Source organism: Glycine max, chromosome 16 (assembly GCF_000004515.6).
Source record: "Glycine max cultivar Williams 82 chromosome 16, Glycine_max_v4.0, whole genome shotgun sequence".
Taxonomy (NCBI): domain Eukaryota; kingdom Viridiplantae; phylum Streptophyta; class Magnoliopsida; order Fabales; family Fabaceae; genus Glycine; species Glycine max.
In genome coordinates this window covers 11,673,518-11,745,606 of record NC_038252.2, presented here as the reverse complement: position 1 = coordinate 11,745,606, position 72,089 = coordinate 11,673,518, and the positions used below count along the sequence as shown (strand labels likewise).

The following is a 72,089-nucleotide window of genomic DNA, read 5'->3' as shown; positions in this document are numbered from 1 at the left end:
TGTAAATATTAGAATAGGTTTTTTTTTTCTTCTTTTAGGCCTTGTATTTTGGCCATTCTAGTAGTATAGGGTTTTAGCCTTGTATTTCAGGGCATTTTGAGTAGTCTTTGTAGTAGGGACTTTTTTTTTGTATTTTCATGTATTTTGTCATGGGGGTGAGCTTAGCTATTATAGGGGTGTGTAGCTAAGCTCTAGCTTCTCTTCTCAAGGACGTGAGCTTAGTTATTAGAGGGGTGTGTGTAGCTAAGCTCTAGCTTCTCAAGGAAGCTTCTCAAGGAGGTGAGCTTAGTTTTTAGATGGGTGTGAGTAGCTAAGCTCTAGCTTCTCAAGTAAGTTTTCTTAAGAAAGCTTCTCAAGGAAGCTACCTAGTATATAAATAGAAGCATGTGTAACACTTGTTGTAACTTTGATGAATGAAAGTCTTATGAGACACACTTCAAAGTTCCACTTCTCTTCCTCTTTTATTCCTTCAATTTTGTGCTCCCCCCTTCTCTCTTTCTTTTCCTCCATTAAAGCATCATTTTCAAGCTTCTTATCCAAGGCAATTCTTGGTGGTAAAGCTCCTTCTTCCTTGGCTTATTCCCTAGTGGATGGTGCCTCCCCTCTCCTCTTCTCCTTTGCCTTCCGCTGCATCTCCATGGTGTAAAATCACCATGGAAGGACCTCAATGAAGCTCAAAGATCCAGCCTCCATACAAGCTCCACAAGCAAGCTACCATTACAACCACCTTAAGAGCTATTGGAATAAGAAGCACTCCAAATTGAGTGAAACACAAAAGAGAGAATAGCCACCAAAATTGAGGACTTTTTTTTGTAATTTTGTAATTGGAAATTTTCTTTACTTTCAAACTTTGTAACAAAAAGGCCTTTCATTGGAAGTAAGTTGGGAGCCTAAAATAGGCCACCCTACTTCCATTTGTGTGTAATAATTTTAGGCAATTTTCCCTTAGGATAGTGAGTGTTTTGTTGGGAACCTTAAATGTGGTCATCCAAACACTCTTAGGATCCGCCTAGTTTGCATTTCTTGCACTTTAATTTCTTGCTTACTTTCATAGCTTATTTCCTTTACCTTGCATTGTCAAACCACCTTGATAGCTTGCCTTTTACCAATTAGTTTTTACCTTGTCTTTCACACCTCTTTTACTGTTTATTTTGGCTAGTTTCAACCATAGTTTCTTAGACCTTTTGTTTTCAAACCCCCAACAAGAAAGAACCACAACTTAGGAACCAACATGAGTCTTCATTCTTCATCTAGTGTTAATGGTGAGGGTTCTACTCCTAAGGACCCCTTGTATAAGATATTAGATGAGTTGAGATCCCTTAAGTTGTGGAAAGAAAAACAAGACAGAAAAGAAAAAGGAAAAAAAAGAGTGGAAGAAATAAGTCAAGATGAAAGAGAGGAAGAAAGAAGGAAACTACTAAAAGAGTTAAAAAAAGAAAAGCATGCCTCTTATAGTAGTCATAACTCTTGCAAGAGCCTAAGTGAAGAACTTCGTGACTATTATGAAGGAAGGCATAGGTCACATCTTAGACCTTACTCCCATAGGAGAGAAAAGGAAAGAAAGCCTCAATAGGCTAACATTAACCTCTCATACTTCCATGGGAAGGACAATGTAGAGGCTAACTTAGATTGGGAAATAAGGGTAGAGCAACAACTTAAAAGGAAGTCTACTTCAAAATCTTATGGCTCTCACTCTTATCCAAAGAAAGACCAAGGTCAAGGCATCTTAGGGGTGACTCCTTCTAAGACCAAAGATGATAAGGGGAAGACAATAGAAAAGCAACCCCTTAAGGCTAGTATGCAAGAGAAGACTAGCTCTATGAAGTGCTTTAAATGTCTTGGAAGATGACACATTACTTCTCAATGCCCCACCACGAAAACCATGATTATGAGGGGCCAAGACAATTATAGTAGCCAAGATGAGGCTACTACTTCACCTTTCTCTAGTGAAAGTGAAGAAGCAAAAGGGAAAGAATCTAGTGAAGAAATCTATCCCCAAGAAGAAGAACAACCTTTAATGGTTAAGGAGGAGTGTAAGGAGGTAAGTGTCTCCTCCAAGAGGTTAGGTAAGAAGGAAAGACATTTTGAAATAAAGACAAATATTAAAGAAATTTCCCCTCTTAGACAACCTCAATATTTTCTCCTTTGTAAAAAGACACTTGTTAGCATTGCCACACCTCTTAGGCTTGAGTTTATTCCTCAAGTAAAGGAGTTGTTGGATGAGAGTTTGGTTCGCAAGAGCTTAAATCCTTGTGCTTTGTTGGTGCCCAAAGTAGGTATTATTAGGCATCAAATTCCTAAAATAGGAGGTATGATGAATGTTTTGAGTGGTGCAACCCTCTTTTATAAAATTACTCATGCACCCAAAATTTTCATGATTTGTGTACATAGGGACTCATTAGGTAGGTTTGTTCTTAATTTTAGTTTCAATACAAACTTACGTACTTATATGTGACACCTTAGGTTTGTCATACTTTTTGGTAGGAATAATCAACATGAAAATATAGAAAAAAGGTATGTCTTATTGCATTATTTTTCTTAATTTTTTAAATAGTGATCAAGGGGTTCCCATGAACCCTAAGAGAATAAAGGTCATTCTTGAGTGGCCCACTTCACCAAGTATAAGAAAAATTTGGGGCTTCCATGACTTAACAAACTTTTACAAAAGGTTTGTCCCATATTTTTGTATACTTGTAGCACCACTCATTCATTTGGTGAGGAACAATGTTCCTTCATGGGAAGATGCCCAAGAAATGGGTTTTCAGACCTTACCTTACTTCAACATACCAAACACCACTAATACATATGTTTTTGTTCTTTTTACAGGTGTTGAGGAAAATAGCCAAGAGTTTCAAAAACCTCGGGATTTGAGGTCAAATCCTTTCCAAGGGGGAGGGAATGATGCAATCCTACCCCGCAAGGGCATTGGATAAAAGAGTCCAAGTAGATTGGGCCAGAGATGCAAGAGAAAACCCTAGGGTTCTCATGAGCCTTAGGGTAGATTTCGGGCACATGGGCTAAGTATGAGCCCACTTATCTTTGTACATATTAGATTAAGGTTTCATTATTTTTGGGCCTTGTATTTAGGGCTCCATAATGTAGGTAGGGTACCCTAGAATTGTAGGATTTTTCAGCCCTTGTATTTTAGGGCACCTAGACTAGTTTTTGTATTAGGGGTAGTTTTGTAATTTCACATGCACTAAGTGAATATTTGATGTGCGTGGTGGGAAATAAATTTAATTGAATTGGGAGAAGCCTAATCCAATTAAATTTTAGAGGGGGAGGTGAGCATTTGCTTGCTACACCCCATTACCACATCATATAGTCACACTTTGTGCATGTCCTTCATGCTTTACATACCTCATGACACCTAAGCACACTTAGTGGAGAATCTTGGATTTGTGGACTGAACCATAGCTAAAATTCACTAATCATAATAAGTGAAATTTTGGCTCCAAAATTTGGCTCCACAAATTCAATTTAAAATTCAAGTGAAATTTGAATAGAAATTCAAATTTCCCTCCAATTTTGTGTGACACTTAGGCTATAAATAGAGGCTATGTGTGTGCATTTTTTCAACTTTGAGCATTTGAAAATTAAACTTCAGATTTCAGAGCTCTTTTAGAACACAAAATTTCGTGCTCTTCTCTTCCTCTCCCTTCATTCATCTCCTTCTTCCTCGAAGCTCTTACCCATGGTCTCCTATGGTGGTGAGCTTCTTCTAGACGCATCTTCTCCTTGAAGTGGCGTCTCCTTTCTCTATTCCTTCTCCATTCCGCTGCCATTCATCTTCCAATAAGCAAAGGAATCCATTGATGAAGAAGATCCTAGGCCTACAAGCTCCAATGGAGCTTACATCAGGTACCTACAGGGAAGATCCAATAGAGGATTTAGCTTTCCATAGTCTGGAAACCTCCTTTACAACACAGAGAAGAACAAGGTGAAAGATTGAAAAAATACAAGTGGTGAGGATGTCTCCTTCACCTCTAGGATCTCACAGTCACTCACAAACTCATCTAAAGCTCTTAGAATGGCTTTCGCATTGAGCTCTCGTCTCTGCAGATCTTCACACAACAAAGTCTTTCAGAACTCTCGGGAACTTGGACCTTTCTCTCTCTATAACTTCCTACACATGCAAAAGCTTCAAGCCAAGACCCGATTCTCGTGCACGCAGAGGCTTCTGAAAAAGAAAAATGCCAAACTCCCTCAAAAAATCTGATATCAAGCTTAAATAGGTCGGTTGGTCCGTGCTCGCGCGCTTAGCGCAAATCTAAATCGCTTAGCACGCATAAGTGGATTTCGGCTTAGCGCGCTTCTCTCGCTTAGCGGATGAGCTGAAGCAGTGCACTTGATGACCTGGAGCGGTGCACTCAGCGAACCTGACAGCTCATCTTCTTCTAGATTCTTCCTTGCACTTAGCCACTGAGTGTCGCACTTAGCGAATGCTCGCTAAGCTAGCAGATTGGCTTAGCGAGAAGGTGAAAACAACACTTTTTCCAATTTGCCTAATTAACCTAAAATTGAGAGAAATTGATTATTAAACACACAAAAAAGTATAAATTATCTATTACCTATATTTAACAGAAAGTACTTATAATATTACAAAACAACTATAAATTGGAGGATTTTGATACAATATACACAAGTTTTATACACAAAAGTTAGTATTTTTTAACGACTAACAACTCCAACAACTTGTTCGCGACCGGCAAGTGTACCGGATCGCACAAGTAGTATAAAACGGTAAGAACCGAGTATCGAACTCGCGAGGAAGTTGTGTTACCTGGCAAGCTATTTCAATAAATAGGTGTCTGGTATGAAAAGATGATTGTGGTTATGAATAGGTATGTAAACTATCTATTCAAAAAGAAAGAAAATCACGGAAGAGAAATGTTGTGTAAAAACAAGTAGAGAACGCGTTGGTCTTCCTAATAGGTTCCTGATGCTAAAACGGATGTTCTCTATTTAACAATGCCCATGTATTCCTATGTTGTCTCTTGGACTGCTAGACCCTGATTCCTCATGATAGCCTAGCCTAATCCCGATCAAGCCTCGTCCGCAGATTCCTCTTGTAGGACTAAACTCAACTAGGACCGCATTAAGACACACATACACAACTAAGTTCTTGTACCCCGATTCCTCGTGACAGTACAACAACTTAGCCCTGTACTATCAAGAACTTTAGAATCAAACTAGTTTCAACTATTGAATGACCCTAACAAAGAATGCATCTACGTGATCAAGGTAAAGGCATACTGGAATGAAAAGCAGATAGCACAGAGAACACACAACACATCATTACATAGATAGAAGTATATTTACATCAAGTACCTACAGGGAAGATCCAACAGAGGATTTAGCTTTCCATAGTCCGGAAACCTCCTTTACAACACAGAGAAGAACAAGATGAAAGATTGAAAAAATACAAGTGGTGAGGATGTCTCCTTCACCTCTAGGATCTCACATTCACTCACAAACTCATCTCAAGCTCTCAGAACGGCTTCCGCTTCGAGCTCTCGTCTCTGTAGATCTTCACACAACAAAATCTATTAGAATTTTCTGGAACTTGGACCTTTCTCTCTCTATAACTTCCTAAACATGCAAAAGCTTCAAGCCAAGACCCGATTCTCATGCATGCAGAGGCTTCTGAAGTAGAAAATTGCCAAACTCCCTTAAAAAATCTGATTTCAAGCATAAATAGGTGGGTTGGTTCGTGCTCGCGCACTTAGCACAAATCTGAATCGCTTAGCGCGGATAAGTGGATTTTGGATTTGCGCGCTTCTCTCGCTTAGCACATGTGCTAAAGCGGTGCGCTTGAGGACCTGGAGCGATGCACTTAGCGAACCTAACAACTCATCTTCTTCTGGATTCTTCCTCGCGCTTAAGCACTGAGTGTTGCACTTAGCGAATGCTCGCTAAGCCAGAAGATTGGCTTAGCGAGAAGGTGAAAACAACACTTTTTTCCAATTTGCCTAATTAACCTAAAATTGACAGAAATTGATTATTAAACACACACAAAAAGTATTAATTATCTATTACCTATATTTAACATAAAGTGCTTATAATATTACAAAAAAATTATAAATTAGAGGATTTTGATACAATATACACAAGTTTTATACACAAAAGTTAGTCATTTTCACCGACTAACAACTCCCCCAAATTTATAGTTTTTCTTGTCCTCAAGCAAAAGAGAACAGCTCACTTGTTCTCAAGTGGTAAAAACATGCAGTGTTCATGTACAATGGTGTATGCATTTAAAATTTATTGATTGCATGATGTGAAGGATGAAGCAATGTGTTGTTTTCACAGAATATGCAGCTAGACAAAGAGGAGAACAAAATGTGAACTATACAGTTAGATGTTGTTAATCACAAGACAGATATCAAGGAAAGTAGCTCAAACCACAGTCTCACAGCTACTGTTTCACTCAAGCACAAGTGTTTAAGCTATTCATTGATAACAACTAACAGGAGGGCCAATCTTTGCATTTCATCTCATGCCATCATGTCAGAAAGGTATAAATAGAATCAGAAGGACTTTCTCAGGCTTGTAGTGAGGTTTGGCTACAAAAATTCATTGGTTTTTCTAGGATTCAAAGGTTTAGATTCTAAGATAGCACAAGTCCTAGACTTATCCCAATGATCTTTTCTTGTATCATACAAGTAGCCTTCTCACTATATATATATATATATATATATATATATATATATATATATATATATATATATATATATATATATATATATATTTTTTTTTTTTCTTAAGTCGCTTTTGACCTTATTGACACATCACACTTATTCTTTTCTTCTTCCCTTTTTTTTAACATACAACTTATTTGTTGTGTGTGCTAATGCTTAACCTTTTTCTTTTCATTCTAATTGACTTTCCTCCCCCAAATTTAGAGTAAATTTTCCTTGAACCATATGCTCTCCTAGAATCTAAACAAGGTATTAGGAGATAATCATTTAAGTTTAGGGTTCAATTCATGACAAAATTCATTCAGCTTATAGAATGAGCAAAAGATATAGTTGTCATTGAAGGTGAGCTATTTGGTCAAAAGAGCTTATGTCTATACAAATCATGGCCTTCATCATGTTCTAAGTTATACATATCATTCTAGAATTTAGAGATTTATGCAAAGATCATTACTCAAAGTTAGCCGTTCACTCACAGAGTAAGGTCACACTCTCACCAGTTTTTGGTTCAAGCTTTTCTTTCACAATCAGTCTATCTATTGACTAACAATTCTACTGTAAGTTCATACAATTGTTCTTTCTTTGTTCAACATGCATATTCGTTCAAATTCATGAAAGGAAACACATATCTCAAAATAAATAAACTATTTCACTGCCATACCAACAAAAGTTAAGTTAAACTGTTCCAGATGCTTCAGGATGAGCAACTACACTACTCATGCACAAAACTAATAAAAAGTAAATAATGTACTAACACCATAATTATACTAATAAATCAAAAAGCACAAAAAATCAATAGGAATTTAAAAGTCCTGTGATTGGTTATGTGTGTCCTGTGTCTGAACTTCCTCCTCTTCTGAAAAGTATAGGAGTAGCTACAGGAACAATAAAAGAATAAAAAATAAAGAAAAGACAAATAAAAAACGAGCTAACTTCCCAAATAAAAAGAAGTTCCCCGGCAACAGCGCCAAAAACTTGTTCGCGGCTGACAAGTGTACCGGATCGCACAAGTAGTATAAAACAGTAAGAACCGAGTATCAAACTCTCAGGGAAATTGTGTTATCTGGCAAGCTATTTCGGTAAATAGGTGTCTGGTATGAAAAGATGATTGTGGTTATGAATAGGTATGTAAACTATCTATTCAAAAAGAAAGAAAATCACGGAAGAGAAATGTTGTGTAAAAACAAGTAGAGAACGCGTTGGTCTTCCTAATAGGTTCCTGATGCTAAAACGGATATTCTCTATTTAACAATGCCCATGTATTCCTATGTTGTCTCCTGGACTGCTAGACCCCGATTCCTCATGATAGCCTAGCCTAATCCTGATCAAGCCTCGTTCGCAGATTCCTCTTGTAAGACTAAACTCAACTAGGATCGCATTAAGACACACACACACAACTAAGTTCTTGTACCCCGATTCCTCGTGACAGTACAACAACTTAGCCCCGTACTATCAAGGACTTTAGAATCAGACCAGTTTCCACTGTTGAATGACCCTAACAAAGCATGCATCTACGTGATCAAGGTAAAGGCATGCTAGAATGAAAAGCAGATAGCACAAAGAACACACAACACATCATTACATAGATAGAAGTATATTTACATCAGGTACCTACAGGGAAGATCCAACAGAGGATTTAGCTTTCCATAGTCTGGAAACCTCCTTTAGAACACAGAGAAGAACAAGATGAAAGATTGCAAAAATACAAGTGGTGAGGATGTCTCCTTCACCTCTAGGATCTCACAATCACTCACAAACTCATCTCAAGCTCTCAAAATGGCTTCCGCTTCGAGTTCTTGTCTCTGAAGATCTTCACACAACAAAATCTCTCAGAACTCTCTGGAATTTGGACCTTTCTCTCTCTAGCACTTCCTAAACATGCAAAAGCTTCAAGCCAAGACCCGATTCTCGTGCATGCAGAGGCTTCTGAAGAAGAAAAATGCCAAACTCCCTAAAAAAATTTGATTTCAAGCTCAAATAGGTGGGTTGGTCCGTGCTCACGCGCTTAGCGCAAATCTGAATCACTTAGCGCGCATAAGTGGATTTTGGCTTAGCGCGCTTCTCTCACTTAGCGGATGAGCTAAAGCAGTGCGCTTGATGACCTGGAGCGGTGCGCTTAGCGAACCTGACAGCTCATTTTCTTCTGGATTCTTCCTCGCGCTTAGCCACTGAGTGTCGCGCTTAGCGAATGCTCGCTAAGCCAGCAGATTGGCTTAGCGAGAAGGTGAAAACAACACTTTTGCCAATTTGCCTAATTAACCTGAAATTGAGAGAAATTGATTATTAAACACACAAAAATAATATAAATTATCTATTACCTATATTTAACAGAAAGTACTTATAATATTACAAAACAACTATAAATTGGAGGATTTTGATACAATATACACAAGTTTTATACACAAAAGTTAGTCGTATTCACTGACTAACAGCGCACACACACACATACTTAGCACTAAAATCTATGATTAAAACATACAATTATTGAAATTAAATTCACACATGCACAAATGATACGACAAAGAGTTTTCTCTACTAGTCTAAGTTGTAATTTTTTTCCAAGGTGTTACAATTTCCACTTTCTTCACAACTCTCCTTATTTTGATCCACTTCAAGGTTCACAACCACACTCCTTTCAATGCTTTTGGCCGCATTTGTTTCCTATTTCTAGCACTTTTTTCATTCACTTTGACATCTCTACTTATTACAATCTTCCTCACTTTTGGATCTTACAACTTGTAAGCCCCAATTGGATGATATCAAAGAAACACCATTTGTTCATCACAATCATTCAATTTTCTTCTAGTTTGTTTAGGTACATGCTTATTCGAAAGTGACTTACACCAGGCTTGTTCCCTGACCAAGCTTCTTTAGGTGTGATTCCCTTAAGCCTTTTGTTGGAATTTTGTTCAAAATACAGTTAGTAGTAGATACCGCTTCCCCAAAAGTAATAAGGCATCTTCTTCCCTTTCATCATGCTTCTGCCCAAGTTCCGAAATGTCATATTTCTTTTCTCAGCAACACCATTATGTTGAGGTGTGTAAGGGGCTGCCACTTCATGAGTTTTACCTTCATCACCACAAAATTTCTAAAATTCATGTGAATTGTATTCTCCATTTGTTCTAAGAACCTTAATTACTTTCCCACCTTGTTTTTCGACCTGTAGTTTGAATTTCTTAAAGATCTCAAACGCTTCACTCTTCTTATTGATAAGATAAATCCATATTTTCTAGTAAACTCATCAACAAAAGAAACAAAGTAGTTGTTACCTCCCAATGATTTCACTTCAAAGGGGCCACACACATGGAAATATCACTTCGGGATTCTCTTTAGATCTGACTTGAAGGAGTTTCATGGTTGTTTGGACTCACAACATTCATTACAAGAAAAATCATTATTATCGATGAAATATTTCCCATGAAATGTATTCCGTCAGAAGTATTTGAATTACCGATGGAATCTATCGAAGGATTATTATCTGTCGGAAATTTTTGAATTAACGACAGATAATTTATTTGAAGGAAAGTATCAATTATCGACAGATTTTTACCCACAGATTTTATTTTGTCAAAAATTTAAAAAAATTTGATGGATTTTGCTGACGAAATATGCATCGTCGAAATTTAAAATTTTATCCAAACAAAAGGAACTCAACACTAGCCTTCTGCCACTCACATTTGTATCTGGTAGTAACTCCTCTGTCACACACAGTCAACCACCCACGCCGCCATCATAGGCTCGCTGCTGCCGCGCCGTCCTGTGACTCACGTTTGTATCTAGTAATGGTTTGTAATATTTTTCTTGTCTCCAATTTTGTTTTTCTTTTTTACCCATTGGCTGACTGTGTGTTTTGCGCTGACGAAAAGAGTGGCTCTGCCTACAAGGAGAAGAAACGGCAAGCTTTGCCTGCAAGGAGAACAAAAACAACAGTTTCAAAGGTAAATCAATCTGCTATCTTTGTTTTCTATCTCAGCTTGGGGAGAAGAAACGCGAAGCTCTCACTCGGAATATTTTTCTTTCATCTTCTCTCTATGCTTTATGTTCTTTAATTTATGAGGATACACTGCTATGGAAAGTTGGAAAAAAGACTTAGACTAACAAATTTTTATGAATACTGTGGGCCATTGTATATTTCTATTGCAAGCTTTCACTTTTTAGTTTCTCGTTGTAGCAATTGGTTTCATTCCCCTTACCTTCTCTGTTAGATGCGTGGTTTCTCTTTCCAGTGAACGTTAGCCAAGAAGTAGCCCAAAAATTCCATTAGTTATATTGGTGTGAAATGTTTTGTAGACTGTGGATAGAAATTAAATTCTTTGAATATCATATGAATGTAGCGCTATGTTCTATGAAGGCCACCTTTTGGATTTCCTCCCACTTCATCTCTACGTGCTTGGTGGTGTTGTTATTCAAGAAACTAAGAAAGTTCTTGAATTTGGGGAATCAAATAATATTAAAAATTAAGAGTTGTTGTAGAAATTAGGACTGATTTATTAAAACAAAATTAGTGGCCCTTACAAAAATCATATTTCCATGTGCAACAATATTCAATATTGTAGCCTCTTATTTGTAGGTACACTTTAGTGGATATCCAACTAATATATTACTTCCCTGTGAAGGTGAAGATAGTGTAAAGTGGAGCTTTATTAACTCACTGAAAGAGGTCAGTTATGTGATTTCTTCTTTGTGTGTGCCCGTATTTATGATGCTACTTGTTTGATTTATATTATGATGTCTTATGCTTGTTCAACTTTTCAACAAGATGCTCATAAGCTCAAACATATGCATTTACTGGTATTTGCTTATATGAATCTTTAAACACATCTCACCTGAGTCCGTTACATGGTTTATTAGAATAGGATAGTATGGAAACTATGATGTCAAGGGCTAGGGTTATGATCTTGGATGGATAAGAGTTGTGGAACTTGGTTAAATTGAAGACTTATTGAGGATATATTAAGGTAATTATGGTTTGTTGGACAGAAGTGAAGCTTATGGACCAAGTCAGTGTGATGTTTGTCTACTATAAAATGTTCTTTAATAATAAAAGTTAATGGATTGATGGGTATGGTTTTGTGGAACATCCTAGCTAGAACCCACTGCTGCTTTCAAATAAGGAGTTCTCAAATGGAATCTATGATGTTATAATGGTGTGGTAGTTCTCTAAAGAATGTCATGCAAAAGTAATTGGATAAGAAATAAAGTGGGTTGCCAAGGATTTCACATAACTCCCAAACTAACATTCATTACTTGTTGAAATTTCAAAGCATTCCTAACAAACTTTTAGCTAGGACAATCATAATCATATACTTATTTGATGACATTAACAATAAAAACAGAGAAAAATCATTGTTCATCTAACTATATTTTCTAACAAGCTTAAAATACATTACAAATAAAAGTTAACATTAATTTTTGATTGTGTAAATTTCTATGATAAGATTCTTCAATTTGGACTCAAGTAAACTCTTATCATTTTATGTGTCAACCCAATATAGTGACTATAAGAGTAGATCGAAGGAAGGCCAATTTTTAGATGGGTCCAAAAAGTTAATGTGTATCCAAGGTTTGGAGCTCGACGAGCTTGTTCAGAAACTATGAAGTTGGCAGCTGATCCTAATAGTGAAAGGTTCCCTGCTATGGTGCTAACCCAAGCTAAGATTAACCATGCCATCTCCTCATCACCTTTGGAAATTGCAGCGCTGAGGCTGCAACTCTTGCTCCAAGCAATAGAACTAAAAAATGTATAAATAGAAGATTGTGTGATACATCAAATTCAAATGAATACTCTTGGTAAATATGGATATCAATCTAGTGTAGGCAATTTTGTTGTTGTGAAAATATGTACTAAAATATAGTTTAGACAAGAAATCAATTTGACTAAAGTTGACATAATATTTTTTCAGATTTCTTTTTTTTTTTTTTTGCTTCTAAACTTACAATAAGGGTGAAAATATGTCATTTAAATCTTTAGAACAAATTCATATGTTCATAATAGACATCTGGATTTGTGACTAAATATGAAAATACCTTTTTTTTCATGAGACAATTGAAAATTTAGGGGAAAATAAATTAGTTATTTATATTTCTTTTTGTGTTGCGATATATTTATAAATTCAGTGTCTCTTTATATATTGGCAAGTATTATATAAAATAATAATTAAATAAAAAAATAACCAAAATGCAAAAATCGTTGGATTACATATGAATTTGATACAATTTGTTTTTGTGATATTGTTTAATAAAAGGTGTGTATGATAACTAGAGTTTCCAAATTCCAATTCATCTCTATTGGTTCAAGGAACAAGTATGTATGTTATAGTTTATTTTATTTTTCTATTTTATTGTAAATAAAATTTAATTGTTTATGTTGTTTATATTTGTAGGTTATAAATGAGCCTATAAATGTGAGAAACCAACACTTAAAGGATTTATTGTATGGTCCTATGAGTTACGTTAAAGAATGGCGCATATACTTTGTCAATGGATACAAATTCCACACTTAAGCATGGATTGAGGGGAAGAAAACAATAAATAGGGGGGTTCACATAAAGGGCCTTACAGAAGGAGGCACAAATGATTTTTATGGGTAATTCAACATATATATGAGTTAGAGTATAATACTATAAGTTATCCTACGTGAGTAGTATTATTTTATTATCATTATTTTGATCCTATGGGTAGAAGAACTAGAGTTGATCCTAAATATGACACTATGGAAATTCAAATGGATAAAAGATATAATTTATTTGACCCATTCATCAGTTCACATAATGTAAGGCAAGTGTATTATGTGTCATATCCAGCAATAAGAAGAGACAAACGTGGTTGGTGTGTTGCAATTAAAACAAAATCAAGGGGTTACATAGAAATCGATAATGTACAAGATGATGTGCCTTACCAAGTAGAGGAAATGTCACATGTCAATGAAGTCGTTGAAGTTGAAAGTATTTCTAGATTGCAAGATTTAAAGAGGTGGCGTTGAAGAAGTATACCCTACTAATCTGTTGACAAAAGAAGAAGAATCAAATAATTTGAATGAAGAATCAAATAATATTGAATAAGACAATGAATTAGAAGATGACTTTGAAGTTTAAAATTTTGAAGAGGATTAGATATTGATGTTTGTTAGCCAGTTATAATGTTTGTTATTAGTGACATCTTTGTTTTGTTGTAATACTTTAACACTTTATTAGTGTATTTTATTTTTGGTGTGAAATGAAATTCTATTAGCTATCTAATTTTAATTCATTCCAATATTCTATTTGATTAATTATTTGTAATATTATTTTTTCTATATATAGATATGTCATCAGGGGTGTTGACCCTCCCTGACCCCTGTCACATGACTCTAGTGGAAAAGGGACAATTGGAAAGAAGAAACGATATATGGTTAGACTACTACCACCTAGAGATAGTCTGCCATCATCTACCATATCCCCATCTACTATATCTATGCTAATCAGATCTTTGGATGTTGCACCTACACCATCTTCACCTTCAACTGAAGTTAGACCATATTCATCTCTGATTGGTGCATGTGGATCGTCCCAGGTACCTACATCAACACCATCCTCATCCCTAATTGATGCACGTGGACTGTCTCCAGTACCTACATGCACACCATACCCATCCCCGGTTGTAGCAAACAAGCCTATTGATGAAGAAGTTCCGAATTTGGCCATGGAAGACCCTCCCTCCCCCCTCAATGATTGTCTTATGGTTACACTTATCAATGAAACATAAGTATTACAAAATTTAAATAATTATCATTATATATGATACATCATTTGATCTTTTACTTTTTCATGAATTATTTTTTCTATTTAGGTTTCATCCATTTAAGGTTGCGGCAAAGGCTATCACATTGTCCATTAGGCAACAATTTGCTAACCCATGGCCTACACTATGAGCAATTCTAAAAGATCATCATGAACTTTTTTTCTAGTATTTTAAGGTAATTTATTCACGTCTTAATGAATTAGTTCAATGGTTGAAATGGATAGTAATGTTGATTTGTTTTATTTGATTTGAAATTTTTAAATTGGTATTTTGCTAATTGTGTAAAATTTCATAACTTTGTGATACTTTAGAGAAAATTGGCTTGGAGATCTGAGGAAGAGAATGAAATTAAGAAAGCTTTTAACTTGAAAGCCTCTCGTAGATTTTTTGAGATGTTTAAGGATGCCTGAAATGAAAATAAAAGACCATATTGGATTGTGTCGCAACCTACCCTTCGGCGGGAGGGCGACGCGTGACTCGCGGGATGCGTGTTCCACGAAAGGAATACGCGCGGAGTCGCCACCAACGTTTATTTGAGGAAAACGTCGGAAAAACCGGAAAAGACGCGATCTACGAACTTTTAAGTGAAAGGTTCGGGAGATGTATTTACGCACGGGGAAGGTATTAGCACCCCACACGTCCGCCCCAAGGGACGGCAGCCTTTAATCGAATGTGCAAACATGACTTTGATTTCTTATGTTCCCTTTTTATGTCTCTATATCCTTCATACCCTTTTTATATTTTCTCTTTTTGTGGTCGACAAGGGTGTTTCCCTTTGCTCCTACGTATTCCTCAATTTGGGATGAGAAAATCAGACCTACGTAGTTCTTTTTTATCAAGTGATTCTTTTTTACTTTAAGAGGTGATCATTTTAAGGCGTTGGACCTTAAAAATGATCCATTTTACTTAGTGAGAAAATGAAATGACAAACTTCAAAAGCCTATTTTTATGGACGAGCTTGACTAGGCGAATTGATTTTAGCCTTTAGTTTCACTTTAGTTATTAATCAATTCGATTAAGAATGAGAAATCCCAAAGAGAAAACGTCCGATTGATTTTCCGCTTTATTTTACTAAAAGATGTCTTTTTGATTATTATATTATTTTTTACCTCTTTTTGATTTCCAACGTGGTTACGGCACGACCGAACGGTCGGAATTTATTTTAACCGAAGTTAATGGATAATACAATTCAAACGTTCGGTGGAAATTTATTTTATTTTTAAGTTAAGCGGGAAATGACTTAAGTAAAATGGCTTAAGCACGTCAACAGGGGGTATAAAAAGTAAACAAAACGAGAATAAAAATGCACGAAACACAATGCGGACCACTACGGGTACATAGAATGAATCGAAAAGCTTGGTTCGAGGTACTTACCCGTTGAAGATCGAAGAACGATGAAGAACGAATGAAGAACGTCGAAGAACGGTTGAAACCTTTGCGAGATTCCTCACGGAAAACGTTACGGAAACATTTCGGAAGCGCCTCGGCTTAGATTTTCTTCACGGAAACAATTTTTCCAAGCAAATTCGAAAGAGAGAGAAGTGCCTAAGGGGCTGAACCCCTTCCTTCTTGCCTTCCTCCCCTATTTATAGCAAAATAGGGGAGGTGGTTGCCGCCCAGCTCGCCCAAGCGAGCTCAGCTCGCCCAGGCGAGCAGGGTTGCTTCCTCCAGAAGCAACCGCCTTCTGGAGGAATATTCCGGAGGGCCCAAGTGGGCCTGGGTGCTATTTGCACCCCCATTTTTACTAAGTACACCCCCTCTGCTGTTTTTTGGTGATTCTTTTTTCGTAAAGTTACGGAAACTTACGAATTTCGTAACGATACTTGTTTTCTTTCCGTAACGTTACGGAACCTTGCGGATTACATAATCATCCCCTTTTTGACTTACGGAATGTTACGGAACCTCACTTAATTATGCAACGATGCTTCCATTTGATTTCCGGTGTGTCACGGAAACTTACGGATTGTGCATCAATATTTTTTTGGTTTTTCGGCATGTCCTGGAATTTCACAAATTGCCTAATGATGGGTGCCAAGCACCTCACGAGGACCAAAGAATGGTCGCACGTCATCGAGCAAAGGTCCCCGGACGAAATTAGGGTATGACAAAATGCAAAACAAAGCCTTGCTTTTATAGACTCTTCATGTCTAGTCAAGACAACCATTAGAAGTGTTATGACTTTTAGAAAAACTTAAAAACCAATTTGAAAAAGTCAAAAACTATTTGAAGAGTTACATCTTTTGATTTTATGCAGAAATAATCACTGGTAATCGATTACCAAATCAGTGTAATCGATTACACAAAGCTTTTATGTGAAAGGATGTGACTCTTCACATTTGAATTTGAATTTCAACGTTCAAAGGCACTGGTAATCGATTACTAAAACATTGTAACTTGATTACAGTTTTTTGAAATTAATTGGAACATTGTAAATTCAATTTGAAAACTTTTTCAAAACAATTTTGCTACTGGTAATCGATTACCAGAGAGTAAAAACTCTTTGGTAAACATGTTTTGAGAAAAATCCTGTGCTACTCAATTTTTGAGAAAAACTTTTCATACTTATCTTGATTAATCCTTCTCTTGATTCTTGAATCTTGAGTCTTGAATCTTGATCTTGATTCTTGAGATCTTGAATCTTGATTCTTGACTCTAAACTTTCTTCTTGAGTCTTGAATTCTTCTTGATTCTTATCTTGAACTCTTGAATTGTTTTTGATTCACTTGAGTTGTTCTTTGATTGATCTTTGAGCTTTTTGTCATCACCTTTGTCATCATCTTTTGTTATCATCATTGTTATCATCAAAAAACCTTTGATTCACCATGAAGCTTTGCTTCTACAGAACGGTGAAGAACGATGAAGAATTTCCACATAATCACTTACGGAAGCATTACGGAAGCACTTCGAATCGATTTTTCTTCAGGAAAACGTGTTTTTTTGCCCAAAATAGTTTAAATTCATAGCTTACGGGTCATGAATATTTTTGAAACAGCCCCCACCCCTATTTATAGGGAAAAAGGGAGGTGCTTGCCGCCCAGAGGCTTCTTGAGGAAGCTTTCTAAGCGCACCGAATTACTAAGTTCACCCCGCTTTTCGTATTTTATGGAAAAGTTACGAAAGTGTTTTGGATTTGATTTTCATCTTTTTTTCTCTTCCCTTTCACCAATGTTAAGTGAAATATGTTTACCCAAGGTTTTCAGAAATTTTACGGAAGTATTACGGAAGCCCCGGAAACCATTTTTCAAAAACGTGGAGGAGCTTGCCGCCCAGTTGCTTCCTTCTTAAGCAACCCAACTTCCAAAATGTTGGCCTAGATTTTTAGAATTGCTATTTACACCCTTATCTTGATAAGCTCACCCCCCCATTTTGTGTTTTTGGCTGTTTTCTTTCTGAAATCTCACGAAACTTTATGGATTCCGTAACGACATCCATTTTCTTTCCAGAATATTGCGAAACTTTATGAATTACGCAACAATGCTCTTTTTGACTTCCAAAATGTTGCATAACTTTACGGATTACGCAACAATGCTTCTTTTTGACTTCCGAAATGTCGCGGAACTTTACGGATTACCTAACGATGGGTGTTAAGTACCTCGAGGCGGTCAAGCGAAGGTTGCATGCCACCAAACAATGGTCCCCGAACGAAATTAGGGTATGACACAAACAAATGGAAGTTTGGTAACCTATTGGCGGCTCCCAACACACTTCCAATGAAAGGCTTTTTTGTTACAAAATTTGAAAGCAATGAAGGTAAGTAAATTACCAATTACAAAATTAGAAAATAGCCCTCAATTTTGGTGGTTGTGCTCTCTTTGGTGATTCACTCAATTTGGAGTGCTTCTTAGTCATATAGCTCTTAAGGTGCTTGGCCCCTTGCTTCTTGACTCAAATTCTTCAAGGGATGGCACCAATCCTCCTTTCCAATTCCCTATATGGCAACTCACAAACAAGGAAACAAAGAGACAATCAATAACCAAAGACCAAAAAATGAAATGAAAGCTAAACTAATAGAGTTTTAACAAGACAAATTTTCAAGGATTATTCAACAATTAAAGCAATGAAAAGCACATAAAAGCAAGCTAGGACTCAAAGAGAAACGTAGAAGGGCTCTAGAGTAGAGTAAAAAAAACTAAAAAAAAGACTCAATAAACCTCTAGTTTTGGCACTTGTTTTCACAATAATTTTAAATTGAAATTTCAGAACTAATATTTGTATAAAATAGGTACCAATTATAGAACAAATTTGTAGCCAAACCAACAAGCACACTTCCCTTTCACTTTTTTTTCCTGGACACTAATTTTCTTGCCAACTTGTGTGATTTTTCTTATTTTTTCCTTTTATCCAAATCACTTGGTTCTTTTTTTCTAATTTTGGTTCAGATATCTTGAAAATTAATTAAGACTTTCAGCTCAACATTGACAGTACCAATTCTCAATAATTTTTACAATTTCGTATGTTCAAATTGCCAGCACCAGCAATTTCAACTTAGAAATCAAGAGTAGTGTTTATGTTGCTTAAGGCTTGGACAATTGCAATTTGTGTTTGCTTATGCTCAAATGTCTTGAATAACACAATTCAAGAGAGCTTAAGACTTATTTTGATTCACAAATCTAGCCACAACTCAGCACCACAACTCAATTTCTTCATAGGCATCATATAGGAAACTTAGAAAATAAAACAAAGTTCAACAACAAGACTACTTCAAGGAATTGATTTAGAACATGTTATGAACTAAATAACATGCATGAATTAGACTCAAAATTCAAAAGATAGGCTAAGAATGACAAGAATACATGAACAAATGTATCTAGAATCCAATCAACGAAATCAAAATTCAACACAAACTTAGAACATAATGTGACAATTATTATTACTAAACATGACTCTAAGAAAACATGGATTAAGTGATTTACACTTATATTTTTTTGTTTTTTTTTCAATCAATATTTTGGAAGAAAATTTAGATTCAAAGGTTCAGCACAAGAAGATTATGACTGAAAAATGATAGAACCTAAAATCAACACAAAAACATGATTCAAGAGTAGATCTATAAAATTTGAACCATAGAAATGCAAGAACAAGTGTAGATCTAAGATTTAATCGGTTTATTTTTTTTTTAATCTACTCTAAACAGAACCAAACCACAAAACAATGGAGGATATACATGGAGAATAAGATGAAGAACAAGGAATTAAAGTGAGTTGACCGAACCAAAAGATAGAGGAAGCAATTAAAGTGATCTAAATTTTGGAGCCAAAATTTTACCAATTATGATTAGTGAATTTTAGCTATGGTTCAACCCACTAATTCAAGATCAAGTCCAGGATTCTCCACTAAGTGTGCTTAGGTGTCATGAGGCATGTAATGCATGAAGGACATGCACAAAGTGTGACTATATGATGTGGGAATGAGGTGTAGCAAGCAAATGCTCACCTCCCCTTCTAAAATCTTAGCACCAGGTACTAGGTCTATGGAAAACTCTATCTCTCTCTCGGGTGGTACACCGGATATATCCTCAGGGAAGACTTCAGGGAACTCTCTGACAACAGGGAGGTCACACATGGAAACCTTTGTCTCTATTTCTAGGTTAGACAAGATCATGTACACTTGAGCATCTTCTTTTAAAGTTGTCACAACTTGGTTGGCAGAGATAAACATCATATCCTTACTGACTCCAGGACCATCAAACACCACAATTTTATCAAAATAGTTTAACAAGGCATGGTTTGAAGATAACCAGTCCATACCAAGAGTAACATCAATCTGGCTCAAAGGCAAACAAATCAGATCAATCAAGAAGGTTCTACCAGAAATTTCCACAGGACAATCCAAACACACCTTAGAAGTTAACACAGAACCACTAGTTGGAGTTTGATCGAGGCTGTACCTGAATCAAATAAACATTAAAATGCAGTAACAAGGAAGTGATCATAGGTCATTTCCCAATGAGCAATGATAAACCAAATGTTCATAACAGATAGTAGGAAAATAGTAACGAATTGGGGGGGGGGGGTTGTTTGCTTTTGTAAATTAAACAGCGAATAGATGCGAATTCAAAAATAGCAGAATTAAAACACGTTGCTTCCCCTTGATTCACAAGCAAGTCTCTTATCCTAGGTTACGAGAGTTTATCCTTTATCAATTCAACCACTTAATCCAACCCTAAATTAAATTACTAAGCGAAATTTAACATAAGGCATTCATTATGTGATTAAGCAACACATACACCAATTACTCATAAACAATCATTAAGCATGAACGTAAACTAAGCGCACAGACAATTAATCAAGCACTAAGCATGCATGAATTAATAGCAACAAATACAGAGTAATTGGTGAAGAGGAAAAACGGAGCAGAATTTAATAGTAATAATAGAACCTCAAAGAGAGTTGTGCTTGATCCTCAAGAGAAAACAACACTGGAGACTTAGCCTTCCATTAATCAATAGAGAACGAACTTTTATTGCTAAAATGAAAAGTAACAACTGGAATTGCAAAACAAAAAAGTGTCTAAAAGAAGAAGAAAAGCCTAAAACTAAAAACGAAAGAGGAGGGCTCAAACTAGAGCCTTGGTGCTATTATATATTTTCAGCCCCAAAGCTTACAAATCTGTTTTAAGTCCAAGCCCATAAATAAAATAAAATCTAGACAAGATAAGATAAGATTTGATAAAATAAAATCTAGATGAAATAAAATCTAAATAAGATAAGATAAGATAAGATCTAGATGAAATAATGTCTAGATTAGATAAAATCTAGATAAGATAAGATTTGATCTACATAAGATAAGATTTGATAAAATTGTCTGCTCTCTTCAAGTCCAAGCCCAATTCTGGATTCAAGCACAATTGCTTATAATTCTCCTAAAATTAAATTAAAAACACAAAATTAGTCCAATAGGCCCAAATGATAAAACTGCGTAATTAATTTGACAATTAAGACTAATCAGTAATTAAAATGGAGCAAAAAGGGTTAAGAAATAGGAGAAAATAATGGCACATCAAAACCCCCCATACTTAGCCTTTTGCACTCCTGGGCAAAATGAAACAATGAATAAAATCCAAGGGTATCAAAGAGAGACAAACAAAAAAATTTACATATTTCTCAATGAACATCAAGGAATGAAAGGAATGGGTAACATCTAACATGAAGAGATCCAAAGAGTCAAGACATTCGTGAAAATCATCCAAGTAACCCAATCATGGCAAAATAGTTAATCAGCTCAAGAATGAAAAGTGATAAAGCCTCACAAGATATACACTCTATCTCTCAAGTGTCTAGGCTACTATTTACCCTCAAAGCACCCATGAAAACCAACACCACATAAACTTGGCAAGATTCAAAAATTGACAATCAACCCATAAGCATAAGCACATGAGGATCAAAAGGTCTTTTAAGGTTGTAATGGGGCCAAGGACAAGGTAGGGAAAAATATGGAATAAGTAGCTAAATCCCAAAGGAATAGAGGAGCAATGGGAAATAAGTGGAAATTAAGCACAAGTAGTAAACCCAAACCCTCTAATATCAACAAAATCAACCAAGGCTCCCAAATCAAGTCCTCATAACAAGACCTCATTTATTCAACTTCACTTCTTTTCTTCTTTTTTTTTTTTGAACAGTACGAATTTGAAGATTAAAGCAAGAACTAGGCAATATACAGATACATCAAGCATGGCCAAAATAAAACATTAAGCATGGCCAAAAATTATATCTTTCAATGAAACATACCCCCCACACTTATTCCCAGCTTATTCCCAAAACAATTCCAAAGCTCCAAAATTCCTTAAGGGTAAGGTGATATCATGGTTTTTCCACTTAAGGCTTGTAATGAGCTTCAAAACAAAGAAAGGGGAACATAGGCTCAAAGGGGCTATCAAAGGAATTAATTCAAGATAAGTCCATTTGGCTAGAAGCTTATAAGAACAAAATTGCCTAAATCATTTCCAAATATGCATGTGAATTAGGAAGCATCAACAAGAATCAAGCCAAAACTATTGTGCAAGCAATCAATGGGGCCAAACACACCAAAAGATTATGATGATGGATGGCTCAAATTCTCACAAAGGTAAACTTATCACTTTCAAATTGATCTTTCAAAACTATCATGACATGTAGAGGAAAAACAAGGATTTCAAATCACAAAATGTCAAAAGACTTTTATTTTTAGAACAATTACCCATTTCTTGAGCATATCCTATAATTCAAAGAAAAATATGCAAAGTTATACATGCAAACAAAATTGACCTAAAATATTAAACTAGAAACCCAACAAAACTAACAAAATTAACAAAACTAGCAAAACCAAAACCAAAGAACACTCCCCCCCATACTTAAACAACACATTGTCCTCAATGTAGCACAAGTAAAAGATTAAAAGCAATTAAACCATCAAATAGAATCGGACAAATGTAGTAAAAGTAAAGGAGGAGATAGGAAAAGAAAAACTCCCTAAGTCATGGTGGAAAAGAAGTAAGCTGAAGTAAAGAGATCTTTTGAGCAAGGACAACCCCCAATGTGTAATTGGATGCATCGCACATTAGCTCAAATGGGGCTGTCCAATCAGGTGCCTCCTTTTGCAACAAGTTTGATAGTGGAAGGGCTACCTTGCTAAAATCTCTTATAAAGCGCCTATAGAATCCTGCATGACCAAGAAAAGATTGCACCTCTCGCACGCAAGAGGGGTAAGGCAATTGTGAAATAACAGAAATTTTTGCAGGATCTACTTCAATGCTCTTATTGAAAATAATGTGGCCTAAAACTATACCTTGTTCAACCATAAAATGACATTTTTCAAAATTTAGAACAAGGTTAGTTTCAGTACATCTATTCAAAACGTTTTCCTGACTATCCAAACAAACATCAAAAGAGGATCCATATACAGTGAAATCATCCATAAACACCTCTATGCAATTTTCTAAAAAATCACTAAAAATACTAATCATGCACCGCTGGAAGGTACCAGGGGGCATTGCATAGGCCGAAAGGCATCCTCCTATAGGCAAAAGTGCCGAAGGGGCAGGTGAATGTGGCTTTTTCCTGATCCTCAGGAGCAATAGTGATTTGCATATAAACAGAAAAACCATCAAGGAAACAATAGTGAGATTTACCTGCCAGGCGTTCAAGCATTTGGTTAATGAATGGCAGGGGAAACTTTTACTATCATCCAAGTAAGCATATTTTAAATTTGATGGCAGAGGCTTCAATTCTGGTGTGGGCAGCTGGATAGTGGTAGAAAGAGATGGTTTCTTAGCCTGTACCTCATAAAGAAAGTCAGAAGTATGTGTACTTCCTAAAACATGGTTAGTTCTATCTGACTTTATAAAATCAATCTCAAGAGGTAAAACATCAAACGTGTAATCAATATCAAAATCAGATTCACTCTCAGCATCAAATTCATACATATGATCAAGTACAAATTCAGATTCAATGCATGAAGAGTGATAGGCATGCAGATTAGAATGAAGATCAGTCATGTATTCATCAAAAATATGGTCAATTATTTCAACACGAAATACATAAAGATCTTCAGATGGGTGTTTCATAGCATCAAGAATATTAAAATGAACAGTTATATCACCAAACTCCATAGATAGTGTGCCTACATATACATCTATCTTAGTTCTAGCAGTTTTCATAAAAGGTCTCCCTAAAATGATGAGAACTAATACTTTAGAAAATCCCTCCTCCATATTCAAAATATAAAAATCAACAGGGAAAATCAGTTCACCAACTCTAAGTAAGACATCCTCTATGAAACCAGCTGGATAGGCAACACTTCTATTAGCTAAATGAATTACCACATCAGTTGACTGCAAGGGACCAAGAGATAGAGAATTAAAAATAGACAGAGGCATCACACTAACAGAAGCTCCTAAATCTAGCATGGCATTGTCAAACTTACTGTTCCCTATAATACAAGGTATGCTGAATGTACCTGGATCTTTACATTTTTCAGGGATTTGGGGAACAGATTTACCAATCAATGCGGAGACATTTCTGCCCATACTAATTCTTTCACTTCCTTTAAGCTTCCGCTTATTAGTGCACAGCTCCTTCAAGAATTTAGCATATCTTGGAATTCGCTTTACTGCATCCAGCAGAGATATGTTTACTTCTACCTTCCTAAATGTTTCCAAGATCTCCTTCTCTGTCTCTTCCATTTTTTTGTTGGAAATTGCTCTTGGAGGGAATGGAAGAGGGATATGCTGCTTCTCTTTAGAGTCACCTACATAGAAACTGTTAGGTAACTTACTCTTTACATTTTCATTTTTGGCATCATCTTTTTCTGGAGTAGAGTGAGGTTGGGCAGGTTCCTTTGGTGGTTGAGGTTCTTGACACTGCTTTCCCGATCTCAATGTAATGGCACTCATATTTTTTGGATTCTGGACAGATTGAGAAGGTAATCTGTCAGAATTCTGGGACTGTTGTTGATTTAACTGTGTAGCCAATTGTCCTATCTGACTAGTTAAGCTCTGAATGGAAGCTCTGGTCTCTTTTGAAACTGCATGTTCTGCATAGTCATTTGTCTCACAAGTTCTTCAAGGGAAGGTTGTGGAGGAGCCTCAACTATTTGCTATTTCTGGGGCTGTTGCTGTTGTTGCTGCTGGATTGGTGGAGGAACGTATGGTCTGCTTGGGCCAGTAGCATTTTGAAAATAAGGCTGTTGTTGTTGCTGCTGCTGTTGTGAAGGATTCGACCATCTAAGGTTGGGATGATTCCTCCATCCGAGATTGTACCTGTTGGAGAGGTCATAATTATTTTGCTGTGGCTGATTTTGCTGCTGAGGTTGAGGAGGTCTGTTGTAGATGTTTCCAGCATAAGCTTCAGGCTGTTCAATTGCTTCAGATTATTGCACAGAAGGGCAAAGGTCTGTGTGGTGGTTGGCAGAGGAGCATAAATCATAGAGTCTGGCGACAGGTGCAGATTTTTTATTCATGGCCAGTTGGGTTACTAGGTTAACCAAGGCATCTAGTTTACCTTCAAGCTTCTTAGTCTCGCCTGATGAGGATGAATTTGTGGCTACTTCATGCACTCTTCTAATAACAATAGCATTACTTCTGGCACTAAATTGCTGGGAGTTGGAAACCATTTTCTCAATTAAATTTCTGGCTTCAGTAGGGGTCATGTCTCCAAGGGCTCCACCACTGGTAACATCTATCATACTTCTCTCCATGTTATTGAGTCCTTCATAAAATATTGGAGGAGAAGCTGCTCAGAAATCTGGTGGTGAGGGCAACTAGCACATAATTTTTTAAATCTCTTCCAGTATTCATATAGGCTCTCTCCACTGAGCTGCCTAATGCCTGAAATATCCTTTCTGATGGCCGTGGTCCTGGAAGTACGAAACTTTTTTTCTAAGAATACTCTCTTGAGGTCATCCCAGCTCGTGATGGACCTTGGAGCAAGGTAATATAACCAGTCCTTTGCCAATCCCTCTAAAGAATGTGGAAAGGCCTTCAGAAATATGTGATCCTCCTGGACATCTAGTGGTTTCATGGTGGAGCAGACAATATAAAATTCTTTCAGATGCTTGTGTGGGTCTTCACCTGCAAGGCCATGAAACTTTGGAAGCAAATGGATCAGTCCAGTTTTAAGAACATATGGGACATTCTCATCAGGGTATTGGATGCATAAGCTTTCGTAGGTGAAATCAGGTGCAGCCATTTCCCTTAGAGTCCTCTCACGGGGTGGAGGTTGTGCCATGTTCTTAGAATGTGCAAAATCAGAATGCTCAAAATCACCAATAACAAAATGCTCAGGTTGCTCAAAAGGTACTAAATGTTGTCTAACTAATCTATGAAATGTCCTATCTATCTCAGGATCAAAGGGTTGTAAGATGGATTGCCTCTAGTCATACATTACATTCAACATGCAAAACTAGTTGGCTTCTTATGCAAGTAACAGTGTAGGTTTGAACTACAGCTACCATTAAATGATATCCAAATGACTTGAAATTTTGTGAGCAACCTTATAAAATGATGAGAAGACAGCACAGAAAATTTCAAATGAAAATTCAAAGTCTAACTATATAAGCTAAAAATGATAAGTTAAGAAAAATAAGAGAATAATACTTGGAAAATAAAAAACTTTTGACAGAATTGCAATTTTTGGAAGAAGGAGACCTCAGCCGGCCTACAGCGACTATTATCGCATGGGAAATTATTTTTCTACCCCAAATACATATATAATAATAGTCATTCTGATACCCGGAGCAAAAGTTATGGCCGTTTGAAGTTGTGACAAAAATCAAATTTGCTACTTTTTTGGAACTTTCACATCTGACCAAACTAAGGGCTCCAGCTATTTTTCCCACAAAATATGGATCAAAAGAAGTGACCACAAAAAAAATCAGCCAAAAATAACAACTCCAGTTCAACAAAAGTGGTTGCTAAATCCGTCGCAAAGCACTATTCACAGCAAACACCAGAACTGAAACAGGGGAAGCGCTGAACAACAAAACTAAAATAGAACACACACACTAAACAAAATAACAAGGTACTAAACAGCACTAACACAATACTAAAACAACACTAACACAAGAATTAAACACTAACACGACACTAGCTATTATGAACCTTTGGACACTGCTCCCCGGCAACGGCGCCAAATTTGATCGAGGCCGTACCCGAATCAAATAAACATTAAAATGTAGTAACTAGGAAGTGATCCTAGGTCGTTTCCCAATGAGCAATGATAAACCAAATGTTCATAACAGATAGTAGGAAATAGTAACAAATTGGGGGGGGGGGGGAGGTTGTTTGTTTTTGTAAATTAAATAGCGAGTAAAATTGAATTAGAAAAATATCAGAATTAAAATATGTTGTTTCCCCTTGATTCACAAGCAAGTCTCTTATCCTAGGTTGCGAGAATTTATCCTTTATCAGTTTAACCACTTAATCCAACCCTAAATTAAATTACTAAGCGAAATTTAACATAAGGCATTCATTATGTGATTAAGCAACACATACACCAATTACTCATAAACGATCATTAAGCATGAACGTAAATTAAGCACAGAGACAATTAATCAAGCACTAAACATGCATGAATTAATAGCAACAAATTTAGAGTAATTAGTGAAGAGGAAAAACTGAACAAAATTTAACAGTAATAATAAAACCTCAAAGAGAACTGCGCTTGATCCTCAAGAGAAAGCAACGCTGGGGACTTAGCCTTCCATTAATCAATAGATAATGAACTTATAAATTGAAGAACGGAATTTTATTGCTACTGGAATTGCAAAACGAAAAAAATGTCTCAAAGAAAAACCTAAAACTAAAAAACAAAAATAGGAGAAAGAGAAGAGAGGGACAAGAGGGGGCTAAACTAGAACCTTGGTGCTATTATATAGTTTTCCAGCCCCAAAGCTTACAAATCTGTTTTAAATCCAAGCCCATAAATAAAATAAAATCAAATATATATAAGATAAGATAAGATAAGATCTAGATGAAATAATATCTAGATGAGATCAAATCTAAATAATATCTAGATAAGATAAGATAAGATCTAATTTTGTAGAATAAAATAGTCTGCCCTCTTCAAGTCCAAGCCCAATTCTGGATTCAAGCCCAATGCTTCATTAATTCCTGAAATTAGATTAAAAACATCAAATTAGCTGAATGGGCCCAAATAATAAAACTGCCTAATTAATTTGACAATTAAGACTAATCAACACTTAAAATGGTGCGAAAAAGGGTTAAGAAATAGGAGAAAATAATGGCACATCAGTAGTCTTCTGAAGGCGAGGACGCGTAGTCCTCTGAAAGTGAGGGCGTGTAGCCCTCTGAAGGTGAGGACGTGTAGTCCTCTGAAGGTGAGGACGTGTAGTCTTCAAGGCGAGGACGTGTAGTCTTCTTAAGGTGAGGGCGTGTAGCCCTCTAAAGGTGAGGACGTGTAGTCCTCAAGGCGAGGACGTGTAGTCCTCAAGGCGAGGACGTGTAGTCCTCAGAAGGTGAGGGCGTGTAGCCCTCTGAAGGTGAGGACCTATAGCCCTCTAAAGGCGAGGGCATGTAGCCTTCTGAAGTTAAGGACGTGTAGTCCTCAAGGGTCCACCATTATGAGAAAGCAAGAGATTGACTCATTGAGAGGGCCAGTCATTCCAAATTCAAAATGATTGGACAGTAGATGTAGGAAATCTATGTAGTTAACATGATTTTTTGGGATCCAGATGCATGTAACCTTTATCTTGAAATGTGGTAAATGCGGACTTCGTATGCAACAATGCGATGTAATGGAAAGTTGTACAATGCTCATGACATTTTTTCCCTATTTTGTGATTCTAATTTTGATTTGATTTTTTCGGATAACACAGATTGACTGTCCTTTTGAAAGAGGTGATAATTCATGCAACCTCATCCTATCCTTTGCAAATCTCTCTGGGAACTCCCTCAGAGTGTATGTTCTGTTTGATTTAAACACTTAACCATTTTGGAGTGATGGCAATGGAGTCATTTGACATTTAATCAATCCATTGAAAACCCAGAGTTTGTCACCCTCTTTTCATTTAAAAACATCGACGGGTGAGAACTTTTTATCTTCCCTAGGTTTGCTCGAGGCTTATGCACAGTGCCCCTTATTGCCCCAGTGTAGGGCTTTGAGGTATCAACCTTGTCTTTTTTCATGACCTTGTTGCAAGGAAGAAATAGTGCAGGTTCTTAAAAATGATTTTTCAAGGACAAGAAACATTTGAAGGATTTTTTTTTCAATTGACAGATTAAGTCAAATGATTTCTATTTTTGATAACTCACATTCTCTCTCAAAAAAGACAAACTTTCAGGAATGATAAAATGAGGTCACATGAATGTCTGTACTTTATTTGAGACACAGCCAATCAAATGTTTTTTTTCTTTTATTTTGAAACTTATTGTTTTGAACTTTACTCGTCGTTTTACGGCACCCTCACCAAATGTGTAGCACGAGTAATTTCTGATTGAACAGTCTTGGAAGTCCAAACTCAGGAGTGCAGGTCGCTAGAGCCAAACAAACCAATGGCTTGCGCCCACATTCCAGTGGAAGCAAAGATCTAATTACGAGAGGATGAGGGACAAAGATGTCAAATTTATCCATTTTATTTAGCATTGTAGCTGTGGTTTACAATAATGGCATAAACTTGAAAATCCTGATGAGTCATTAGAGACATCTAACAACAGCTTTCAAAATTGCCCCATGTGTGGTGTTGCTTGTCAATGTTAGGATTCACAAGCGATTCTCCTCAAATTTCAGCCAGCTTGCATTAATTAGACTTTGCACCTTATGCTTCAAGGTCATATAGTGCTCAATGGAATGTCCTGGAACTCCTCCATGATATGCAAATGTTGCGTTCGAGTCATATCCTTAGAAAAATGGAGGTTGAGGAACCTTGGCTGGGGTTATAGCAACCATTGAATTATCAAGTAGATATAGGAGCAAGTTAGCATATGACACCGGAATTTGGGGTGAATCCTACAGGCTTTTTGCTGCAAAATTCCTTTTTGGTTGGTGTTTTGGTTTGTGCTAAAGGTGGTGTTCATCATTGCAAGTGCGGTAGACCGACTTTGTGGTTGATTTAGGGATGGCCTTTGTGGATTATTGGGTGAGAGGGACTGTTATTGGCTGAGTAATGACATTGTTGGGCTGATGGGAAATTTGACCGTGTAGGAATGGCAGTCATAGAAAGGGTTTCTCCCTCATTCTCATCCTCTTCATTTGCCCCAGCTTTCTCACTCATCAAAGTAGGATGATCAAATTTGCCTCTTTTCAGACCCACTTCGATCCTTTTTCCGGCGAAGACCAAATTCGCAAAGCTTGAAGGTGCATACCCCACCATTTTTTCATAGTAAAACACTGGTAATGTGTCTACTATTATTGTGATAATCTCTTTCTCGGTCATTAGAGGTGCCACTTGAGCTGCCAGGTCTCTCCACCTTTGGGCGTATTCTTTGAAAGATTCATGCCCCTTTTTGCACATGTTCTATAGTTGCATCCTATCCGGACCCATATCAGAATTATACTGATACTGCCTAACGAAGGCAACCATTAGGTCCTTCCAAGAATCAACTCGGGAAGGTTCCAAGTTAGTGTACCAGGTAACAGCTACCCCAATAAGACTTTCTTGGAAGAAATATATCAACAGTTCCTCATCTTTTGCGTATGCCCCTATCTTCCGACAATACATCTTTAGATGGTTCTTGGGGCAAGTAGTCCCCTTGTACTTGTCAAAGTCTGGCACCTTGAACTTGGGAGAGGTGATGATATTGGGTACTAGGAACAAATTTTCTAGGTTAACAAAGGCATAATCTTCGCCTCCTTCAATGGCCCTGAGCCTTTCCTCTAGATGATCCAACTTTCCCATTTCTGCCATAGCATGAGGGTTTTTAACCGTTGTGGAATGTGAGGGGTGTGGTTGTGGGTGATACTGAGGGCCCTCCAAAGTGTTTTGCAGGGGTATACCACCAATTGCTTGCCCTTCAGTGGCATATCCGAGGCAAGGCTCAATGTCTGCTAGATTGTGGTGGGGCATTTCATGTGTCTCCCCCATGGGTTGAGAGACATGTGCATTATCAGTTTGAGGTTGTCAGCTTTCAATGAGTATGGGAGCAGAGTTATTGACATCCTCACTGGGAGTGTATGCCACATTGGGTGGTGTATAGTTGGGAGGCAAGCCATATGGTGGGAAGGCGTGCTTGTTTTGAATTTGCACATAATAGGGGCCGCTCATACTTCTCAAATCTTTGCCTACCATAGCTGAGGTTGGATGATTCATTCGGTTGAGGCCAGATGGGGGCATCGGGTTCACCTTAGCAACAGCGCTGGTAGCGGCAACTGCAACCGCATTTGCTTCCATTATGTTCTTCATGCTTATCATGGCCTTCATCATTGTGGCCATTTTCTCTTTCATGGCCTCCATGTTGGCCTTCATCTGCTTTTGCACCTCCTCTACTTCACCCATTACTCTAGCTCTAGCACGGGTTCGGTAAGGGCACTGTAAAGCATGTTCTTTCCTTTTGATAACAATGATTAAGTTCATTTTTTTCAAGGAAAGAATGCAATGAGCAATGCAACCAATGAAAGGCATGGATGTATGCGAATGATGCACAGTTGAAGTATTGCGAATTTTTACGCAAGACATAGGGTTGAATCAATTTAGATTTTCAACATGGTCCATGACATCTTTGTCAAGGTGAAACTGGAAGTAACATGGACATCAACAATCCTAAATGTGTTTGGCAGTAGACAAAGGAACGATGTAACTTGATCCATCTTTTGCCCCAATTTTTGCATGATGGTTACTTCCATACTTCAAATTGACTTTATGAACCTTTTTCATAAAAGCATGAGCTTGGTTCAACCCCATAACCCAAGGAATGGCAATTTCAATTGCCAATAATTTGACAACATTTCACAGAGATGAATGACTCGAGCATACTTAAGCTATGTATGGCAAATGTAATTATGAAATTGAGATGCCCGAAGAAACATCTTAGTTAACCATGCATTAGGTACCATGTTCAATCATTTTGTTTTTAAGTGAAATGGGTTTATGATCCCAACATGGTTGGCTCATGGAACCGAACATATGCAACTAAGAATGCAGCGTGAATTTTCATGCTTCCTTTTTGTTTTTGTTTTGCAGAGGAAAATGCAAGGATCATGCATGAGTAAACATGAAAACAAATGGTATGCAAAAACATGTTAGATGCAGATGCATGGTGATGAAGTGACTTATGCAAAATGCAATGCATGAATATGGTAAGTGACAAATGCAGGAACGATATGTCCATTACGATGCCATGAAGAGATGCTTATGCGGTGCATGATATGAATGCATTTACGGACACGAGAGACCGAAAAATCATATCTTCTTACTTGCGCATTTGGGGACGCAATGCCCCATGTGTACAGTTAAGAAGGTGATATGGACCTTCCAGCTTCCCGTGACAAAAGACGAGACCAACATACAATGCATGCGTGACGACATGATGCAGATGCGCAAAAGTGCAACAGGGGGATGTACACAACATGGGCATATCCTCAAATAATCATACAGCAAAGGCGTATATGACATTTAGGTTATATGCATGGCAGTGTTTAAAACGCACGCAGCGTGTTCGCTTCGTGCCCCTATTTTAGGGACCTAAACGGGAGGAACTAAAAGGCTTTTAGTGATAATTCCCAAGGTGGTCATATCTCTCTTAATGGTTTCTAGAGGTATCATCCCCTTCGAAAAACATATTGCGGCAGTAGGGACTACCAGCAACAATATGTTATCAAAGAGAAAAACTCTAGATGAGGCTTCGCTATTATCAAGCAAGTCGGAGACCCAGCATGACCACATATTCACCTCCACTCCTTATGTTCCCATGGACCCGGGAATAAGGCCCCTTTTCAACTCACCGTGTGTCCAAATAGTGTTGGTGTTTGTGTGCATCAAATGAATAAATATCTATCTCATGCATACATTTCAAAAACACACTAAAAGCATCAAAGAGTTATATATAAGAACGTAAGAGAAATAAAAGGAAACTGACAAAAGAGGAAGTCATGATATTGCATGAGATTAGAAGACCTAACTCTCTAAAAAGTGTCCCTAGTGGAGTTTCCGACTGTCGCAACCTACCCTTTGGCGGGAGGGCGACGCGAGACTCACGGGTGCGTCTTCCATGGGAGAAAAATGCGCAGAGTCGCCACCAATGTTTATTTGAGGAAAACGTCGGAAAAACCGGAAAGGTGTGGTCTACGAACTTTAATCGTGAAAGGTTCGGGAGTTATTTTTACGCATGAGGAAGGTGTTAGCACCTCATGCGTCCGTCACAAGGGACGATAACCTTTAACCAAGTGTGCAATATCATGTCTTTGATTTGTTTTATTTTCCCTTTTTTACATTTTTATGTCTTTGTATGCCTTTTGTATTTTTTATCTTTTTGTAGTCGACAAGGGTGTTTACCTTGCTCCTACGTATCCTCAATGGAAATCAGACCTACGTAGTTCTTTTAGAACTAAACGTTGGTTAAGTTGTTTTGATCTTTTTCCGCAAGATCGATTTTAACCACACAAAATTCGTTCAAGGCATTGGACCATTAAACGATCTTTTGATTCTTTTGAAAGGAGAGAAACGTTAAGGCATTGGACCATTAACGATCTCTTGGGGTGGTCGACAAAAGTGGGGTTTTTGCTCCTACGTATCCTCAATTGCGATGAGGAAATCAGACCTATGTAGTTCTTGCAAAAGTGGTAAAGTTACATGTTGATTTTATGCTTTTGAACGGTCCATGTTAACCAATAAAAGCAAAGAGGATCGTTTAAGGCGTTGGACCTTAAAACGGTTTTTAGTGATTTTTGCGGACAAAGCTTGATTTGTGAGTTGATTTTAGCCTTAGTTTCACTTTGGTTATTAGTCAATTCATTCAAGGAAACTTCCAAAGAAAAACGTCCGATTGATTTTTTTGATTATTTTATTCAAAGATATTTTGATTATTTTATTATTATTTTACCTTTTTTTGGTTTAACTGAGGTTACAGCGTGAATGATCGGTTAGATTTTGCTTTAACAGTGATGAAACGACATTACAACACAAATGATCGGTTGAAATTCATTTTATCATTTATTAGGCGAGATAACGGCTTAAATAAACGGTTAAAGCACGTTAAAAACGGAAGAAAAGAAAATTGAAAGTAAGCGAAATGAAAGTGAAAGTACACAAAACAAGTAGGGACCACTAAGGGGGCATAGAATGAATTGAAAGATTCGATTTCGAGAACTTACCGGTTGAAGACCGAAGAACGACGAAGAATGAACGAAGAACGACGAAGAATGAACGAAGAACGGTGAAGAACATTGAAGAATTTCCACAGAATAGCTTATGGAAATGTCTTGGAAGCGTTACAGAAGCACTTTGACTCGATTTTTCTTCGCGGAAATGTGTTTTTTATCCAAAATAGCCAAAATGCATAGCTTAGGGGTCATGAACATTTTTGAAACATCCCTCCTCGCCTATTTATAGGGAAAAAGGGAGGTGCTTGCTACCCAGACGCTTCCTGAGAAAGATTTCTAAGCGCATCCCAATTACTAAGTTCACCCCCCTTTTTGTACTTTACGGAAAAGTTACGAAAGCCTTACGGAAGTGTTTGAGATTTGATTTTCATCTTTTTTTCTCTTCCCTTTCACCAATGTTAAGTGAAACATGTTTACCCAAGGTTTTCGGAAATTTTACGGAAGCATTACGGAAGCCACGGAAGCCCCGGAAACCATTTTTCAACAACGTGGAGGAGTTTGCCGCCCAGTTGCTTCCTCCTTAAGCAACCCAACTTCCAAAATGTTTTGGAAGGGCCTAGATTCAATTGCTATTTACACCCCTATCTTGATAAGTTCACCCTCCATTTTTGTGTTTTTGGTCGTTTTCTTTCCAAAATCTCACGAAACTATACGGATTCAACTGCGATGAGTGTTAAGCCTTCCGAAGTGATCAACAATGGTCCTCAGATGAAAATAGAGTGTAAAAATTTATTTACACACACCCCACTTTGCTAAATACACTCCCGTTTCGTGTTTTTGACTGATTTCTTCTTGAAACATCTCGGAACTTTACGGATTCTACAACGATGGGTGTTAAACATTTTGAGGTGGTCAAACGAAGGTCGCATGCCGACAAACAATGGTCCCCGGACGAAATTAGGGTATGACAACAAGTCTTGGGATGAGTACCTTCCTTATATGGAGTTTTCCTATAACCAGGGGGTCCATAGAAGTACCAGGCAGTCACCTTTTGTAGTTGTCTATGGGTTCAATCCTCTCACACCTTTGGACCTAATTCCCCTTCCACTTGACACTTCTTTTATGCATAAAGAAGGTGTATCTAGGTCAGAGTTTGTGAAGAAATTACATGAGAGGGTTAAGAACCAAATAGAGAACCAAATAAAGGTGTATGCAACTAAAGGCAATAGAGGGAGGAAGAAGTTGGTGCTTAATGAAGGCGATTGGATTTGGCTCCATCTTAGGAAGGATAGATTTCCTACTAAGAGAAAGTCCAAACCTAGCCCAAGAGGTGATGGCCCTTTTCATATCTTGGAGAGGATCAATAACAATGCTTATAGGCTAGACCTCCCAAAGGAGTATAGAGTTAGCAACACCTTTAACATTACTGATTTGGTTCCTTTTGCAAGTGTAGTTGATTCAGATGATGAGGGGTTTGCAGATTTCAAGACAAATCCTCTTCCAGAGGGAGGGGACGATGCAATCCTCCCAAGGAGGGGACCCATCACCAGAGCCATGGCTAGGAGACTCCAGGAAGATTGGGCCAGAGATGCAGGAAAAGGCCCTAGGGTTCTCATGAGCCTTAGGGTAGGTTTTGGGCTCATGGGCTAAGTACGAGCCCACTTATCTTTGTACATATTAGATTAGGGTTTCATTATTTTTTGGGCCTTGTATTTAGGGTTCCATAGTGTAGGGAGGGTACCCCACAAATTTAGGGTACACTAGTAATGTAGGATTTTGCTGCCTTTGTATTTTAGGGCACCTAAAGTAGTTTTTGTATTAGGGATAATTTTGTAATTTCACATGCATTAAGTGCACTATTTGATGTGTGTTGGGAGATAAATTTAATTGAATTGGGAGAAGCCAAATCCAATTAAATTTTGGACCAGCCTAAGGGGGAGGTGAACATTTGCTTGCTACTGTTAAACAAGTGGTCTCAGATATCTTAAGAGGGGGGGGAGGGGGTTGAATTAAGATATTACAAACTATTTCCCCAATTAAAAATTCTACTTTGATTTTAATGCAAGTTCCAAGTTCCCTTAAAGATGAATTTCTAAATGATGATTCAAATTAAACAATTTGAATGTAAATGTTAAGCAACAATAAATAAAAGAGTTTAAGGGAAGAGAAAGTGCAAACACAGTTTTTATAGTGGTTCAGCAAAGTCCGTTGCCTACGTCCAGTCCCCAAGAAACCCGCTTGGGAGTTCCACTATCTCTCAAATCCTTTACACTTTCTGAAACACACAAGGACAACCCTTCCTTTGTGTTCAAATGATTTACAACAAGAGACTCTCAGTCTCTTAGCCCTTTGATTAGAAAAAGAAGAAGAAGAAGATGATCTCTCTTGAAAGAGATCGATGTTTACAATGAAGCACTCAATTCCTTATTGAATAACACAAGTGTTTGGCCAAGGAATGTTGGATGATAAGTTATTTTTGTTTGAGAGGATTATGCCTTTTGAGAACAGGGAAAACTCTGAGAGAATTTCATGCCCAAGTCACATATATATAGGCCTTTGATGGTCATTCAAAATTTAAATGAAAAGATGTGACTGCTGGGAATTATTTTCGAAAATCCTTAATGGTAATTGATTACTATAATGGTGTAATCGATTACACAGTTACTTCTAAAGAGTTATGTCTCTTCACATTTGAAATTTGAATTTTTAAATACTGGTAATCGATTACACAACTTCCACTTCCAGTAACTTCCACTTCCAACTTCCATTTTCAACTTTCAACTTCCAATAACTTTCACTTCCAACTTCAACTTCCAGTAACTTCCACTTCCAACTTCCATTTTCAACTTTCAACTTCCAATAACTTCCACTTCCAACTTCCAACTTTCAACTTTGAAATTTAAATTCAAATTTCATAGGGCTGTTTTAAAACGTTCCAAATCACTGGTAATCGATTACAAGCCATGTGTAATCGATTACATACTTTCTAAAACATATTAAAACATTTAAAAGCGTTTAAAAACAATTTAAATCAAATCCTTTGGCCAAACCTTTTGATGTTTCAACTTGGAAGATTCTAGAGGTTTGCTTGATCATATATCTTGGATTTCTTGGATTGAATAAAACTTGAGAAGTGTGTTCCTTTAGCATCATCAAAACATCTTCTTGAAGCCTTGCTTCTACAGCTACACCCCATTGCCACATCATATAGTCACACTTTGTGTATGTCCTTCATGCTTTACATGCCTTATGACACCTAAGCACACTTAGTGGAGAATCTTGGATTTGATCTTGGATTAGTGGCCTGAACCATAGTTGAAATTCACTAATAATAATTCCTTTCTTTTGGAGAATCTGTGAATCAAGTCTCTGCAATATTTTGATTGATTGATAAATATTCCATTCTTTGTTTGTGCTTTGATGATTATTGTTGATTAATTGTTGTTGATGATTGTTTTAGCACTTTTGATTGTGCTTGATGAATGTGGTTAACTTTATGATGCTTGTTTTTCAATGTCTATTTTTTTATCTTTGATTGTTGTTGATAATAGTTACAATGAGTGTGTAGGTTTTATGAGTAAAGAATAGTTATTTTTTATAGAAAAAGCTATGTCTTAGGGTCTGGTAATCAATTACCACTCCCTGTAATCGATTACCATAGAGCAGCAGACTGTAATCGATTACACAAGACTGTAATCGATGACCAGAAAGCCTGGTTAGTTACAGGATAAGCCTGTAATCGATTACCAGAGGCTGTCGATTACAGCTTGTCCCTGCCTATAAAAAGCTGCACTTTCTCTCTTTTTACGCAGAACCCTGTTCGACGACCGGCAAGTGTACCGGATCACGCAAGTTGTATAAAATGGTAAGAACTGAGTATCGAACTCTTGGGGAACTTGTTTTACTTGGTAAAACTGTGGTTTAGTAAATAAGCGTCTTGTTGTAAAAGGTTTGTGTGTAGTATGGACACGTGTGTAAACTAACTAATCAAAGGTAAATAAAAAGGTGAGTAGTGGTGGGTGCGAAAGCAGATGGTCAACGTGTTGGTCTTCCTACTGGGCGACTGATGCTGCTAAAGATGTTCTCTACCTAACAACGTTCCTGTGTTCTATGTTGTCTCCTGGACTGCTAAACCCCGATGTCTCGTGCATGTTTAGCCTAATCCTAATCAAGCATCATCCTCAGATCCCTCTTGTAGGACTAAACTTGACCAGAACTGCATTAAGACATACATACCAACAACTAGGTTACCGTACCCCGATCCCTCGTGAAAATACAATAAACTAGCCCCGTCCTATCAAGTTCTAAGGATCAAACCATTTCCTAATGTTGAATGACCCTAACTAAGCATGAATCTATGAGATCAAGGCAAAAGCATACTAAAATGAAGTACTAATAGCACAGAGAACACATGCAACATCATTAGATAGATATAAGAGTATTTACATCAAGTACCCCATAGGAAGAACCAACTAAGGATTTAGCCCTCCATAGCTGGGAAGCTTCTCTTACAAAGATGAAAAAAGAGAAAATGAAAGATTGGGAAGTACAATTGGTGAGGATGTCTCCTTCACCTGTAGAAACCTCACAATCACTCAAATTCTCATCCAATACTCTGCATGATAACTTCCTCTTCAATCGCTGCTGTCCCTCAGGATCTTCACACCAGAAGTTCTCTCTGCCACTCAGCCACTTAGATGAATGCTTCCAAGAATAGAGAAAACGCCAAAAATTGAGAACTCCCTTCCATTTCTGATTTCAGGCTTTAAATAGTGTTGCTGATTTTTTGTCGTTCGCTCAGCCACATTCTGGTTCGCTTACCCAAATTAAGTGACATTTGGCTTAGCACGCCTCTTCTTCGCTCAGCCTGGAGGTGCAAGTGGTGAACTTAGCAAGTTTGACTCTCGCTCAGCACACCTGTACAGGTCATCTTCTTCCAGGTTCTTCTATGCGCTCAGCCAATCATGTTGCGCCCAGAGAATTATGCGCTCAGCCAGAGGAGGATGGCTTAGCGAACTGCAAAAATCAAATTTCACCAAACTTGCTTATTTTACCTGAAATTGAAATGGAAAGGTTATTAAATACACAAAAGTGGGACACTAAGTACTTATTACCTAAATTTACCAAAAAGTACTTACAATACTAAAAAAAGAACTGTAAATGAAAGGAGTCGAATACAATTTACACAGCTTTTTTACACAAAAGTTAGTCATATTAACCGACTAACATACCCTCACAAAAGTTACACAAAAGAACTGTAAATTTACAGTTTTGTTTGTCCTCAAGCAAATAAAGAATAGCTCACTGGTCCCCAAGTGACAAAACATGCAATGATTATGTACCAATGTGTGTAACTCCCAAAATATCAGTTGCATGATAACAAATGAAACAAAAATGCCTTTATCAATTGCTTTTCACAAGGCATGCAGTTTTTCATAGAAAAGAACATGTTAGCAAGCAACACAACTAAATAAAGCTAGGTAGGAGACAAGTGTCATGGAAAGATGCTTAGCCGAAATCAAACAGTTTCTGTTTCACTCAAGCATAAGTGTTTAAGCTTTTTATCAATAACGACTAGCAAGAGGTCCAATCTTTGAACTTCATCTCATGTCATAAAGTCAGAAATGCATAAATTGAATCAGAAGGACTTTTATTGGCTTGTAATGAGGCTGGGCTACAAAAATATTAGTTTTTCTAGGAATCAAAGGCTTAAATTCTAAGAGAGCACAAATCCTAGACTTAACCAATTAGTCTTTTTAATATACTCAGCTTGCTCATTAGCCTTTCACTTGACTTGTTCTAACAACACACTCACTTATTTGAACTCTTTTCTTTTTTTTTGTATTTATTTATTTGTTGTGTGTGTTGTTGTTTCTTACCTTTAAACATTAACCATCAAACAGACTCCCCCAAATTTGGGGTGAAATTGTCCTAAACCAATGTGCCCTCTTAAAACCTAAGCAAGGTAAATAGGAATTTGATCGAGGCCGTACCCGAATCAAATAAACATGAAAATGCAGTAACTAGGAAGTGATCCTAGGTCGTTTCCCAACGAGCAGTGACAAGCCAAATGTTCATAATATACTTGCAGTAACAGTAACGATGGGGGGGGGTTTGGTTGTTTGGTAATTAAAGAGCAGAACAAATAAAATGGAATACGAAACTACTAATATTAAAAACGGGTTGTTTCCTCTGATTCAGAAGCCACTCTCTTATCCTGGGTTATGGAGAATTCGTCCCTAACAGTCAACCGCTTAATCCAACCCTATTTCAATTTACTAAGCGAAAATCAACTTAGGGTTTTCAATACGTGATTAGGCACCACATACACCAGTTAGCCCTTCGTCCATTAAGCATGAACGCAAGTTAGGCTCAGAGGCAATTAATCGAACACGAAGCGTGCACTGATTAATATTCACGAAATTGGGATAACTGGTGAAGGGAAAACTGCCAGGAAACCACATTACAAACGAAACCTCAAAGAGAGTTGGGCTTCGTCCTCAAAAGGAAACAACACCACAAAATCTAGCCTTCCATGGATTCAAACAGAAAACGCAAATGAAACATGAAGCAGAAACGTAAATGAACAAGAACGTAAATGAAAAGAAACGTAAATGAACAGAAACGTAAATGAACGTAGAAGAAGAAGCAAGAATGAACTCGTAATTAGAAGCAGAAAACGGAAATTTGCATTAAGAACGAAAACTGTAACAAGGGAACAGAAAAACGTGAAAACCTAAAACCAAAGCTCTGAATAATGAAAATAGCCTAGCAGAATAGAATGCCCTACACGAATCCCAAGGCAGCTATTTAAAAAGAGTCACTCAAAGTCACTGGGCCCTATTACAATACTCTGGTCCAAAACGAAATAAACACTGAACAACCTAAAATAAAATTGCGAAATTTCCTAATTAGAAATTAACTAAGGTAAGCGCTGCTTTATTTGCCCTCTTCAAGTCCACAACCAAAATCCGGATTAAGCCCAATGTTTCATTAATTCCTGAAATTAGATTAAAAACATCAAATTAGCTAAATGAGCCCAAATAATAAAACTGCCTAATTAATTGACAATTAAGACCAATCAAAAATTAAAATGGTGCAAAAAGGGTTTAGAAAATAGAAGAAAATGATGGCACATCAAAACCCCCCATACTTAGCCTTTTGCACTCCTGGGCAAAATGAAACAAAGAACAAAATCCAAGGATATCAAAGGGAGACAAACAAAAACATTCACATATTTCTCAATGAACATCAAGGAATGAAAGGAATGGGTAACATCTAACATAAGGAGATCCAAAAAGTCAAGACATTCATGAAAATCATCCAAGCAACCCAATCATGGCAAAATAGTTAATCAGCTCAAGAATGAAAAGTGATAAAGCCTCACAAGATATACACTCTATCTCTCAAGTGTCTAGGCTACTATTTACCCTCAAAGCACCCATGAAAGCAAACACCACATAAACTTGGCAAGATTCTAAAATTGACAATCAACCCATAAACACAAGCACATGAGGATCAAAAGGTCTTTTAAGGTTGTAATGGGGCCAAGGACAAGGTATGGAGAAATATGGAATAAGTGGCTAAATCCCAAAGGAATAGAGGAGCAAAGGGGAATAAGTGCATATTAAGAAAAAAATAAGAAAATAAAAAGAAGTAAAGATAAAAATTAAACATGAAGAGTAGAACCAAGAGTTTCATCATTCTTGTGCCATTTAAGATCTTATTCACTCAACTTTATTGCTTTTCTTTTTCTTTTTTCGAATTTTTTTTTTTAGATTTTTTTTTTACTCTTTAGCCTTTGAGAAACAACATTTCATTCAGCATGTCCAACATTTAACCAATATACAATGTACATCAAGTATGGCCCAAAATACATCATGAAGCATAGCAAACAAAACAAGTTGTCCAATGAACAAAAACCCCCCACACTTATTCCCAAAACAATTCCAAAGCTCCAAAATTCCTTAAGGATATGGTAATATCATGGTTTTTCACTTAAGGCTTGTAGTGAGCTTCAAAACAAGGAAAGGGAAACAAGGCTCAAAAGGGCTATCAAAGGAATTAATTCAAGGTAAGTCCATTTGGCTAGAAGCTTATAAGAACAAAATTGCCTTAATCATTTCCAAATATGCATGTGAATTAGGACGCATCAACAAGAATCAAGCCAAGGCTATTGTGCAAGCAATCAATGGGGCAAAACACACCAAATGATTATAATGATGGATGGCTCAAATTCTCACAAAGGTAAAATCATCACTTTCAAATTTAGTTTCAAAACTATCATGACATGTAGAGAAGAATCAAGGATTTCAAGTCACAAAATGTCAAGAACTTTTATTTTCAAAACAATTACCCATTTCTTGAACATATCCTATAATTCAAAGAAAAACATGCAAAGTCGTACGTGCACACGAAATTGACCCAAAATATTAAACTGAAAATCCGACGAAACTAACAACATTAACAAATTAACACAACTAACAAATTAACAAAACCAACAAAACTAGCAAAACCAAAGAACACTCCCCCCATACTTAAACAACACATTGTCCTCAATGTAGCACAATTAAAAGATTAAAAACAATTAAATCATCAAAGAGAATCAGACAAGTGTAATAAAAGCAAAGAAGGAGATAGGAAAAGAAAAACTCCCTAAGTCATGGTGGAGGAAGAGTAGGGTGGAGTAAGGAAGTCTCTTCCACCACTACGTCCACTAAAGAAGGGTTCGTGAGGAATGGCTTAAGTCGATGTCCGTTGACCTTGAAGCTCTTGTTTGTGGAGTCGCTTTTGATCTCAACTGTACCATAAGGAAAAACATTAGTAACAACAAAAGGACCAATCCACTTAGACCTCAACTTACCACTCATGAGTCCAAGCCTAGAATTATACAATAACACTTTTTGCCCAACCACGAAGTCTTTTTTAACTATCATGCTATCATGGAACTTCTTGGTCTTTTCTTTGTAGAACTTGGCATTCTCGTAGGCTTCTAGGCGGATTTCATCTAACTCACTCAGTTGCAACTTCCTTTCCTCGCCAACTTGATCCATAGAGAAGTTGCAAGTCTTCACTGCCCAGTATGTTTTGTGCTCAATTTCCACTGGAAGATGACATGCCTTTCCAAAGACAACCCGATAAGGAGACATTCCTATGGGTGCTTTGTAGGCAGTCCGATGTGCCCAGAGAGCATCATCAAGCCTGGTACTCCAATCTTTCCTGCTTGGCTGCACAATCTTCTCTAGAATTCTCTTGATTTCCCTATTAGAAATTTCTGCCTGTCCATTAGTCTGGGGGTGGTATGGTGTGGATACCCTGTGTACCACCCCGTACTTTTTAAGCAGGGCATGCATTGTCCTGTTGCAAAAATGGGTTCCTTGATCACTAACAATTGCTTTAGGTACTCCAAACCTGCAAAACAGATTAGACCTGACAAAGTCTGCGACAACTTTAGCATCATTAGTTCTAGTGGGCTTGGCTTCCACCCATTTTGAAACATAATCAACTGCAAGGAGAATATAAACATAACCAAAAGAGACAGGAAAAGGACCCATGAAATCTATACCCCAGACATCAAACACCTCACCGAATAGCATAGGTTGCTGAGGCATTTGTTGTCGCCATGTCAGTGTATTTCCTGCTCTCTGACACTGCTCACAAGTGCTGTAGATCTTCCACGCATCTTTAAAGATGGTGGGCCAATAAAAACCACAATCAAGCACTTTGCGAGCTGTCCTTTGAACACCCAGATGACCTCCCGGTGTGGAAGAATGACAGAACTGCAGGACTGAGTCAGTCTCATGATCTGGAATGCACCGTCTAATGACCTGATCACTGCACAATTTCCACACGTAGGGGTCATCCCAAATAAAATGCTTAGCATCACTTTTAATCTTATCTTTTTGGGCCTTAGATGCTAAGGGAGGAAAAACAGAGGCAACTAAATAATTGACAATGTTAGCAAACCAGGGAGTAGAAAGAGAGTCAGAAATACTATACAATATATACAAATGATCATCCGGGAAATCATCCCGAATAGGTGAATCTGCATCAGAGACACGTTCGATCCGACTCAAATGATCAGCAACTAGATTTTGTGCTCCGCTCCTATCACGGATCTCCAAGTCAAACTCTTGGAGCCAGAGCATCCATCGGATCAACCTAGGCTTAGAATCAGCCTTCTTCAACAAGTACTTTAGAGCTGCATGGTCAGTATAAACAATAATGCGAGTACCAAGCAAATAAGATCGAAATTTTTCAAGAGCAAAAACTATGGCTAGAAGCTCTTTCTCAATAGTAGTATAATTTGCTTGGGCAGCATCTAAAGTCCTAGAAGCATAATATATCACCCTGGGCAATTTATCAATTTTTGAGCAAGGACAGCCCCCAATGCATAATTTGATGCATGACACATAAGCTCAAAAGGGGCTGTCCAATCGGGTGCCTGGATGATGGGGGTGGTAGTCAACGCTCTTTTGAGGCAATCAAAAGCCTCTTTGCATTTGTCATTAAAGTCAAACTCCACCTCCTTTTGCAACAAGTTGGACAGTGGAAGGGCTACTTTGCTAAAATCCCTTATAAAGCGCCTGTAGAATCCTGCATGACCAAGAAAAGATCGCACCTCTCGCACACAAGAGGGGTAAGGCAATTGTGAAATAACAGAAATTTTTGCAGGATCTACTTCAATACCCTTATTGGAAATAATGTGGCCTAAAACTATACCTTGCTCAACCATAAAATGACATTTTTCAAAATTTAGAACAAGGTTAGTTTCAATGCATCAATTCAAAACTTTTTCCAAACTATTCAAACAACCATCAAAAGAGGATCCATATACAGTGAAATCATCCATAAACACCTCTATGCAATTTTCTAAAAAATCACTGAAAATACTAATCATGCACCGCTGGAAGGTACCAGGGGCATTGCACAGGCCGAAAGGCATCCTCCTATAAGCAAAAGTGTCGAAGGGGCAGGTGAATGTGGTCTTTTCCTGATCCTCAGGAGCAATAGTAATTTGCATATAACCAGAAAAACCATCAAGGAAACAGTAGTGGGATTTACCTGCCAGGCGTTCAAGCATCTGGTCAATGAATGGCAGGGGAAAATGGTCCTTTTTGGTAACCTGGTTCAGCCTTCTATAGTCAATGCAGACTCTCCAACTGTTCTGCACCCGAGTAGGAATCAGCTCCTCCTTCTCATTTCTGATCACTGTGAGGCCAGTCTTTTTCGGGACTACCTGGACGCGACTCACCCATTGGCTGTCGGAGATAGGATAAATGATTCCAGCTTGCAAAAGCTTGGTTATCTCCTTCTTCACTACATCAAGAATCACCGGGTTGAGTCTTCTCTGTGGCTGTCTTACTGGTTTAGCTCCATCCTCTAAATTTATTCGATGCATACATGTGGATGGGCTAATACCAGGAATGTCCGCCAGGGTCCAGCCTATAGCCTTCTTATGCTTCTTGAGAACTGACAACAACTTCTCCTCTTGCTCATCAGCAAGGGAGGCAGATATAATCACTGGAAAACTCTTGCTATCATCCAAGTAAGCGTATTTTAAATTTGATGGCAGAGGCTTCAATTCTGGTGTGGTCGGCTGGACAGTGGTAGAAGGAGATGGTTTCTCAGCCTTTACCTCATAAAGAAAGTCAGAGGTATGTGTACTTCCTGAAACATGGTTAGTCCTATCTGACTCTATAAAATCAATCTCAAGAGGTAAAACACCACCACCAGGCATGCAATCAATATCACTTTCAGATTCACTCTCAGCATCAAATTCAGACATATGATCAAATACAATTTCAGACTCAATGCATGAAGAGTGAGAGGCATGCAGATTAGAATAAAGATCAATCATGTATTCATCAACAACATGGTCAATTATTTCAGCACGAAATACAGAAAGATCTTCAGATGGGTATTTCATAGCATCCAGAATATTAAAATGAACAGTTATATCACCAAACTCCATGGACAGTGTGCCTGCATAAACATCTATCTTAGTTCTAGCAGTTTTCATAAAGGGTCTGCCTAGAATGATGGGAACTGATCCTTGAGAAAATCCATCTTCCATATTCAAGATATAAAAATCAACAGGGAAAATCAGTTCACCAACTCTAACTAAGACATCTTCTATGAAACCAACAGGATAGGCAACACTTCTATTAGCTAAATGAATTACCACATCAGTTGACTGCAAGGGACCTAGAGATAGAGAATTAAAAATCGACAGAGGCATAACACTAACAGAGGCTCCTAAATCTAGCATGGCATTGTCAAACTTACTATTCCCTATAATACAAGGTATGCTGAATGTACCTGGATCTTTGCATTTTTCAGGAATTTGAGGAACAGATTTACTAATCAATGCGGAGACATTTCTGCCCATGCTAATGCATTCACTTCCTTTAAGCTTCCGCTTATTAGTGCACAGCTCCTTCAAGAATTTGGCATATCTTGGAATTTGCTTTATTGCATCCAACAGAGGTATGTTTACCTCTACTTTTCTAAACGTTTCCAAGATCTCTTTCTCTGCCTCTTCCATTTTTTTGTTGGAAACTGCTCTTGGAGGGAATGGAAGAGGGGGAATGTGCTGCTTCTGCAAATCAGAATTACCTGTGGAAGAAGATTCACCTGCACAGAAATTGTTAGGTAGATTTTTGTCATCACCTTTTTCTGGAATAGAGTGAAGTTTGGCAGGTTCATTTGCAGATGAGGAAGGTGCTACGGGTTGAGGTCCTTGACACTGCTTTCCTGACCTCAATGAAATGGCACTGACATTTTTGGGATTTTGGACAGCTTGAGAAGGCAGCTTGTCAGAATTCTAGGACTATTGTTGATTCAATTGGGTAGCTAATTGTCCCATCTGATTGGTTAAGCTCTGAATGGAGGCTCTGGTCTCTTGCTGAAACTGCATGTTCTGCATAGTCATTTGCCTCACAAGTTCTTCGAGGGAAGGTTGTGGAGGGGCCTCAACTGTTGGCTGTTTCTGGGGTTGTTGCTGTTGTTGGATTGGTGGAGGAATGTATGGTCTGCTTGGGCCAACAGCATTTTGGAAGGAAGGAGCAGGCTGCTGTTGTTGTTGCTGAGGGCTGGACCATCTGAGGTTAGGGTGATTCCTTCATCCAGGGTTGTATCTGTTGCTGGAAAGGTCATAATTGCTCTGCTGTGGTTGATTTTGCTGCTGAGGTTGAGGAGGTCTATTGTAAATATTTGCAGCATAAGCTTCAGGTTGCTCAATTGCTCCAGGTTGCTGCATGGAAGGGCAAAGGTCTGTATGGTGGTCAGCAGAGGAGCACAAACCACAAACCCTTGCGACAGGTACAGATTTCTGATTCAAGGCCAGCTGGGTTACCAAGTTGACCAACACATCCAGTTTGCCTTCAAGCTTCTTAGTTTCTGATGATGCAGATGGGTTTGTAGCTACCTCATGCACTCCTCTAATGACTATGGCATCATTTCTGGCGCTAAACTGTTGGGAGTTGGAGGCCATCTTCTCAATTAAATTTCTGGCTTCAGCAGGGGTCATGTCTCCAAGGGCTCCACCACTGGCATCATCTATCATACTTCTCTCCATATTACTGAGTCCTTCATAAAAATATTGGAGAAGAAGCTATTCTGAAATCTGATGGTGGGGGCAACTGGCACATAGTTTCTTAAATCTCTCCCAGTACTCATACAGGCTCTCTCCACTGAGTTGTCTAATACCTGAGATATCCTTCCTGATGGTTGTGGTCCTGGAAGCAGGGAAAATTTTTTCTAAGAATACTCTCTTAAGGTCATCCCAGCTCGTGATGGACCTTGGAGCAAGGTAATACAGCCAGTCCTTTGCCACTCCTTCTAATGAATGAGGAAAAGCCTTCAGAAATATGTGATCCTCTTGGACATCTGGGGGTTTCATGGTGGAGCAGACAATGTGAAATTCTTTCAAATGTTTGTGCGGGTCTTCACCTGCAAGGCCATGAAACTTTGGAAGCAAATGAATCAGTCCAGTTTTAAGAACATATGGGACATCCTCATCAGGGTATTGGATGCATAAGCTTTCATAGGTGAAATCAGGTGCAGCCATTTCCCTTAGAGTCCTCTCACGAGGTGGAGGTTGTGCCATGTTCTCAGAATGTGCAAAATCAGAATGCTCAGAATCAGAATGCTCAAAATTATAATGCTCAAGATCAGGATGTTCAAAATCACCAATAACAGAATGCACAGATTCACCAGTTATGGAATGCTCAGAATGATCAAAAGGTATAAAATGATGCCTAACTAATCTATGAAATGTCCTATCTATCTCAGGATCAAAGGGTTGTAAGTCAGATGGATTGCCTCTAGTCATACACTACATTCAGCATGCACACAACTAGTTGCCTTGTCATGTAAATAAAGGTGTAGGTTTGAACTACAGCTACCCTCAAATGATATCCAAATGACTTGAAGTTTTGTGAGCAACCTTATAAAATGATGAGAAGATAGCACAAAAAATTTCAGACAAAAATTCAAAGTCTAACTATGAAAGCTAAAATTGGTAGGTTAAGAAAAATAAGTGAATAAAACTTGAAAAATAAAAAACTTTTGACAGAATCGCTTTTTTTGGATGATGTATGGCCGGCTGCCACGGCATAGGAAATTTTTTTCTACCCCAAATGCATATATAATAATTGCGATTCTGATAACCGGAGCAAAAGTTATGGCCGTTTGAAGTTTTGACAAACACAAAATTTGCTAGTTTTTTGGAACTTTCAAATCTGACCAAACTAAAGGCTCTAGCTATTTTTCCCACAAAATATGGATTAAAAGAAGTTACCACAAAAAAATTCAGCCAAAAATAACAACCCTAGCTACTAAAACAAAAAATCCCAAATAATTCAGCATGGGTGGTCGCTAAAATCCGTCTCTAATTAATTTCTACTACTACTCTGTTTTTCCGCAAGCTGATTTCTACTACTACTCTGTTTTCAAGCACAATCTTCACAGCAAAACACCCAAGACTGAAACAGGGGAAACGCTTAATGGGAAAACTGAAACAGAACACACATTAAACAAAATACCAGGACACTAAACAACACTAACACACATACTAACACAATACTAACAATTAAACATAAAACACGAAAGGATTAAACACACAACACTAGCTAGCTATTATGAACCTTTGGACACTGCTCCCCGGCAACGGCGCCAAATTTGATCGAGGCCGTACTCGAATCAAATAAACATGAAAATGCAGTAACTAGGAAGTGATCCTAGGTCGTTTCCCAACGAGCAGTGACAGGCCAAATGTTCATAATATACTTGCAGTAACAGTAACGATGGGGGGGGGGGTTGGTTGTTTGGTAATTAAAGAGCAGAACAAATAAAATGGAATACGAAACTACTAATATTAAAAACGGGTTGTTTCCTCTGATTCAGAAGCCACTCTCTTATCCTGGGTTATGGAGAATTCGTCCCTAACAGTCAACCGCTTAATCCAACCCTATTTCAATTTACTAAGCGAAAATCAACTTAGGGTTTTCAATACGTGATTAGGCACCACATACACCAGTTAGCCCTTCGTCCATTAAGCATGAACGCAAGTTAGGCTCAGAGGCAATTAATCGAACACGAAGCGTGCACTGATTAATATTCACGAAATTGGGATAACTGGTGAAGGGAAAACTGCCAGGAAACCACATTACAAACGAAACCTCAAAGAGAGTTGGGCTTCGTCCTCAAAAGGAAACAACACCAGAAAATCTAGCCTTCCATGGATTCAAACAGAAAACGCAAATGAAACATGAAACAGAAACGTAAATGAACAAGAACGTAAATGAAAAGAAACGTAAATGAACAGAAACGTAAATGAACGTAGAAGAAGAAGCAAGAATGAACTCGTAATTAGAAGCAGAAAACGGAAATTTGCATTAAGAACGAAAACTGTAACAAGGGAACAGAAAAACATGAAAACCTAAAACCAAAGCTCTGAATAATGAAAATAGCCTAGCAGAATAGAATGCCCTACACGAATCCCAAGGCAGCTATTTAAAAAGAGTCACTCAAAGTCACTGGGCCCTATTACAATACTCTGGCCCAAAACGAAATAAACACTAAACAACATAAAATAAAATTGCGAAATTTCCTAATTAGAAATTAACTAAGGTAAGCACTGCTTTATTTGCCCTCTTCAAGTCCACAACCAAAATCCGGATTAAGCCCAATGTTTCATTAATTCCTGAAATTAGATTAAAAACATCAAATTAGCTAAATGAGCCCAAATAATAAAACTGCCTAATTAATTGACAATTAAGACCAATCAAAAATTAAAATGGTGCAAAAAGGGTTTAGAAAATAGAAGAAAATGATGGCACATCAGAATTACAACTCAAGGCTCACGGTTCAATACAATTACAGTTTAGCTCAAAGATGGGTGAAAATGATATAATCATTGATAACAACTAAGCTTTTGGTCAAGTGGCTTGTATATACAACAATGGCCTTCATCATTTCCAATTCATACATTTCATTATAAATTTCAGAGATTGATGCAAAAATTAATACTCTATGCTAGTCGTTCTCTCAACAATTAAGTTCATACTCTCACCGGTTTATTATCAAGCTTTTCTTTCACAATCAACATGTCTACTGACTAACATTTCTAACTGTGAGCCTACTTTCTTGTTCTTTCTCATCTAACATACACACTTGCTCAACTCTTGATAAAAAAACACTCTTCATTTCAATCATGCATTCATTCTACAATCAATTCACAACACCAATTCCACAAAAAGATCAAGTGTTTGCACTGCATACTCAGAGAATCAAGTTAAGTTGTTCAGTATGCTTCAAAACATGCATACTAATTATCCACAGAAAGACAAATATATAATTATAAATATAAACCAAAATCACCAAAAACAATGTACTAAAACTATAATAATTATAATAATTTCCAAAAAGGAAAAATAAGGAATTTAGAATTCCTGTGACTAGTCCCGTGTGCCCTGTGTGTCCTGCATATCCTCCTCATCTGTCAGATGTAAAACTGGGGTAGCTGGAGGAGTGAATGACAGTCTCAGGACTAGCATGGTAGGGTCTTCTGGCATCTCCATGATGGGTGTAGGAGGATCTGCTACTTGCTGAGCAAAAGATAGGTCCATCCCTACTGAGAGTGGATCTTCTGGGGTCTGTGGTGTCCTTTTAGGAGTAGTAGCCTCTTGTCTCAACTGTGACTCACCTGCTTCAACAGTCTCATTGATCGAGGCCGTACCCGAATCAAATAAACATTAAAATGTAGTAACTAGGAAGTGATCCTAGGTCGTTTCCCAACGAGCAGTGACAAGCCAAATGTTCATAATATACTTGCAGTAACAGTAACAGTAACAATGGGGGGGGGGTTGTTTGCTTTTGTAAATTAAACAGCGAATATATGTGAATTAGAAAATATCAGAATTAAAACACGTTGCTTCCCCTTGATTCACAAGCAAGTCTCTTATCCTAGGTTACGAGAGTTTATCCTTTATCAGTTTAACCACTTAATCCAACCCTAAATTAAATTACTAAGCGAAATTCAACATAAGGCATTCATTATGTGATTAAGCATCACATACACCAATTACTCATAATCGATCATTAAGCATGAACGTAAATTAAGCGCAGAGACAATTAATCAAGCACTAAGCATGCATGAATTAAAAGCAACAAATTCAAAGTAATTAGTGAAGAGGAAAAAACTAAACAGAATTTAACAGTAATAATAGAACCTCAAAGAGAACTGTGCTTGATCCTCAAGGGAAAACAACGTTGCGGACTTAGCCTTCCATTAATCAAATAGAGAATGAAATTTTAATGATAAAACTAAAAGTCTGAACTGGAATTGTAAAAAAACGAAATTAAAAGAGAAAGAGAAGAGAGCCTAAAACTAAAAACGAAAAATAGAAGAGAGAGAGGAGAGAGAGAGTCTCCCGCGAGGGAGAGAGGGGGTCCCTAAACTAGAACCTTGGTGCTGTTATATAGTTTTTTCCAGCCCCAAAGCTTACAAATATGTTTTAAATCCAAGCCCATAAGTAAAATCAAATCAAATCTAGATAAGATAAGATAAGATAAGATCTAGATGAAATAATATCTAGATGAGATCAAATCTAAATAATATCTAGATAAGATAAGATCTAATTTTATAGAATAAATTAGTCTGCCCTCTTCAAGTCCAAGCCCAATTCTAGATTCAAGCCCAATGCTTCATTAATTCCTGAAATTAGATTAAAAACATCAAATTAGCTGAATGGGCCCAAATAATAAAACTGCCTAATTAATTGACAATTAAGACCAATCAATAATTAAAATGGTGCAAAAAGGGTTTAGAAAATAGAAGAAAATGATGGCACATCAAAACCCCCCATACTTAGCCTTTTGCACTCCTGGGCAAAATGAAACAAAGAACAAAATCCAAGGATATCAGAGGGAGACAAACAAAAACATTCACATATTTCTCAATGAACATCAAGGAATAAAAGGAATGGGTAACATCTAACATAAGGAGATCCAAAAAGTCAAGACATTCATGAAAATCATCCAAGCAACCCAATCATGGCAAAATAGTTAATCAGCTCAAGAATGAAAAGTGATAAAGCCTCACAAGATATACACTCTATCTCTCAAGTGTCTAGGCTACTATTTACCCTCAAAGCACCCATGAAAGCAAACACCACATAAACTTGGCAAGATTCTAAAATTGACAATCAACCCATAAACACAAGCACATGAGGATCAAAAGGTCTTTTAAGGTTGTAATGGGGCCAAGGACAAGGTATGGAGAAATATGGAATAAGTGGCTAAATCCCAAAGGAATAGAGGAGCAAAGGGGAATAAGTGCATATTAAGAAAAAAATAAGAAAATAAAAAGAAGTAAAGATAAAAATTAAACATGAAGAGTAGAACCAAGAGTTTCATCATTCTTGTGCCATTTAAGATCTTATTCACTCAACTTTATTGCTTTTCCTTTTTTTTTTTTTTTTTTTTTTTTTTTTTTTTTAGCCTTTGAGAAACAACATTTCATTCAGCATGTCCAACATTTAACCAATATACAATGTACATCAAGTATGGCCCAAAATACATCATGAAGCATAGCCAACAAAACAAGTTGTCCAATGAAACAAAAACCCCCCCACACTTATTCCCAAAACAATTCCAAAGCTCCAAAATTCCTTAAGGATATGGTAATATCATGGTTTTTCACTTAAGGCTTGTAGTGAGCTTCAAAACAAGGAAAGGGAAACAAGGCTCAAAAGGGCTATCAAAGGAATTAATTCAAGGTAAGTCCATTTGGCTAGAAGCTTATAAGAACAAAATTTCCTTAATCATTTCCAAATATGCATGTGAATTAGGACGCATCAACAAGAATCAAGCCAAGGCTATTGTGCAAGCAATCAATGGGGCAAAACACACCAAATGATTATAATGATGGATGGCTCAAATTCTCACAAAGGTAAAATCATCACTTTCAAATTGAGCTTTCAAAACTATCATGACATGTAGAGAAGAATCAAGGATTTCAAGTCACAAAATGTCAAGAACTTTTATTTTCAAAACAATTACCCATTTCTTGAACATATCCTATAATTCAAAGAAAAACATGCAAAGTCGTACGTGCACACAAAATTGACCCAAAATATTAAACTGAAAATCCGACGAAACTAACAACATTAACAAATTAACACAACTAACAAATTAACAAAACCAACAAAACTAGCGAAACCAAAGAACACCCCCCCCCATACTTAAACAACACATTGTCCTCAATGTAGCACAATTAAAAGATTAAAAACAATTAAATCATCAAAGAGAATCGGACAAGTGTAATAAAAGCAAAGAAGGAGATAGGAAAAGAAAAACTCCCTAAGTCATGGTGGAGGAAGAGTAGGGTGGAGTAAGGAAGTCTCTTCCACCACTACGTCCACTAAAGAAGGGTTCGTGAGGAATGGCTTAAGTCGATGTCCGTTGACCTTGAAGCTCTTGTTTGTGGAGTCGCTTTTGATCTCAATCAGTTGCAACTTCCTTTCCTCGCCAGCTTGATCCATAGAGAAGTTGCAAGTCTTCACTGCCCAGTATGCTTTGTGCTCAATTTCCACTGGAAGATGACATGCCTTTCCAAAGACAACCCGATAAGGAGACATTCCTATGGGTGCTTTGTAGGCAGTCCGATGTGCCCAGAGAGCATCATCAAGCCTGGTACTCCAATCTTTCCTGCTTGGTTGCACAATCTTCACAGCAAAACACCCAAGACTGAAACAGGGACTTTGTTTGTATTTAGATTAATGCAAACCCAATTTAAAAGCAAGAGATAAGAATTTAAAATAGAAGATAGAAGATAAGGTAAAGAAAAGATAAGATATTTAAAGATAAAATTAGAAGATAAAAGAAAAGATAAGATATTTAAAGATAAAATTCGAAGATAAAAGATTGAAAGATCAAAATAGAAGATAAAGATAATAGATAAGATAAGATAAAAAAATTTAAAGATAAGATATGATAAAATATTTAAATTGCGATAAAGATAACTACTTCTAAGAAATTCAAATAAATAAGATCTAAATCTACTAAATCTAAATACTTACTCCTAAAACCCAACAGTAAAAAAATAAGGAATAACTACTTCTAAGGAAGACCGACAATGAAAATAAGGACTAAAATCTATATATTAAAATCGCTAAAACCTGACAAGTCTAATTAGCCTAGATATATGGATTCTGGATTTGTCTATTATCAATACCAGTGAACTAATCAACACTAACACACATACTAACACAATACTAACAATTAAACATAAAACACGAAAGGATTAAACACACAACAATAGCTAGCTATTATGAACCTTTGGACACTGCTCCCCGGCAACGGCGCCAAATTTGATCGAGGCCGTACCCGAATGAAATAAACATTAAAATGTAGTAACTAGGAAGTGATCCTAGGTTGTTTCCCTACGAGCAGTGACAAGCCAAATGTTCATAATATACTTCCAGTAACAGTAACAGTAACAATGGGGGGGGGGGTTGTTTGCTTTTGTAAATTAAACAGCGAATATATGTGAATTAGAAAATATCAGAATTAAAACACGTTGCTTCCCCTTGATTCACAAGCAAGTCTCTTATCCTAGGTTACGAGAGTTTATCCTTTATCAGTTTAACCACTTAATCCAACCCTAAATTAAATTACTAAGCGAAATTCAACATAAGGCATTCATTATGTGATTAAGCATCACATACACCAATTACTCATAATCGATCATTAAGCATGAACGTAAATTAAGCGCAGAGACAATTAATCAAGCACTAAGCATGCATGAATTAAAAGCAACAAATTCAAAGTAATTAGTGAAGAGGAAAAAACTAAACAGAATTTAACAGTAATAATAGAACCTCAAAGAGAACAGTGCTTGATCCTCAAGGGAAAACAACGCTGCGGACTTAGCCTTCCATTAATCAAATAGAGAATGAAATTTTATTGATAAAACTAAAAGTCTGAACTGGAATTGTAAAAAAACGAAATTAAAAGAGAAAGAGAAGAGAGCCTAAAACTAAAAACGAAAAATAGAAGAGAGAGAGGAGAGAGAGAGAGTCTCCCGCGAGGGAGAGAGGGGGTCCCTAAACTAGAACCTTGGTGCTGTTATATAGTTTTTTCCAGCCCCAAAGCTTACAAATATGTTTTAAATCCAAGCCCATAAGTAAAATCAAATCAAATCTAGATAAGATAAGATAAGATAAGATCTAGATGAAATAATATCTAGATGAGATCAAATCTAAATAATATCTAGATAAGATAAGATCTAATTTTATAGAATAAATTAGTCTGCCCTCTTCAAGTCCAAGCCCAATTCTAGATTCAAGCCCAATGCTTCATTAATTCCTGAAATTAGATTAAAAACATCAAATTAGCTGAATGGGCCCAAATAATAAAACTGCCTAATTAATTGACAATTAAGACCAATCAATAATTAAAATGGTGCAAAAAGGGTTTAGAAAATAGAAGAAAATGATGGCACATCACTCATGTATAACTGGCACAATTGGCTTAAGAAGAACAACCTCATCAGATCTAATCTCTACTCCTGCACCTGAAAAATCAAAAGCTCCAGGGATGGTAACCTCAAAAGACGCATCATGTACCTGTTGAGGTACTTAAGCACTGGGGCCCTCACCCTCTTTCACAATAGAAGGTAAGGTTCCATGTACCTGTTGAGGTACTTAAGCACTGGGGCCCTCACCCTCTTTCACAGTAGAAGGTAAGGTTCCAGGCCAGGATACCTTTTTAATGAACTGCTCTACCGACAAAATGGACCCTGGAGGAGCTACCACTTGCAAGCTTTGCAGTAATAAAATCTGCCCTTGATGAATACTCTAAAGCATGGCTTCAAAGCGCTGAGAGTCCTGGGCAACTGGTGTAAGGGTGGCAGAAGTGGGAGGAGCTGGTGTAGGAGTGGCAGAACTGGAAGGAGTTGGTGGTGCAGAAGAAGAAGGAATATCTGCTGGTCGAGCCCTTACCTTCCTAGCCCCTCTGAAGTTAACTGTCAGATCATCCACATTCCAACAGTTTTTCTTAATGTAAGCCAAGTTAATGGTCGGGCTCAGGCTCTCATAGGTTAGACTGTCAGAGGTAACTCCTCTAGCTCTACATAGAGCAGTGATCAAGGCTAGGAATCTGAGCCTATAGGACTTACTCTGAGCAATGGTAGAAATTTGACCTGAGATTAGGGCTCCGATATTCATGTCCATGCCTGTGACTAAGCCGTAAACCAACCTGGCTCTGTCCATATTAAGATCAGAGGTGTGGGAAGTGGGAGTCAGGTTGTTGTAGGAGAGGACACTCCATGTTTGTGCAAGAGTGGTAAGATCTTTCCTTAGAAGCTTCCAAGGATGGCCCTCTGCATTCAGAACAAAACCCCTACTAGGGATGTAGAGACAGGCAGCAAACTACTGGGGTCTCTAAGAAGGTGTTTAGGCTGTCAGCATCAATCTTGATTAAATGTCCTCTTACCCTCACTTGCTTAGGGCTCTGGTCTTCTGTGCTGTATAAGTTAGCATAAAACTTCTTTACCACACCCATATTTATGCTTCCATCTTGGAGATTAGCAAGGCGTTTGTGTAAGTTACGCCTTTCTAATTCTGCCTTAAACTTGTCGAATTCAGTATGACAAATCTTAACATTCCTTTCTGAAAGGATCCTCCAGTCTAAAATGTTATCTGTATATCGGTTCCAAGCTTCCAAGGATTGGAATCTCTTGGTATTATACTGAGCTTGTGGCCTAGAAGCAGTGCTTTTCCTTTTCCTAGATGCCATCTGTAAAAAGAACCCAAAATTCACATTAGACCAAAATTTATTCAAGTTCAAAAACAAAAAATAAAAGTTGAAATTAACTATGTGTGCTTAGTGGGATACTGCTCGCTTAGTGCGCCCTCAGAGATATTGATGGAAGCTTGCTTGTGGAGCTTCTATGGAGGCTGGATCTTTGAGCTTCAATGAGGTCCTTTAATGGTGATTTTCCACCATGGAGATGCAGCGGAAGACAAAGGAGAAGAGGTGAGAGGAGGCGCCATCCACTAGGGAATAAGCCATGGAAGAAGGAGCTTCACCACCAAGATGAGCATTGGATAAGAAGCTTGGAAGGATGCTTCAATGGAGGAAAAGAAAGAGGGAGAGAAAGAGAGAGGGGGGAGCACGAAATTGAAGGAATAAAAGAGGGAGAGAAGTTGAACTTTGAGTTGTGTCTCACAAGACTCTCATTCATCAAAGTTACAACAAGTGTTACACATGCTTCTATTTATAGACTAGGTAGCTTCCTTGAGAAGCTTTCTTGAGAAAACTTCCTTGAGAAGCTTCTTTGAGAAAACTTCCTTGAGAAGCTAGAGCTTAGCTACACACACCCCTCTCATAACTAAGCTCACCTCCTTGAGAAGCTTCCTTAAGAAGATTCCTAAAGAAGCTAGAGCTTAGCTACACATACCTCTCTAATAGCTAAGCTCACCTCCTTGAGATGAGAAGCTAGAGCTTAGCTACACACCCCCTATAATAGCTAAGCTCACCCCCATGAAAAAAAACATGAAAATAACAAAAAAATTCCTTATTACAAAGACAATTCAAAATGCCCTGAAATACAAGGCTAAAACCCTATACTACTAGAATGGCCAAAATACAAGGCCTAGACGAAGGAATAACCTATTCTAATATTTACAAAGATAAGCGGGCTCATACTTAGCCCATGGGCTCGAAATCTACCCTAAGGCTCATGAGAACCCTAGGGCCTTTCCTTGGATCTCTAGCCCAATCTACTTGGAGTCTTCTAGCCAATGCCCTTGCGGGGTAGGATTGCATCAGATATAACACTATGGCTTAGCGCAACAGGGGCACGCTTAGCCAATTATGTTAGAAAATTTATTTATGCATAATTGGCTTAGCGAGGCAGGCAGTCACTTAGCCAAGAGCAAGTTATTTCACACATAGGCTTAGCGCAACAGGGTCACACTTAGCCGAGTCAAGGCCGCACTAAATAGCACTTAGCCAACAATAGTGTCGCTTAGTGCACCCAAACTTCACAAAATTTATCTAAGTTAAGTTGCTTAGCGCATCAGACACACTTAGCCCAATGATTGCTGCAACGAATTGCGCTTAGCTCAAATATCCTTGGCTTAGCGCACAACAATTGATCAGAAAATGCTCTGAGTTACTTGGGCTTAGCGAGTCAACACTCGCTTAGCCTCAAGTTTTTTCTCTTTCAAGGCTCTGATGGCTTAGCGCACACAGCTGTCGCTTAGCCATGTTCATACCAGATGATGAGCATTCATTTTAAAAAGATGAACTCGCTTAGTGCATCATGGTTGGCTTAGCGAGTTCGTCTGGAAATACATACATTCAAGCACTTTTGATGAACTCGCTTAGCACAGCAGATGTGCTTAGCGACTTCGTCGCGTTTTCCAAAAAAAACGCAGAAAACGAACTTCGTTATCTTCTTTTTTTAGGCCTCTAAAAGGCACCTATCAAACATGCAAAACCATCAAAATTGCCTACACAGTACAATCTTTCACAAAGTCCTAATTTTTATCTATTCTATTTACAATATAATCCTAAAAATTAAATTGCTAACCTAATGTCTTCTATCTTAAGGTATTAACAAAAGTAAAAGCATAAATGAAATGAGGAACTTACTTGGATCAGAAATGCTTCGTGAAGATTAACAGAAGATGCAGGAAGAATGCACAAATGCAATGCACAAATATTTAGGAGAGAGAGGTTGCCGGAGACGCGTTTTAGAAAATCCGAGTGAATGTGAGTGTAACTGCTGTTACACTCACTTATTTTTTTTCGACCAACTCGCTTAGCGAGTGCGGCTGCTAAGCGAGTTTCGAGAGACGTTTGGTTTCTCAATACGCTCGCTTAACAGGCCGTTTCACTAAGCCCAAGCCCAAATTTTGAAATTCAATTTTTTTTATTTTATTTTTTAGCACAGAGAACTACGCTTAGTGAAAAGCAGCACGCTAAGCGACTTGTGCAGATAAGAAAACCTGCAACTCTCACTAAGCCGCATTCTTGGTCAGCTTAGGGAAAATACTGCATCCTACATACAGGGGGGCATGCGCTTAGCAAGTGGTTGCTAGCTTAGCGCTATCCAGGCCGCAAGGAATTTCGCTTAGCGCGAATGGGTCTCGCTTAGCTTGATTAAACCAGTGATTTGGCCGCAAAGAATAGGGCTTAGCGCAAGTGCAACGCGCTTAGCCACGAAACATGATGCGCTCAGCGAATGGACTCTCGCTAAGCCCAATTTAGATCGAATTGAATTGGGCTAAGCTCGCCCATGGCTAGCTTAGCGAGCCACTCACCTTGAGATGCAGGGGTTTGGGCACTTAGTGCAGGCTAACCTCGCTTAGCAAAAAAACGGAGATGCACTCAGCGCATGACATGCGCTTAGCGAGTGGATTGTTTCCTCAAAAATGTTTTTAAGTTATTTTCAGTCCACTTTCTCAAAACATGTAGAACAACCCCCCAATATCTCTAACTCATTATAAGTTGATATCCCCTTTTTCAATGATCAAAAAGCGAATTCCAACTTATGGAATGAATGAAAAACAAAATGAAAGGAATCAGAACTGGGTTGCCTCGTAGGAAGCGCTTCTTTAATGTCATTAGCTTGACGCATATACCTCAATGGGTGATAAAATGCAAGATGGTGTTTGCCTTCTCAAATTCTCCACCATGGTACAGTTTTAATCTTTGACCATTCACCACCCATGTTCTGTCAGGGTCCTGAGATTATGGATCATGCAGCTCTATTGCACCATAAGGCCGAACATTCTTAATGACGAAAGGTCCTGACCATTTGGACTTCAGTTTACCAAGAAATAATTTCAATCTTGAATTAAAAAGCAATACCTGTTGTCCTGGTTTAACATCTCTCTTCAACAGCTTTTTATCGTGATAGGCTTTGACTCTTTCTTTGTAGATTTTTGAAGATTCATATGCTGTCAGTCGCATTTCTTCTAATTCCAAAAGTTGAATCTTCCTTTGCTCCCTGGATGCCTTCTCATCAAAATTTAGGAATTTCAGAGCCCAATATGCTTTGTGTTCCATTTTAACTGGTAAATGACATGATTTCCCATACACCAGTTGAAAAGGAGATAAGCCAATTGGGGTCTTGTATGCAATTCTATAAGCTCATAGTGCATCTTCTAATTTGATTCCAATATTTTCTGGTTGACACCACTATTTTCTCTAATATCTTCTTTAATTCTCTGTTGGATAGTTCAGCTTGGCCATTAGTTTGAGGGTGATAGGGTGACGCTACCTTATGATTCACATGATATTGACTCAACACCATTTGAAGCTGAGCATTACAAAAATGCGAACCACCATCACTAATCAAAATCCGAGGCACCCCAAATCGAGCAAAAATATTTTTCTTTATAAACTTTACCACAGCCTTAGCATCATTTCTTGGAGTGGCCACAACTTCCACCCATTTAGACACGTAATCAATAGCCACCAAAATTTACTCATTACCTGCAGATGAAGGGAAAGGAACCATGAAATCAATAACCCAGCAATCAAAAACTTCAACTTCCATAATGTTTTGAAGAGGCATTTCATTCCTTTGGGATATTCCCTCCATTCTTTGGCATTGATCACACTTCAAGACATGATGATGGGCATCTTTGAAGAGTGTTGGCCAGAAAAATCCTGACTGTAAGACCTTAGCCGCTGTTTTGTCTCCACCATAATGCCCTCCACATGGTGAATTATGACAGTGCCACAATATACCCTTGGCTTCCTCACTTGTCACACATCTTCTTAGAAGATTATCTGCACCTACCTTGAACAAGTGTGGATCATCCCATATATAAAATCGTGTGTCATGCAATAATTTCTTCCACTGCTGCCAAGTGAGGTCTTTGGGAATGATCCCAGCTGCCTTAAAATTTGCCATGTTAGCAAACCATGGTCTCTCTGCAATCATAAACAAAAATTCATCAGGAAATTCATCTTTTATTTCAGCCTCTTTTAAAGTGACCTCCTCATTGACTAATCTGGATAGGTGGTCTTCTACCACATTTTCAGATCCCTTCTTGTCCTTGATGACTAAATCAAATTCTTGAAGTAACAAATATTTAATTGCTACATGATCAGTGTAAATTGCTATCTTTGACCCCACCAAATAAGATCTAAATTTCTCAAGTGCATACACAATTGCCAGTAATTCTTTCTCAGTGGTGGAATAATTGATCTGAGCATCATTCAAGACCTTGCTAGAATAGTAAATTCTGCCCTTTTGCTGTCCCAGCACAGCACCTACTGCATAATCACTTGCATCACACATTAATTCAAACTCTTGTCCCCAATCTGGTGTTGTGATCACAGGAGCAGAGACCAACTTGGCTTTAATGGTATTAAAGGATTCTAAAAATTCATCATCAAACACAAACACAACATCCTTGTTCAGCAGATTACTCAGTGGTTTAGCAATTTTGGAAAAGTCTTTAATGAATCGTCGATAGAATCCAGCATGACCCAAAAAACTCCGTATGCCTTTAACATTAATTGGAGGTGGAAATTTATCAATAACCTCAATCTTTGCTTTATCCACCCCAATTCCTCTTCTAGAAATCTTGTGTCCCAACATGATACCTTCTTGAACCATAAAGTGACATTTTTCCCAGTTGAGCACCAAATTAGATTCTTCACAGCGTTCTAACACTTTCTCTAAATTTGCTAGGCAATTTTCAAAAGATGCACCAAAGGCAAAGAAATCATCCATAAAAACTTGAATACATTTCTCTACCATGTCAGCAAAAATTGCCATCATACATCTCTGGAATGTAGCTGGGGCATTACATAAACCGAACGACATGCAGCGATAAGAAAATACACCGAAAGGACATGTGAAAGCTGTCTTTTCTTGGTCCTGAGGATCTACTGCAATTTGATTGTAGCCCGAGTATCCATCTAAGAAACAGTAGAAAGATTGCCCTGCAAGTCTCTCAAGCATTTGATCCATGAAGGGAAGCGGGTAATGGTCTTTCCTGGTGGCTTCATTTAGCTTCCTGTAATCAATACACATCCTCCACCCAGTAATTGTTCTTGTAGGAATTAGCTTATCTCTATCATTTTTTATCACTGTCATACCTGCCTTGTTCGGAACAACTTGAACAGGACTAACCCATGAACTATCCGAGATTGGGTAAATGAGCCCTGCCTCTAGCAATTTGAGCACTTCCTTTCTTACTTCTTCTTTCATTATTGGATTCGGCCTTCTTTGAGGTTGTCTCACTGGCTTGTAATCAGCTCCCATATTAATTTTGTGCATACAATATGCGGGACTGATTCCTTTTAAATCAGAGATGTGCCAACCAATAGCGGCTTTGTAACTTTTCAGAATCTGTACCAGTTGATCCTCTTCTTTCTTCTGCAAGGAGCTGCTAATTATAACAGGTTTGGTCTAATTGTCCTCCAAGAATACATACTTTAGATGTGCTGGAAAGGTCTTTAATTCTACTTTGGGCTTTTCTTTTGGTTTATTGTTTTCCAATTCTTCAAACATCACATGATCAATAGATTCATCGTCTAGATCCCCCAGTTTTTCAACACAAGCTAGCATTCTTCCTCCATCTTCATTGACTAGATATTCTGTCAAGGTTTTCCTAGAATGATTGAACCCTCATGGTCTTCATGCCTTTCTTCTTTGATAGTTAGTTGATGAGAACATGTGTTAACTTGGAAATTACCTTCATGTCGAGTGTGTGTTTGTAAGCACTATTCTCGTTGTTGCACTTTCTTCTCATCTTCTTCTTCTAAATCATGCTCATTCATAGGGCTCTCCTCTTGAGTGTCAACCTCTACAATCTCTTCTTCTCTTCTGCTCATAGCTTGAGTCACTTCTTCTACCAGCTTACCAACCTGAATTTCTGCAGTTTAAATGCTCGTTGAATAGATCCAAGGGTACAACTGATATTAAAGATCTCCATCTCTGGCACAGATGCTTCAAACAGTAGGTGAAGAAATAGGCTTTTCCTCCGAAGGCAACTTCTTCTCTTCCACCATTTGGTCCTTGGTCTGAGGACTTCTTCCTACTATAGCCTTAAGCCTTTAGCCACTTTTGATGAAGTTAGTAAGGAGTTGTGGTGACCTCTTTGTGTCTTTTCTTTCTTTTTCTTCCTTTTCATTCTTTTTATTCCTCTTCTTCTCCTTGTTTTGTTCTTCCTCTTCATCAAAGCATCTACAAGCCTTCTTCAAACCTGGGTGTGGAATTAACTTTGATGTAGCAACATTCTTCTCACCCTAAGATAGAACATCATCATTATTAGCTTCATCTTCCAAAGGCACTCCAAAGTGCTTAAACACCAGGGTCATTAGCATTCCATAAAGAACACTAAAGGTGGATTTCATAGGCTGGGTTGCCTTGATCATGTAATTAATGATCAAATGAGGCGAGCTGAAGGGAACCTTCTTCAAAAGGCAGCAAATAACCAGAGGATCATGGTTATTTATCTTTTGAAAAGTTCCAACTCGAGGCAGCATAGAGTACATGCAAATCCAATGGATAATCCTTCCAGAGGAAGTTAGAGATTTGAACTTAAAGTCTTCACTCTTGTCCTCCGAGAACTTCTTCATAATCTTTGTCTTCCTAAGCCCATGACCTCAAACCAGTCATCATAGAGCTTAGAGCTGTCAGTTGGACCCTTTGAAGGTCTGCCAAAATATGTTCTAAGATCAGAATCTCAATACCTTTTATGGTGGCCTTCATGGCAATGATTGTCCCCATAAACCTACACAAGACTTTTCAGCGTGCTTTATCCTCTCTCATATTTCTAGGAAACTTGCTAGAAGATCACCCATCCCGTAACTACTTCAAGATAAGCACACTTAACTGTGGAGTTTGTATGTAGTAGGCTAACAAAAAGTAGATGCTTGTCAGAAGGAAATATAATGGGAGAAGGAAATATTAGAAGTCAGTACAAAACTCAAATAAAAATGTTCTATATGTGGTTGGACTAAAGTATAACCTCTTGAGCATATAGAGTATTCAATAAACGAACTCTAAATGTTGAAGAATTTGTACATGTAGTTTGTGATGAAACTAACTTTATTGCTTAAGATAATTCTTTAGAAGAAGATATAGGTTTTTAGGAAAAGGATTCTACTCTTGAAGATGACATCAAGGATAAGAAGAGCTTGAACAAAGCAAAGAAATCTCTATGACAATGCCTAAAGAATTTACTAGAGAATAGAGAACTCTAGAAGACCTCTCCTTGGATAACTATTAGTCGCTTCATACGACTAACTTTTGTATAGAAATCATTTTCCAAAGCTTGTATAGTTCCCCAATTTATGGTTATTTTGTAGTGATTTTTGGAAATAAATCTTGTTTTATGGTTAATGTTGTCTCTAGAATATTTCCATTGGATTTAATGATGAAATCTGTGCATTTTCAGGTGAAAAAGAGGCTAAGTTTTGAATTGCAAAATGTAGTAGTGGGGCTAAGCTCAGCAGTTGGGCTAAAGCGCATATCCATTGCTAAGTGCAGCTTCAGCGCGCTTAGTGCAAAAGATAATCTGGCAGAGCATCAGTGTTCGGCTTTCGGCAAGTGCACCGGATCGCACAAGTAGTATAAAACGGTAAGAACCGAGTATCGAACACTCGGGGAACTTGTGTTATTTGGTAAGCTATTTCAGCAAATAGGCGTCTATTGTGTAAAAATAAGTGTGAATATGAACAAGTGTATAAACTATCTGTGCAAAAAGAATGAAAATCACGCGAGAGAAATGATGTGTAAAAACAAGTAGAGTACACGTTGGTCTTCCTAATAGGTGCCTGATGCGAAAATGATATTCTCTATCTAACAATGCTCATGTGCTCTTATGGTGTCTCCTGAGATACTAAACCCTGATTTCTCATGATAGTTTACCCTAATCCTGATCAAGCCTCGTCCGAAGATTCCTCTTGTAAGACTAAACTCAACCAGGACCACATTAAGACACACATACTCAACTAACTTATCGCACCCCGATTCCTTTTGAAAGCACGACAACTCAGCCCTTCACTATCAATGACTTTAGAGTCAAACCAGTTTCCACTATTGAATGACCCTAAAAAAGCATGCATCTACATGATCAAGGTAAAGGCATACTGGAATGAAAAGTAGATAGCACAGAGAACACACAAAGCATCATTAAATAGATAGAAATATATTTACATCAGGTACCTACAGGGAAGATCCAACAGAGGATTTAGCTTTCTATACCAGGAAGCCTTCTTAACAACAAAGAGAAGAACAAGATGAATGATTGAAAAAATACAAGTGGTGAGGATGTCTCCTCCACCTCTAGGATCTCACAATCACTCATAAATTCATCTCAAGCTCTCTAACCAACTCCTGCTTCGAGCTCTGGTCTCTACAGATCTTCACACAACAAAATCTCTCAAAACTCTCTGGAACTTGGACCTTTCTCTCTCTAGAAACCCTAGACATGCAAAGCTCTGAATCGCAGTCCAAACTCCCTTCACAAAATCTGATTTCAGGCTTAAATAGGTTGGCTTGTTCGTGCTCGTGCGCTTAGCCCACGTTAGTGATTTTTGGCTTAGCGCGCCTTTCTCGCTTAGCAGATGAACAGAAGCGGTGCGCTTAGTGAATCTGTACAACTCATCTTCTTCTGGATTCTTCCTTGCGCTTAGCCCAGGAGTGTTGCGCTTAGCGGATGCTCGCTAAGCCAACATATTGGCTTAGCGAGAAGGTGAAAAACAACACTTTCCAAAGCTTGCTTAATTAACTTGAAATTAAGAGAAAATGATTATTAAACATACAAAAAGAAAATACTAAGTATTTATTACCTATACTTAACAGAAAATACTTATAACATTACAAAATAACCATAAATTGGGAGAGTTTGATACAATTTATACAAGTTTTATACACAAAAGTTAGTCGTTTTCACCGACTAACTACTCCCCTAAATTTACAGTTTTGCTTGTCCTCTAGCAAAAAGAGAACAGCTCACTTGTCCTCAAGTGACAATGACATGCAGTGACTATGTACAAAGGTGTATGCTACAAAGTGACTGATAGCATGATAAGAGAATGGAGTAAAATGCCCTCATCACTTGTCTTTCACAAGGTGTGCAGTTATCCAAAGAGAAGAATAAAATGTAACCTGAATAGATAGATGAAGTTAGGCATAAGACAAATATCAAGGAAAATAGCTTAAACCACAGTCTCACGGCTACTGTTTCACTCAAGCACAAGTGTTTGAGCTATTCATTGATAAAAACTAGCAAGAGGTCCAATCTTTAAATTTCATCTCATGCCATAAAGTCTGAAATGTATAAACAAAATCAGAAGGACTTTCTCAGGTTTGTAGTGAGGCTTGGCTACAAAAATTCATTGGTTTTTCTAGGATTCAAAGGCTTAGATTCTAAGAGAGCACAAATCCTTGACTTATCCCAATGGTCTTGTATTATACAAGTAGTTTTCTCACTATCTTTTCCTCTCAAGTTGCTTTTGACCTTATTGTAACAACACAATTTTTTTTTTTTACAAACACTTATTTGTTGTGTGTGCTGATGCTTAACCTTTTTCTTTTCATTCTAATTGACTTTCCTCCCCCAAATTTAGAGTAAATTTGCCTTGAACCATATGCTCTTCTAAAATCTAAACAAGGTATCAGGAGATAATTATTTAAGTTCAGGGTTCAAATTTTTTGACAATATCATTCAGCTCAAAAAGGGAGCTTGTGTATGTACAATCATGGCCTTCATTATGTCCTCATTTATACATTTCATTCTAAAATTCAAAGATTCATGCAAAGATTATCACTCACAGCTAGTCGTTCACTCACAGTTTAAGGTCACACTCTTACCGGTTTTAGTTCAAGCTTTTCTTTCACAATCAATCTGTCTACTGACTAACAATTCTAAATGCAAGTTCACATTCTTGTTCTTTCTTTTTCTAACATACACATTTGCTCAAACTCATGATAAGAAACACAAACTCCATCACAATCATGCACTCAATTCAAAATGAAAACATACATCCATTTTTCACAAAAGTATAAAAGTGTTTCACGACCATGTCATCAAAAACAAGTCAAACTGTTCTAAATGCTTCAGAATAAGCATACCAACCATTTATAAATAGAACTTAACAAAAAGGACTTACTATAATAAGACTATAATTAAATAAATAATAAACTAAATGGCACAAAAATGTCCTCAGGAATTTAAAAATCCTGTGATCTGTCTTGAGTATCTTGTGTCTGAACATCCTCCTCATCTATTAAGTGAAGCATAGGGGTAGCTGGAGGAGAGGTGTTCGGAGATAGGATTGGGGTAGTCTGATCCTCAGGAGTGGAGGGGTCTGCTGCCTGTTGAATGGAAGTTGTATCTGCCACTAGTTCTGAAGGCTCGGAAGGGGCCTCAAGAGATTTCTCAGAAGTGGATGCAGCTTCTTGTGTTTCAACTACCCTCTTCCTTCAGATCAGGGGCTTTGGAGTGGAAGTCTCAGATGACTCATCCTCCCTCTGTTGTGGTACCTGAGCGGTGAGACTTTCGGCCTCCCTGTGAAGGGGAGGCTGAGTCCCGGGCCTGGCTACCCATTCATTAAACTGTTCAGCAGAAGGGATAGAGTCTAGAGGTGCTACCAGCTATAAACTTTGTAATAAAAAAATTTGCCCTTGATGTATGCTTCAAGACGTTGAAAGTCTGTAGAAGATGGGGTAGAAAGAGATGCTAAGGTACGTGCTGGAGGAGGAGCTGCAGATGTGGAAGGAGCCTCAATTGGCCTTGCCTTCGCTCTCCTAGCCCCTCTAATAGTAACTATCAGATCAACAGGGTTCCAACAGTTCTTCCTGATATAGGCCAAGTTAATGACCGGACTCAAGTTTTCCAAGACTAGGCTGTCAGAAGCAGCCCCTCTGGACCTACATAGAGCTGTGATAAGAGCAAGGAACCCAAGTCTAAAGGAGTTAGACTGGGCCATAGATGTGATCTGGCCAGAGATGAGAGCTCATACATTCATGTCCAACTGAGAGACTAGGCCAAAAATTAACCTAGCTCTATCTAAAGTCAAATCCGAGGTGTGGGAAGTCGGAGCCAGGTTGGAGTATGAGAGAACACTCCAAACCTGAGCAAGAGTTGTCAGATCTTTCCTGAGGATCTTCCCAGGATGGCCTTCAGCATTTAAAACAAACCCTCGGCCTAGTATACACAAAGCATCCTCAATCTCTCTGATATCAGTAGGCATCCTACAGTATCTGGAGTAAGCGGGTAAGGATTCTCCCTTAGCCAGTACCACAAGTGTCTCCAGGAAGGTGTTGAGGCTGTCTGCATCAATTTTTATCAAGTGGCCTCGGATTCTGACTTGTTTTGGGGAAGGCCCTTCAGGACTGTGGAGGTTGGCGTAGAACTCCTTCACCAAGGCTAAGTCAATGCTGCTGTCAGCTAAATTGGTGAAGCGCTTATGGAAGTTACACCTCTCCAATTCAGCCTTGAACTCATCCAACTCCATATGGTATATTTCTACCTTTCTCTCAGCTAGTATATGTCTTCCTAGCACATTGTCTGTGTATATGGTCCAGGCCTCAAAGGAGTGGAATCTTCTTGTGTCATATTGAGCTGTGGGCCTTGCACCAATGCTCTTTCTTTTTCTGGAAGACATCTACAGACAAAGGAATCAAACATTTGATCAGGACACAGTTATTTAAAATTTTAAAAACTGGAAAATAAAACTGAAAAAGGCACTGGCCGCTTAGCGAGACATGGTCCGCTTAGCTGGTCTTTGTTAAAAAAACACTATCGCTTAGCGACATGTGGAGCCGCTTAGTGGAAGTTGCAGAATTTTTAGATTCTGAAGAATTAGCTTAGCAGGAAAGTGCCTGCTAAGCTGAGCATGTGCTGCAAGGATTTGCGCTAAGCTCCTTAAAGGTTGCGCTTAGCGTCACCAACTCTTCAAAAATTTCACTAAGTGTTGGGAACTTAGTGAGTGAAGCTCGCTTAGCTCAGCAAATGCCACAACCAATTGCGCTTAGCTCCGGAAAGCTCGGCTTAGCGCACGGCTATCAACAAAAAAATTTATTAAGTTACCTGGGCTTATCGATTTAGCCTCGCTTAGCCACAGGTAGTTCATGAAGAGGATGAGTGTTCATCCTCAAAAGATGAACTCGCTTAGCGCGTGATGTGTCATTATTTTCTCCTATTTCTTAACCCTTTTTGTCACCATTTTAATTACTGATTAGCCTTAATTGTCAAATTAATTATGCAGTTTTATCATTTGGGCCTACTTGACTAATTTTGTGTTCTTAATTTAATTTCAGGAGAATTATAAGCAATTGGGCTTGAATCCAGAATTGGGCTTGGACTTGAAGAGAGCAGACAATTTTATTTTATCAAATCTTATCTTATCCAGATTTTATTTCATCTAGATTTTATTTCGTCCAGATTTTATTTCATCCAATCTTATCTTATCTTGTCCAGATTTTATTTTATTTCATTTATGGGCTTGGACTTAAAATAGATTTGTAAGCTTTTGGGCTGAGGACCTATATAACAGCACCAGGGTTTTAGTTTAGGGAGTTTTGGGAGAGGAGAATAATTCTAGGATTTTAAAATTCCAGTTTTTACTGTTCATGCGCACTGTTCACGTAGAATAAAATTTGTTTTCTACAATTTCGTTTCTGCTTCAATCTACAATTTCGTTTCTACTGATTAATGGAAGGCTAAGTCTCCAACGTTGTTTTCTCTTGAGGATCAAGCACAACTCTCTTTGAGGTTTTGTTATTACTATTGAATTCTGATCAGTTTTTCCTTTTCACCAATTACTCTGTATTTGTTGCTATTAATCCATGCATGCTTAGTGCTTGATTAATTGTCTCTGTGCTTAACTTACGTTCATGCTTAATGATCAGTTTCGTTCATGATTAATTGGTGTATGTGTTGCTTTATCACATAATGACAACCTTATGTTAATTTTCGCTTAGTATTTTAATTTAGGGTTAGATTAAGTGGTTGAACTGATTAAGGATAAATTCTCGTAACCTAGGATAAGAGACTTGCTTGTGAATCAAGGGGAAACAACATGTTTTAATTTTGTTATTTATTTATTTCGAATTTGCTTGCGGTTTAATTTACAAAAACAAACAACCCCCCCCCCCCCAATTCTTTATTGTTTTATTACTATCTGTTATGAACGTTTGGTTAACCATTGCTCATTGGGAGACGACCTAGGATCACTTCCTAGATACTGCATTTTTAATGTTTATTTGATTCGGGTACGACCTCGATCAGCGCGGTAAACGTGCTTAACAAGTTCTTCAGATAACGCTTACATACAATGAGTATGGATAAACTCGCTTAGCGCAGCATGCTCGCTTAGCGAGTTCATTGCATTTTCGAGAAAATATAGAAAACACAGTTTGTTTTCTCGCACTTTTCAAGCCTCTAAAAGGCATATCAGACATGCAATGTGTGCGCCATACTGAATTCAGTATACAAGCGTACATAGCCCTAATCTTAAACTAAATCTAACAAAACATAAAAACCCTAAAAATATAAAGCTGCAGTTGAAGTCTTCTACCCTAAAGTTAAGACAAGAAAAAGAGAAAAAGAATCAAGGAACTTACTTGGATGGTGTATGATTGATGCTTCAAAGTCGAAAATGCACAAGGAAAGCACAGATGCAAAATGTGCAATTTTTTTGGAGAGAGAGAATGAAGGGATGAGGTTTCCGTAATTTGGTTAATGTGAGTGAAACTGATGTTACACTCACTTAAGCAGTTTTTTGATACTTTCGCGTAGCAGACCGCTATGCTAAGCGAGCAAGAGAGACGTTTGGTTTCTCAACAAGGCTCACTTAGCGGACCCGTGCGCTTAGCCAACGTTTCAAATTCTAAATCATCATGTTTTTTACACAGAAACTCGGCTTAGGGCGAGGGTGAGTCCGCTTAGCGAGGTTTGCAGATTAGAAAAGTTGTAACTCTCGCTAAGCCAGGCTCTAGCCAGCTTAGCTAAAATGATGCATCTTAAGTACAGAGGAGCATGCACTTAGCTGAGATGAACTCGCTTAGCGCTCACATTGCCGCAATGAATCTCGCTTAGCTGCCATGATTGGCTGATATACTCCTATGTACAGATTATATAGCAAGTTCCAAATGATTTAAATGCATAAAAAGCAAAGATAACAAAAATTAAAACTGGGTTGCCTCCCAGGAAGCGCTTCTTTAACGTCATTAGCTTGACGCTTTTACCTCACTGGGTGATCTTATGTTTTGGTTCCTACTTTCAGAACCTCTTGACCTCCTTCCATTACCTATAAGCAAACATTGTGTTCTGGAGCAGGCTTGTCTTCAACAAATAAATCAAAATCAATTTTCTGATCTTCAAAACCTAGCTCCAGCTTCCTCTTCCCCATATCAACTATGCAGCTTACGG

The 72,089-nt window shown here is 37.8% G+C and overlaps 1 protein-coding gene and 1 non-coding gene across 2 annotated transcripts; one reads left to right on the top strand and one right to left on the bottom strand.

Annotated features, from left to right (window-relative positions):
* Window positions 1–14,784: 14,784 nt before the first annotated feature.
* Window positions 14,785–51,296, bottom strand: LOC121173676 (uncharacterized). Its single transcript, XM_041010342.1, has 4 exons — window positions 51,140–51,296; window positions 50,908–50,941; window positions 19,911–20,364; window positions 14,785–14,883 (listed from the first exon to the last, which is right to left on the bottom strand). Exons 1-4 carry the CDS (start codon window positions 51,294–51,296, stop codon window positions 14,785–14,787), a joined length of 744 nt encoding a protein of 247 aa, XP_040866276.1.
* Window positions 47,790–47,896, top strand: LOC121173781 (small nucleolar RNA R71). The gene has a single exon (XR_005889148.1). It is a non-coding gene; the product is annotated as a small nucleolar RNA R71 (small nucleolar RNA).
* Window positions 51,297–72,089: the final 20,793 nt, after the last annotated feature.

What these genes read in the sequence shown, in the direction of transcription:
- LOC121173676 (XM_041010342.1), bottom strand. Translation starts at nt 51,296, where the DNA reads ATGGACCTATCTTTTGCTCAGCAAGTAGCAGATCCTCCTACACCCATC. An exon ending in GGATATGCAGGACACACAGG is followed by an intron (nt 50,942 to 51,139) that starts GCACACGGGACT and finishes CTGAGTATGCAG; the next exon opens with TGCAAACACTTGATCTTTTT. An exon ending in CTAAGATTTTAGAAGGGGAG is followed by an intron (nt 14,884 to 19,910) that starts GTGAGCATTTGC and finishes TTTTCATTTCAG; the next exon opens with GCATCCTTAAACATCTCAAA.